The following is a 60,948-nucleotide window of genomic DNA, read 5'->3' as shown; positions in this document are numbered from 1 at the left end:
ACACTTCTCTCAGACCCCAGGAATAGCCCAGTGACTCAGCAGCCACATGACTTGCTGGGAGTTGGCAATGGCTTCAGCAGAAGGTGGCATTACGCTCTCCACTTCACCTAAGTATCCCAGGCCTACTGCTTACAGGGTGCCTCCTAATCAGTGTTCTCTATTTTCCTTTCCACCCTAACCAAGCCTCCTCTTTTCTGGCCAGCTTCCCATACCTCTCTGTCAGTGCAAAAGAGCCCAGTACTGCTCCACTGATGCACATCCCACCTAACATATCATCAGGAACAGATGCAGGGGAGACAAAGCCGAGACAGAGAGATTCTAGAAGGGAAAAAAACAAGGATTTAATGGAATGAATGGAGAAGCTCCCAAAGTCCACATAGGAGCAACACCTCTGAGACTCTCTGACACTTTCCACTCCGAGATCAGTCCTTCCTTTCTGCCCATCGAAAGGCCGGGGATGCTCAGGAACACCAGTGCTTGATCTGCTTCTTTAGGCGGCTCTCCAAGGAGAGGATTAAGGTGCATTGCTAACTCCACAGCCTGGGAAGGACATCTCCATGGCAGCCTCTTCCTCAGCTTTTCAGATCTTCCAAGGAAGGGAGCTCAGCTCAGAAATCCCTCTCTCCTTGGTGAGTGAAGAATCCATGTGTTATCCAACAGGTGGTAAAGGCTGTATGAAAACCATCCTGGGGCAGGGGAGAGAGACACCCTCTCCTCTGGTCCTAGCAGTGAGATTCAAGCTCTGTCAGCATCAGGAGGCCATCTCTGGTGGAGGGAAGAGGCTGTCCCGTGCCTGGCCTGGAAGGTAAGTCCTCAAGTGGACAGGTGAGTTGGCGAAGCCTCTGGAAGATAAAGTCAGGCACTGAACATCATCTCACAAGGGCAAAAAGCAATCTGGGCTCTCCCCTTCTAGTCACTGGTATCACTCAGCCAGATAGGCAGGGCTGTAAGTCCTGTCCTTTAAATACCAGGGCATCCTGAAATACAGGCAGCCGTCTCTTCAATGTCTGAGAACAAACAGATACTTGAACCAATTACTACAATCCCAAGATGCTCACTGAGCAYGTGGGAGATCTGAGACGCAGTGGGAAAGCCTGTTCACCCTGGCCACATCTAGAAGGCAGTCCAAGTGMAGGTCTGTGCCAAAGTACCTCTAGGTCATCCCCTCCTTCCTTATGCACTGCAAAGGGAAACCCTATGCACACAGGTTCGGCTTAAACTGGGCCAACAAGTGCACGAGCGGGGCTTGCCCTGTGGCATGCAACATGGCCCTTGCATGCTCTTGTAGCCAGACCCATCTCTCTCTGGCCACACAAATCAGGGTCCCATTGCTGTCACAACCCATGCCCAAGTACTTGCAGGAGGCAGAGAATGGGCGAGACCCAGAGGATCACGGCCTTCTGCAAAACCTCCTCTTCCTCTCCAGTAAGCCATGGCAGAGACAGGTTGCTTGTCTAGAGGAAGGTCCACTTTGCTGGGTGACTGTTCTCTCAGAGCAAATCCACAGCAACCTCTGGGTGCAGGGCAGACACCAGGCCACTGATGCTGCAACACAAATTCCAGGCTCCTATTTATTCCTTCTACCCCAGCCCTTTGGGCTCAGCAGGGATGGGGGTGCTCCATGCCAGGACCCTGCCTAGAGCACTCATGGGATCTGGAGCTTCCTTGGAGCAAGTCCCCAAGTCCCAGTCAAGGGCAGCCTCCAAACTGAGTTGGAGCACTGGAGATCATCTTTATCCTCACCATWTAAGGAGCTGATTCCTGATGGTGCATGCAAAGAGGCAGGAGCAATAACTAAGTAGCACCAAGAGGCAACAGCTGGCTCTGAGTAGTCCTCCAGTCAGAACTTAATAAAACCAACAACTTGTTATAGCAATGGATTCTTGATTAATTGAGYCAATTAATTCTAGTCTCCCTATTAATTAACATGCAACACACAAACAATTGCCATTCAGGACTGGACTTCAACACAGCAGCACGCTCATGGCTGCATCCCAGAGCACCAACCTCACCTCTTTGAGGGAGCCTTTGATGGTGGAGAGTTTGTAGATGATCCAAAGTGGGATGCACACCATTGAGGAGAGGGCCAGCAGCCACCCCAGGGTATCTCCCCACCATGGGTACACATACTTCTTGTTGTAGGTCAATGGGGTATATTTGATCAGAGAAAACAGGAAGGTTGCCTGGCATGGTGGAAGAAGCCAAGGGAAAAAGAGCAAGAGAATAAGCACCGTTAGTCAAAACAAGTCCTTCCTGGCAACTCCGCGCCTCCACATAGAATTTCAATGTATTGAAGAGCTCCCCAGGACAACAACACAGGCGATACTAGTCAAGCCAGTTTTGCTGGTTGCATGCTGTGCTCAGCAGTGGGCATGGCACCAAGGAGCTCACCCAAGCAGCAGACACCACTGTCATTGCTGAGCCAGGCCCTGCTCCCCATTGCTTTGCCCCATGCCAGGGCCCAAAGGTTAAGGACAAATGCAGAGCAGCAGGTTCCCAAAGTGCAGGTCATAAAAGCCTCTCTACATACAAACACATCTCTCTGTATGTGTGTATACATCTACACCTCAGAGGCACCCGGGTCTACCCATCTCCCTACCCCCACAGAAGCCCAGCCCCACACCCCCTCTTCCTGCAGGCTCTCACCATGCAAACTGCAGGTGTGATGAAAAGCCAGCAGTATTTGATGACTGCCCATGGCCGGTACCCAATCATGTCTTCAATATTATCATAGAAACGCTCAGCACCTGCAGAAGAGGGGAAATATGCCTCATTACTACCAAGCCCCAAAAGGGCAGCAGGATCTGTGTGTTACGGGGAGGCTAGTGAGCAGGGTTCACCCCTATCTGACCRCTGGTCAGGAGCTCCCTGAAAGACCTGGCAGTAATCTCAGGACAGCTGGCAGCCCTGTTGGAAATGCAACAAGCTTCAGTCTGCATCCTAAAGTAACATCCGCTCACCCTCAGACAGCACAGTAAGTAACCACAGCCAGCCTCTCAGCTGTTGTCACCCAGGCTAGGGCCTGAATTCAAGTTTTACCCATTCCTTGTGAATGACAATGCTGGGAGAGGACTCTCAAAAATGTCTGAGGGTCTCAGGGCCCTCTGTGTGCCYAGCTCTAAACCCCAAGTAAGGAGAGGGCTCAAAAGCAGGGACATGTAGGAATATGCTAAGGATAAGGATATCTACCAAGTAGATCCCCCAGGGTGTTGCTGTGAGGAAGCCCCCACCAGCTGAGTCCATGGGCACCAAAACAAGGGTTCAGCAGGTTGCTTTGCACTGCAAAGTGACTGCCAAGAGGAGTTATGGACTAGCACTCTGAGGCTGAACCGAGCAAGAGTATGAGAGACCAGAGCTGGGGACACCCCCMCACACACTGGTTCACACTCACCATAGATCCAGGCGATGCAGAGGGTCTCGAAGATGGCCACAAAGAGCAGGCACATGCCACTGGCAGCATAGTAATCAAAGAGCTGGAAGACGTACATCCCCCCCTGGGAAGGGCCAAGCAGGGAGCAAGGCGGTGTGTGGAGGGAGAGAAGGAAAAGGAATCAGGGACAGGCAAAGAGCAGGAATCGCTCAAATTTTTCCCCTGAGCTAGAGGCACCTTCCCCCTCTCTGGTAARCAGCAATAGTAAAGGCTGCATCCCTTGTGCTCACAGATGGAGACATGCAACAGCTCTAGAAACCTCCCTGCTCTCAGCAGTCTCYGCAGCTCTTCATTCCAGGGCAGAACAAAAGAAGTGAAGTCACCAYCAGAGGTCTTGGGGCTACTTCATGATAGGACAGAAAAAAAGCATGTCTTGTATTTGGAAGTGAGTGTGGAGACTCCCTTAAGAGATATAATGTACTTGATTAAGTTCAGCCTTCTAATTTTCACAGKGGAAATCAATGTGCATGCAATTTTGCAAGCACCTATTGCTATGCCCTCACAGGCTAGCAGTTGGATGTTTCACCTGCCAGCTACACAAGCTGGTCTACGAAACAGGTCCACAGCTAAGTCTAGACACAAAGCTGCAGATGCAACATCAAAGGCCACTTTTTCAATATCAAGCCCAAATGAATACATAAGATGGAAACAGGAAAAAGCATCATGGCAGCATCAATCACTCCCCCTTCTAAGATGAGTCAAAGATTTTAAAGCAGAACAGTTTTAACTCCAGGCAATTAATCGCTTTCACCAAGAGGGAACTAGATAGGAAGTCAGTGTAAAGGACACTCAGGCCCATTGAGTTTCCCTATATCTAGCTTCCATGCAGCTCCACCGAGCAGGAAAGAAAAGGACAAATGTGCTCCTCCCACCATGCAACAGGCTACAGCTGTAAAGCTTTGGCTAGCTGTAAAGTTAAATCTGAATCACAACATCACCTGCCTGGAGCTCTAGTTACTATTTTAGGCAGGAGAGGTGTCAGGGATGTGTTGGTACATATAAATAGCACAGGCAGTCAGGACTGGAAGGCAAAAATTCAAATGCCATCTGGAAAGGAAAGGATTTGTGCTGGCATAGCTCACAACTACACARTATCCACTTTTCCAAAATATTCCTTGGACTCTTCCATGTCACGTAGTGGCCAAACACTTGTGCCCAAACCATAACAGCAGCAAAGAGCCACCAACATCATGCAACAACACTGGGGCAATGCTGAATGGGGAAGAGAGGACCGACTCCCAGGGCTGCCCACCGCTCACAGCCTCCCTGGCCCTCTCCCACCAGGCACTGTGTAGTTGGACAAGCCAGATGGCTCCAGCCCACAGCCCCAGCACCCCCAAGTCCCCCCACACACACTGGAGGGGTGACCCAGTGAGTGCCCCATAGGTGCTTGGAGGAGGGCACGGCACCAGGCTCCTCACTCTCCCCTCAACCCAAAATACCTCTGTGAGCATCACCAATCCAACTAGGTAGGAGAGGACGGACACCAGCAAGATGAGGGTTTCCCGGCGGTTCTTCTTGCGGAAGATGGTAGGGTACATGTCAACAAGAGCTGTGACAAGGCTCTCCACACAGACAAACTGCAAAGAACAGAGTTCCAACCTCCATCAGCTGGTCCCACTGGGCTAATGCCACAGGTTTCAGTCCAGCCTTTCACTCTCTGGACAGGGTCTCCTCAGCCAGGAAGAACCATTAAACTGATCTCAGCCATAGCTACTGGTGATGTCCTGTACCTCAGGATATGTGCAGGCCACATCCACAGAGAGTGGCCAGACCCACACACTGCCATGTGGAGACTATCTTAAGCCCTAGAAGCATCATCGCTKCCTGACTGAGCACAGTGCCCCACACGGGGTTAACCGCCTGTGTGGAGATTAGTCCACATAACTGCCTCAGCGGAGGGCCACATTGAGGTAGTTACCCTGCTTCCAGGACCTCAGTTATTGCCTCTGCACTTCACTGTCCCGTGTAGAAAGACCTGTGTCTGGCCTAGAAGTGCCCTCACCCCTTAACATGTGGCTGAAACATTCCAAGCTTCACGCCTCCCCCTCCAACCTCTGGCCATTGACCCTCCACAGGTGCTTGGGCACAGTGCTGTACTCTCAGCAAGAAAAGCTGTCACCAAGGACCTGGCTCCCCACATTCCCTCCTGCCTTCTCCATCAGCCAAGCAGAATCCATTTGCATCCAGTTTGAAGAGATGATATTTTTTGTCCTTCTGGGGAGCTCCCTATTCCTTTACCTGGCTGTCCAGTCCCAGCAAAACAACCATCAGGAAGAAGAAGCAGGCCCAGAGTGGGGAGAAGGGCAACATGACGACAGCCCGAGGGTAGGCGATGAATGCCAGGCCAGGCCCTGAGAGGAGAAGGGCATTTAAAGCAGGCAGCAGACAGCAGATCTGGAAGCTCCTGGATGCCTTGCATCCCACCCCAGCGATGGGGAAGCAGCATCACTGCCAGCAGCGGCACAGCAAGGCTGGCATGCAGCATAAGAGCCGTGTGCCCAGAGCTGCATGGTGCAGCCTCCTGGTGCAAGGCACAGCCCACGCAGCCTTTTGCTTCAGTTACATCCAACCACTGTCCAGGAGGCCCAGGCTCCTTGGCCACAGTCAAGGGGCTAGAAGAAGCACAGAGGGGTCAGCTGGGAGGAAGGGAAAGGAAGCACAGCAAGTGACGGCTGCACCGCTGCTGCGAGGGCTGGGAGCAGGAGCAAGCCTCTGAGTCCCAGGGAACACAGAGCAAGCCAGGACACATGTTTTGCAGGCCCATCACCCCACCAGCCAAGAGAGAAGCAAGTGCTATACTTGTATACATCTCATAGCTGGCACTCTTTTCTCTCTGCTTCTCAGAGGCAAGCAGCAGAGCTGCCCATGGAAAGGAGCCTGCTGCTGCAGCGTCCGTAGACCCAGGGCAGATTACCCCAGAGGGCACATCATGAGTAACCTGTGGGCATGCCCGTCCCCATTGTGGCCCTCACTCACCCGACTCAGCCACTTCAGCAATGGGCACGCCCTGCTCCCCTGCCATGAAGCCCAGGATGGAGAAGATGGCGAAGCCAGCCACAAAGCTGGTGCCGCTGTTGAGGAAGCAGAGAGCCACGCAGTCCCTGGGGGCAGAGAAGGGGAAGCATCACCTGGGGGAGCCAGGAGGCAAGGTGCAACCTCAAGCTGCAGACAGCCGTGCCAGCTGCAGCCCACTCTGCCACTCAGCACCATGTCTTCAGTGAACCTCACTCCTGACCACCCCGCAGGGGTGGCAAAGCCCCCCCTGCCCTGGGCATCTGCTTGGCACTGAGTGCTGCAGAAGAACAAGCCCAAAGTGAGGAAGCAGGAGCTCCCCAAGGAAAGTCTCTGCTAATGACAGTGTAAGGTGCATTTTTTTTATTGAAGCTGCTTGTTTATGAGATAGACTCTCCACCCATCAAAATGCTTGATTTTTTTTCCTTCTCTCTCTTTCTCCTGATTTCTCTGAAATCCTGTGGCAGAGAGTATCAGCAATTAGTTTTGGCTGAGAGGTGTTTTTTTCTTTAAAAGAGTTTTCAAACACTACAAATTTTTGGCTCCCAACACTACTAGACMTCTCCTGGTTCTCATATTATGAGCAAAAGATAAACAGGGATATCCAATTTATTTTCTCTGATCTATCCATTTTTGTCTCTATTTCACCTCCTTCTTATCCAGCTACTCTTATCTATCTGTTTCCTTTTCACACTTCAGTCTCCCTAGGCCTCTCTTGACTACAATCCTAGGGACAACAACATTTGCAGCATCTTTCCAAGAGATTCTGAACCAAATTGAACATGCAATTCTGGTGTTTAAAGGCCTACTCTGATTTCATTAAATGCTACTCTGTAAATCCAGTGTGATTTTCTGCATCACTCTTTAGGTAGCTAGCATTTTTTTGGCTTCATKCTCCTCTCCGCACATTAACTAGATCTATTCACTGTCTGTAACAACCATTTCTGGAGAGAGACTACAGCTCATGCAGAGCCCCTAAACTATACAAATAGTTAAAGCYATTCCTTTCAAAACTCAGCACTTTGCTTTGCCAGGACTGTACAGCACCTAACATCATTGCTACACCTTTTCATTTGGTTACTAAGGCACGAGAGGCTGAAAGAGATCTCCAGAGTGAATTGTCCTGCCGATGCAGAGGATCATGCTCTGCCAGACTCAGCTAATCCAATTGGAAGTCCACACCGGAAACTCATTTCTCCAACTGCTAGAAACCACCTACTCTTCACCAGTTTATACAAGTTCCAATTTACCTCAGATAGTTCCTCTTCCTTCCTGGTGTTTTTCCCTCTTTTCCCGCACATGAATTTATGAAAGGTTAAAACATTCTGGGAGAGGCATGAGCTGAGAGGTGCTCTCAAGTCACATAGAGCGTGGGAAGGGGATGTCCTGGTGGAGGGTAACATGGGGAATGGCCAAAGTGTAGTCCCCAGATTTTCACCAGAAAGGGAAAGCTCTGAGTCCAAGTGATTCTCCTTACCATTCCAGAGAAGGGGAAATAGTCCAAGCCATTTGGTGCCATCTCAGACTACTGCCACATGAGCAACGGTCCCTCCTCCCCACATACCTTTCTTTCCCCAGGTCACTGGTGGCTACATCTAGCCTGTTGCAATTCAGTGTAGCACCACACTGTTACTCTTCTGTCCTGTTAAAAACTAGCCTTGTCTTCCTGTACAGACCGAAGCTGCAGACTATAGGATAGAACTGGGTCTGTACCTAGGAAACTGGATGGTTGGAGATGAAAACTCCGCTGGAACAAGAAACAAATTCCCTAGCATAGCCGAATAGCAGAAAGGGTTTGTGTGCAAACGGACATCTCTTTCCTTTCCATAGTATTTCCCAGTTGAAATTACAGAAGCATTTTACAACATTGGTGCTAGGCAGCCCTTGTCATCGTCTCCATGTTACACATCCAGACTGGAGATGCAGAGGGTTACGGCCCAAGGCAGGAGGCAGGTCAAAGCCAGATCTGTTATCACATCTATTCCCACAGTTCTTTCTCTCAAAAAAGGGTTTGGGGGAAAGGCTATGAAAAGAAAGAGTAGTCTCAGTCCAGCTTCTGCTGGAGAAGCATCTTATAGCAAGAGTGAATTTCTAAGGTAAAGAGAGATAGATAAAGATACAAGGACTTTGTAACCTGATGGTCTGCCTGGATCTTCCACAGCAATGACAACAAGTTAGAATTTAAAAGGCAGCAGAACACAGGGCCAAGAGCAGTAAGGCCAGTAAATGAATGGTGGGAAGAGAGGCAGGTTATTGGGCTTTTTGCTTCTGGAGATACAGCTCCAGATGCTGGCCACACCTACAGTGAAACAAGTTTGCTTTCACCTAACCAGTTCAATTCAACAGCCAGTTCCAATTTGGCAGCATGGTTACTCTTTGTTCAAAGGGCAGTGCCTCATGGGAAGGGTGCACAAGAGGCAGGGGTCATATTTGTAGGTTTATATATGCCAGAGACAGCACATAGGAATAAACAATATCAATGACTGTGCAAGACACTAGGTCCAAACTAACAGGAGAATGATAAATTACGAGGTGAAAGATTCCAGGTCAGAGGTATTAGCTCTTACAGCTCTGCTTCCGCTACAGCTACTCATGCACCTCTTTAATAAGGGGAAGATTGTGGTGTGGCCTGGGATCACAGGTGAAGACTGGTGAAGAGGGATCTGAGTTTGCTGGCTGTCAGCTGGAGTGGAAGAGGGAATTTATCACTCGTGACATGGCCAGAAAGTTGCTTGCACTCCGCTTGGGTATATAGCTTGAAGAGTTGGATTTGGGCAACATGGCAACAGAAAAAAAGTTTCAGAGAAAATTTCTGGGGAGAGTTTTCTTATGCCTTAAGTAGAAAGGGAAAACAATGCACCTCACATGGCCAGTTACCTCCAGCAGTTGCCCAGGCAGTTTACACTGATGTTCAGGGAAGGGAAGGCTCTAGACACCAGAGCTGCGTTCCAGTTACCTGTAACAGTTGTTATGGTATTTGTTGTAGCTACCCAAAGCTGTAAGGCATCCCAGACATATTGCATATGAGAAGAAGATCTGAGTGCCTGCATCCATCCAGACCTGCAAGGGAGATGCAAATACAGGTAAGAAGAAGATAAGGCCAACACAGAGTGYGGACAGTACACCGATGTGAAGAGAAAGAGAGACCTGGGGGCTTATGTAACTAGCAGAAAGGTCCGTCAGTGCTCAGGAGGTCAGCAAAACTCAATATTTAGATGAGCCTTTGATAGCACTAGATTATACAGTGCCAGGAATTACAGTCCACAGCAAAGCAAAGCACACAGGGTGGTAAGAGCACCAAAAAAAGAGATGCACCAAGAGCCTTGCAAATCCACAATATGTATAACTTTTCATCATTATCTTTTTCTTCCTTGATCAAATCTACAGAACTCTGTGACTCTCCAGAGCCTTCCAGCAGTAACAGGCCAGACGAACTCTTTCCATGGGAGCTGAAAGAGTTGTCTGCTAGCAGGTGAGAGGCAGGACTTTATTTGGGCAGGCCTGGTGCTCCACCAGGTGGCACAGTTCCTGATGGTGGCCTTTGGCTCCAAGACCCAATTTAAGAGGTTCCAAAACTTGAAAGCCAATTAACTGGGGAGGAGTGAAATCTTAGAAATAAACTGAGCCGGTTGCAAAAGACAGCTCCTAAAAGAAATTGCAATAATGATGTAGTCCCACGAGGCCCCTTTGAACTCCAYTCTTGTTGTCAAGATCATGTGCCAGTGCTCCAAGGCCAACATTTGTCAATGCCAAATTTGATCTGAAAGCCTAGCGGTGTGTAGTCACCGACGCAACCACAGCCACCGTCTTCTGCAGAGAACAGCAAAAGGAGGAATTAACAGTGAGGAAAGAAACAATGACAAAGATTATTAATTAAATCCTCTATTGTATAACATCTTTTTCCCTAAGGCTTCCTAGTGGATTTAAAACTGTTGATAAGACAATCATTCAACCAACGCTGACATGCAGCCACTTTCTAGAGATAAAAGGGAAGCTAGTTAGGAAAGAAAAGCATAAGAAAAGTATTACTGGGAAGTTCTCAATGAGAAGAGTTTGCATCTGGCTAAGAATTCTCAGGTCATACCCTTCTTCCCTTAGGTAGTAGTGTTGGTGAGTTTTCCCTAGTGCCAAGATCTCACCTGAGACAACTGAAAATCAATGGAAAGCATCCCAGCAGTGTCTATGGACCACGGCGTCTCTCAGCAATTATGTGATTCAATCATCATCACTGGTTTTGTTTTTTTCTTTTTTTTTTTTGTTCTTGCTCCTAGGTTGATGGGCTTTCTGGAGTCCATGCATGTGGAGCATGTACAGGCTGAGTGGACAACCCAATGCAAAGTGACGTTATGGGAATGCAGGACTTGTGTTAGCACACATTCCCATCTGAAGCAAGGTAGCCTGTGACAGAACCAGTGCAAATAAAGCTACACCTGGGTTACAGATCTTATGGTCCCACTCAGTCAGCATGACTGCGAGCATCAGCTCAGGGTGAACGCGTTTTTGTTTCCYATTTTAAAAGGCTACTGCAGCTCTTGGGTCAAAGACCACGCCACCTTTCTGTCTTTCCCGGTCCCCTGGCAGTTGTTGGACTCCGGCAAGACTGACACCAGGCCACTCCTGACCTCCTGTCATTTGTGGCAGAGCTAAGAGCAAGTAGCAAGTCACAGGACAGTAGGTTCARGCAGGCTGGAAGGGACCTCAACCGCTCTCTTGTCCAGGCTCCATCTCAAGTCGCTCACAAGGACGGCTGCTTCCCACATGGCTCTGCAGCGTTTCACAGAGGGCYACACTGACCACTACCATTCACCTCAGAAAAATCAAACCAAATCTTCCCTCTTCAAAATTCCTACGCTCATTTCTCTCTATTACAGTGACTCAGGAGAAATGTTTTTTTTTTTTTTTTCAGTCCAAAGCCCCCCTTTTCCTCCTGCAATATTGATCATCAGCCTCTCATAATTTAAATATTTCCACTCTGTTTAAAGGTGCCTGATAGCGGTAATGGAGGGCTTGGTTTCCCCTGAAGAGTGCTGCTGTTCTCTGACCGCTGTTCCCAAAGAGGCTGGTAAAGTTCATCCTGTTGTTCAGATTTCACCAGCATGTTGGCAGCCTGGGTATTTCGATTGGATTGTTGTCTGCAGTTTTCTAGGCCATCCAGTTTATTTAATTCATAATTCAATTTCCTTGAACGTGTTGTTTGCTCCAGYTTGTAATAACCTCCTACTCTCTCTTTTTAACCAAAGCTTTCATACCTAAGCTGCAGTTATCTAAGATTGTTATGGCCTATAGGAGGACATTTTCCCTCCCTCCTTAATTTTCTTGGCACTATTTGCTTTATTATGTGTACTGGAATTTAATAACTCCCTCTACCAAAGCAGATCCTTCCTTCGGAAGCTCTCAAAGCACTTACGAATAATAGGAAAGGCCATTTTAGAGCAAAACGTTATCGAACCCCGAGGTACGTAACTCATCACGTGAAGGCGTCGCGCCGGGAAGCGCTGGACCGGCCCCGTCGGCGAGCGGCGGTGATCCAGCACCGCGCGGGCGAACGCGCCGTGCGCGGGAGGTCGTCACGCGCCGCGGCGCATCGCCCACCACGGAGCAGCGACCGCCCGAGCCGAGCCTTCGCCGCCGGAGCGCCTTCGGACGCCGCCGCGAGAAAACAAACGCTGGCGAGGAGGAGGAGGACGACGACGACGAGGAGGAAGGCCACCAAGGTAAACACAGCTGCGCTCGCCCTCCGCATGTTCGGAGGAGCCGCCCCGGCAGGAGCCAGCGGGACCTTCCACGCCGGCTGCCCCCCGGCACCCCGCACGCCTCCCGGCCTCACCAGTCAAACTGGGAAAAAACAAATAAATAAGGGGAACAAAATAATATTTAGCAGGCCCGCAGCCAGCCTCGCCGCTYGCTGGGCAGCCTCAGCGCCTGCTGGCAGCGGAGCCGCAGCGGGAGAGGCCCCAGCCCAAGTGGGGACCGGCGGCTCTGACCCCTTCCCCAGCGTGGGCCCGGGGCCCTTGTTTAACCAAGCGGGTCACGGCCGTGGAAGACGCAAACACCTCGCCGTCCTCCCAGCGGCGGGCCGGGGTCTCGCCGCGGGGCGGCCGCCGCAGCCGAGGCTCGCCGCAGCGCATACCGCGAGCCGGTCCCCGAAAGCATCCCCTGCCGACTGCAGACGCGGCAGGCGGCTCCCCGAGGAGCCCGGGGGGCAGCGCCATCCCYTGCCCTCCCTTCCCGCCACGCCCGTGGCAAAGGAGGAGCCTGCGGGGTCCGCCGGGGGCAAATAAACGCTGCCCAGAAAAGCAAAGGCCGAGTTACTTTAAAGCGACGCAGATTTATAAAAGACTGAGCAAGAAGCAGAGGTTGGCTGGTCGGACGAAGGTGACGCCCAGCTGCACTAGTCACGCACGGCAAGCGTCGGTGCCGCGGCACGGTGTCGCGCAGCGTTAGGCGTCCTGCATGACGGGAGCGACTGCCCGTGGYGTGGGCCGCCGGCAAAGCTGGGCTGCAGACCACGCGACAGACCTCTCCGGGTCGGGCGCCCTGGTTTCTCCCCTGGACCCAGCCTCCTTTCAACATGGCTGGACTCTAAAGAAAGCAGGGTTTTACAGAAAGTGGTTTCTTCACATAAAAACTACCTAAAGGTATCTGGGATTTCYGGAAATTTCTGGAGCAAAACAAGAATGGGAGGTTTTGAGCACGTTCTGAAAAAACATTTCTTGTTTTTCCAGAAAGGGATAGACTCATAGGGCGCTGAATTTTACTTCTCTTTCATTTTCACCCACTAAATCTACTAAAATGTAGCTAGAGTCCCTGGACTGACACCAGTGTGAAAAGAGACTATTATATTTCTTCTCTTTAGAGCAAGCCCAAAGCCCCAGCCAGCACTTTCTGCACCGAGCTCATCAGTTCTCTCTCAGAATCTGTCCATTAAAAAAGCATCTGGTCTTGGTAACAAAGCGTCAAGTGATGGAGAGGCTACCAGGGCCTGAGAAACGTTTTTCTAATGACATATTTCCCACCCTTAAGTYTTATCTCTAATCTGAATTCTTCTCATTTCTGCTTCCCGCTACTGGATCACACTGCACATCTCTCCTTAATCGCATCAGTAAATCCCCAGCATTATCTACTGAAACAAGCAGTTGATAAAATTGCCATAAAGTTATTACGAAGGGTGGAATGATCAGAAGAAGAAGTGGTGAACATCTCTAAGACCCGCATGCTGTTAAAACATGAGCCACACTATGAAAAATGTAGTAACCTTGTGGTATACAGAAAATGCGATTTCGGAGGGGGAGAAATATAGTTCAAAATAAATTATCTGTTAAGTACTTTTTACCTTTACCTRTTTGAACAAAAAATAGACCTTTTTATTCAAAATTCTTTGCTCAGTAGCTTCCATGTACAGTCTGATCTACTGATATATCAAATGCATCGTATTTAACATTTTAATTCTAAGCATTTTATAGAATGGGAAAACAAARGTGCAGGAATATTTAGGGAATCTGTAGACTTTATGGCCAGAAGAGACTATCATTAATCAGCTAGTCTGAGCTCTTTTATAAGGCAAACCACAGAATTTCAAGGTTCTGCCCAAGGTCACTCAGCAGGTGAAAARCAATGATTTCCACATGCTAGTCTGATACTCTGATACTTAATCATATCTCAGCTGCATCTCCCTTGGTAGCATCTGCTAAATAATTCATCTCCTCCTTTCATGTAGGTTTTCATATACTTTTAACCATTTTTTTTTGTCACYTGCTATATTGTTTTGCTTCATTTAAACCTCCCCTTGAGACTCATTCTCATAAGGCTCAGATTGGAGAGCCTTTTTAATTTCCAGAATCTTTTCCCAGGCACTAACAAGTCTTGCATTTTTCCAAGTAGCACTGGATTGCAGGTAAACAATTACTGCTCACCGTACTTTGAACGCAAACCAATTATAAGCGACTTGGCCCCTGATCGACTAGCAGGAGTCATGCTGTCCTTGCACAGAGAGAGAGAGGCGACCACGGTCGGGCACACTCAGACTTGTGACGCTAACCCTTCCCTTCCCTTCACTCTTGTGGGACAACCTTAAAGAATTCAAGAAAAAAAAAAAAAAAGCAATCACTTCTACTTTTTCTTCTATTTCTGCTTTTCTCCTGCTGAAGAGAAGCATTCATCAAAGAATGACAAATTCCTTGGTCTGCCAGGAAGGAGGTAACAGATTTTCCTCCCCAACACAGTGATAAGGGAGCCTCTTGCTCTGAAGGGTTATCCTGCACTTCTACCAATGCATCAGCATTTTCCAGCCTGGGAGGAAGCCWTGCTTCCAAAGCCCAGCCTTTATCGAGACAGTTTGCCAGTACAGATCCACTGAGGAACTAGTACCAGCAAAACCATGCCTGAAGTAGTTTAATTCAGTCCCCTGAGGAACATAGCAGCAGTAACAACAGGACTTTTTTTAATAACCAAGTCAACACCATTCCAAAAGAGCATTTCATTTCGGAAGTCACACCTAATCAAAATGGATGGAGCAACAAACATTGCAAACACAGACCTGTCCTCACTCTCCTAGACAGTTTTGAAAAAACATCGCAAGCCTTGGGGCACCTTCACAAAGACACAGCAGTAAATCTCTCCATCTCCATTTACAGTCAAAGAGGGCAAGAAAGAAGCTGATATCGTAAAATTAGGCTTTTCAGTCACTACTCAGGCACATAGTTGACCAAAGACTGATTTCCGAAAAGCTGAGCAGGAACTTTGAGCACTTTACATGACAAAAACCAGACTGGCTTTACTTGGAAACCAGAAACTCATGTTTAGGTCTTCAAATYGGAAGCCATAAGTCAAACCAATTTGCACAAAACCATACTGAATCAGTGGTACAAGCAAAAACTGGGAATCCTACATGGCCCTTGAGATGCTTGTACCTCACATCTGCAAGGATCCAACACTCATTGTATCAGAGAGCAGCTTCAGCTGTAGCCATTCCTCCCTCAGCATTCATGGCCCCATTTGCAAAATTAACAACAAAGGCAAGTCTGGGGCTGGAGCAGAAAGGGTTAATGGGGTTATGAAGGGTTTTGCTGGCCTATTTTCCAGGCAGGCACCCTTTAATCTCCTTTGGAAACACCTTTATACAAAGGCTGGTACAGCAGCTCAGCTGGAACTAGGATTTAACATGGAATAACTTGTCCTGAAGAGATTAAAAGTGGCAGTCAGGCACTGAACCTCCAGTCAAACGGGCAGGGATTTCTAATGACGGAAAGGGAGGTGAGGAGGGCAGCAGGGTATTGGAGAATGGAGCCAGCAGCAGAGTCACCTTCCTCCTCCTGGAAAAGCAGTAGGAGGGACCATGGTGCTCTCTCAGACTCCCATGGCAGCAGCTCTGCTGAAAAATTTGAAGTAGAGACTGTATGAAAATTGAAACTAGAGACTGTAGKTCTCTCAGAGCTCTGCACACTCTGGCTCAGAGAGGGCTGAGATCTTACTGTGGTGTGCCCACAATGAAGAAAGGATGTTCCCAGCTGAACTGCACTCATCCCTTGTGAGCCAAGCAGAGAAACCATCTGATGCATGCCTCTGCTCCATCCCTGTCCACAAACCCAGGTGCACTCACAAGGAAGCCAGAGCGTGCAGAGAGGAGAGGGCTCTTCCCGGCGTGCTGCCACAACACCACAAAGTTGTGCCTCATGGACACATGCCTGGCAAAGCACCTTGCTCTGCAGCACCACTGCAAAGGCAGAATCTCCCAAGAAACAGAGGTGATGKCTGGTGTCACTCTGTAGCTGCGAGGTTTAAAGCCCTACTGACAGCTTTTGTCACATCAGCCAATATCCCCAGACAATTCAGACCAACTCGAACCAGAAAATACAGTAATGACACTGATGAAATCTGGGGGCAAGTCAGCACTGGGACCACCAGAATACACACAAATATCAAAGCCCTGTCTTGTGTCCACAGAAGGGTGAGGAGCAGAGAAAGCAGAAGAAAAAGAATGAGAAAATAAAAAGTAGAAAAAAAGAAAAGCCACCTRCATCCATCCAAGCACAGCTCAGGCAGCTCAACCATTCAGTCCCTCCTCCACCTTACCTGGGGGTCCCTGAGGCGACTGAGGTCTGGGTAAAGGTAAAACAAGATTCCTTGGGATGCCCCCGGCAGGGAGACTCCCCTGATCAGCAGAACTACCAGCATGAGATATGGGAACGTGGCCGTGAAATACACTACCTAGGAGAAGCACAAAGGAAGCATATGTGAGCAAACAGCAAGGGCAAGAGCCTGGAGTGCCAGGTGGGAGCAGGGCACCATCCCCCAGGAGGAAGTAAGAAGAGCGCCTAAAGGAGAAAGGCACCTGGGCAGTGACAAGGAATTGATCTAGCTGCCTTGCTCAGCATCTTGCTTTAGTCTGCAATAGAAAGAAACTCCCTTTAGCATGCACCCAGGAAACTCAACATGCCTTGGTGTATCTAGAGCAAAGGAAAAACTTTCTAGTCCTAGCAGCAATCCAGACTGCAAGCCTAGTTCAAGTCAGAGTCATTCCACTGAATTCAGTAGATTAACATCTATTTTCATCAGATAACAATCTGCCCCCTGTGACCATCTGCACATCCTTACCCTAAATAGAGGCCTGAGTCACACACCAAGAGTCTTTTCTCCCTAGGATTTACTGGAAAGAGTGAAGGAGCATACAGATAAGTGATAGAGCCTGAAACATTACTGCTATCAAAGGATCGCTAGAGACAATACTGGTRCCCCCCTATTCAGGACTGGCAACTGGCTTGTGCCTTCCACTTAAATGACTCACAGCCACTGTCTGACTGATCTATGTTCACGGAAATACCCAGCAAGGGCACTTCATGAAGAGCAGGGCAGCACATCTCAGACTCGTTACCAAAGACTCAGGCTCAAACACAGCTTTTTTAACCTGGACCCATGGATAACAYAGACTTACTCAGATACGTTTGAAATCCCTTGCTCTAGCAAAGTAGTTGCATTCCTTTGATGAATGCTGTGGGCCAGCATCAGCTAATCCTTCCAGGGATTCCATGTCTGGTAAACATAACCTTCAATTTGGGGATTACTAGGGTTCTTTCAGAACTGTTCTGGCTAATTGCTATAGTAGTTCACAACAACAGCACACTGTTGTTGATGTTTCCTGCATAAAGAAACTAATGCCCAAGGGCTGATGTAGTGTCCTCAGCAATTCACTAGTGTCATTAATCCTTTTGTGTTGCTTCAAGACTTACTGACCACCTTGAAAAAAGTTGTTCAGTTTGTTGTATCACACTAGGACAAAGAAAAAAAAATAAGCCACTGTACCTTCAGGTTTTTCCTGTGTCAATGTGTTTAGTGAGGATTTACATCAGTACTCTTCATCTTCATGCTACCTTACAGCTCTTTTCTCAGTGTTAGAAGTTACACAGCAAAGAGCTAAAGCTCATCTCTAGAGTAACTACAATGCATAATGATGTGAAATGATCTATTTCTAATCTCTGTCCATTCATCCAGAATGACTCTTTTCAAAATTCACTTAATGCCCATCATCCCTTAGTGGTGGTCACAGGTTCTGTCACATCTACAGCAATTTCCCCATTAGAAGAAGTACTACCAAGAAGGAGTGCATGATTTCCCTGGACAATATGGTCACATTCTCTCTGCCTCTAGAGAATGCTTCTGATCTGAATAGTGATTCAAAAAGATATTTCTTATGGATTGATCTTGTTATGCTCCACCTGAACAAAGCAACATCCAATGTACCTCACATTGGAATGCAATGCTCTAAGTCCAGATAAATGCTTTTCTGTTATTTAATCTCATCATAAAGAAGAATAGAGGGATTTGCAAGATGTTCCATCTTTGAAAATACTAAGTCATCATCAATGTCTGCAGCTCCAAGTTCTTTATGCGCTTTATGTGTCCTGACATATATCACAGCTCTCTCAGATAATGCTACAGAAGTAGGTGAAGAATGACTACTTGCTGACACTCATGATCACCCGAGATGTCTATGCTAGCAGTTCCATCCCCATCCCTCTGAGTCATCATCATGTACACTGAAGGAATCTAAGGCTAGTGTCTTTCCACACTGGCAAACATCATCATTCATTTCAGTTCCTAAAGTTTCAAGTAGGCTTCAGGTTAAAGCTTTTCCACACCAGTTAATCAAATCTGCAGCTCCTGCCAGTTTAACAGTCATCTCTGTACTTACTACACAACCAAATTTTTGTTTCAGGAAATTACAGTCTTATCTTTCTCAGTTCAGGAAAATATTGTAAGTTAAAAAAAAAATCTTTAAAAAAAATATATATAGCCTTTGAACCTAAGTGCATATTCTTCTAGCATGTCAGATTGCAAATTCTCAACTGGATTCCTAAATAATATCAGTTTTAGAAATTCACAAAACAAACTAGTAGTTCTCTGGCATATAATTTGGATTCAACCAAATGAGCTTGGTAACCTCATACGTGTTTTACAGCCTGCAAGAACTAGTGTGTTAAGCTTTTTCAGTCAACAGTTGCCCACATCTGTGCTGAGACCAGAGGTCTGAATATGGAGAATGTTTTCTTGGGTTAAGAGCGCCAAACATCCATCTAACAATATGAACATCTGGATCCAATGAGATATTACTCAATGATTGGCTTAGACCCAATCTTTTTATTTTTTGGGCATTGTTAGCACTAACTACATCACTAGGAACCTTGCCGGGATCAGTATGATCATTCTGTCACATGCTGGTCAACAACATTTAGGGTTTTATTTGAAGCTGATCCACATGCCTCAGCAAAGTGATTCCATCTGTGACAACCTTCCGCATCTGTGTGCTCCTCAGGGATGGGCAGTCCCTGTGTCAGAGGATGCAAAATGCTGCTGCTGCTATTAGTAAGGCAGTTTTAGCTTGTTCTTTTTGCCCTTCCATAGGTAAATCCCCAGGACTGAGTTACCCCTTCACCAATGGGTTGTAACTCCAGAACCATCATTTTAGTTGGTATCCCTGAAGCCATCGTTTTAGCTGGACTGTCAAATACAAAGGGCTGATAAACTTACAGACTTCCCTCAAACACAGTTTCTTTACTGAAACAAGTTTTCTCTTTTCAAGGAGACAAGATCTCAGCTTCACAAGTCATTTTTGTTAAAAATGCTTGCATCTGACACAGAATTAATATCTAAAATACATTGAATTTGTTCTCCACACTTCCCACACTTTACTGTATCTAAGCCTCATACTTGCTGTTATTATACTGCCTTTGCTTTCTTTTACCAGACTACCACAGCAAGTAGTTGATCTTTTCTTCTAGTTTTACTCCATGGAAACCAGCAAACATCAGTTTTGCAAGCTGCTTGATTTCCCCTTTGTGTTTCATAATCCCAGATCATTCTGGGAGCAGGAAAAACTGCTAACATCTATGCCATCACCTGATAGAAATAGATGCAGCTAAACTTTACACCCCATTACACACAGTGTCTTGTTCAAAGCATGCTGAGAAGACATCATTTAGATGACATACTAAACCTTTTCATTTCCATCTGTTCTTGCTGACTCCAGACACAGCTGGTTGGGAATGGGTCAGGAGGTGGTAGAAGAAACTAAGTAATGTGTTCAGTGCAAATGATAGTGGCACACTCTGTAACAAAGGGAGGAGACAGGGATGGGAAAGGATGGGATGGAAATAGACAGTCCCAAAGACCCCTCCTAGAAGCATTTACAGAAATACCTCTGTGGTGACCAGCACTGGGGGGCGAGGGGGGAGGAGAAGGAAAAATTAAAAAAAAATAGAGACTTTTGAGACTTTTACTATTGGGGAACATGAGCAACYGTAGGAGGAGACTTGACAGCCTCATTGGGACCAGCTGCAAGAAATAGGAAGATCCCCATCTTCATCTTGGAAGACTGTGTTCTGAGAAGCCTCCCACCTCTATCCCAGTACTCCCAACATTTCCTACCTACAACACAGGGCCTGGTTCAAACCCTCTCTGAAAGCTGAGCCCTACAGGGTCCTGTCAGCTCAGAAAGGCATTCCCAGAGGACATCTAGAGTCTCTCTGAATATAAAAGGTGGGTGGGTTGAGTGCTCCAGCTGTGATTGAGAGAAGACAGCTGAACTGAGCCAAGCACTCACCTTCCCTGTGGACTTGACTCCTTTCCAGATGCAGAAGTAGCAGATGATCCATGCGAGCAGTAGACACAGAGCCAGCTCCCAGCGCAGGCTGCCCAGGTGCTGGATGCCATCAGAAATTTTTAGTACTCTCCTCCTGTGTTGGGGGGAGACAAAACAGCACCTGAATGTCGCTGATGTTGGCCACTAGCGTTCCAAATCCCACACTGGCTCTCACTACACCTCCACAATGCCTRCAGCTTTGGGGAGAGGTGATATCCTATAAACAACACCCAGCTCTGGGCTGCAAGCCTCAGGGGAGTCAAGCAGTGGTCCTCAGTTGCTCTTCTCTTAGAAAAAAGTACTACCAGCCAAGACATTTCTTCTCCCACTTGTCCTGTTTGGGGTAAGACCTCAGTCTGCAAAAATGTGTGGAACCTTGTGCAAACAAGCAAGCCCAGGCTCAAGTGAGCCTTCTTTCACACAGATTACAAAGATCACCTATACCTTTCTTACATGCTTCAAACAAAGTAGATGATACATTTCATTAAGACACAGAATCAATCAGGCAGACACAAGAAGCAAGGCTCTCCAGCCCCCTTCTCCACAGTGCCCTTCTATTGTCTTTGGGAGTGGATATATATATATCCCTTCAGGACCCAGAGCAGCAGAGAATCCCATGCCATGACAAAGGCCAGGACAGGCCCACAGCAATCAGCATAGCACAGACAGAAGAGACATCCTCTTTCAGACACTGTGGAGATAAGATCCCAAGCTTGATGGAACTTGATTCAATCCAATTCTCACAGTCTCACCCTGAACATTCAGTAGCTTTCCATGCTGTGGTTGTGTCAAATCTTCCTCATGACTTACAGAAGTCAGGACTCACCCCTCTCCTCCTGTGACTCCTACATCACACTGATAGACATGAGTATGAAACACCGTGATGCAATCCCAAAACCTCAAGCCTGAGACAGATGAAGAGGGACATGCACTAATTTGCAGCTCCAACAGCAATGCACAGAGCATGCCCACAAGCCCATCCTGCTGTAAAATACAGCAATTATTCTAAAATAAAGGTAGCACTGCTGGAGAACCACAGTTTGAGATGCACAGCCTCCTTTCCTGCTTCACAGTCTAATGACGGATTGCAAGGATGAGAGTTCAGAGGAAATCACTCTGCCCTTTCAGACATTTTTCGTTATCTTGCAGTTTCCTTTCTTCTACAGACATGGACCCTGAAACAAGCGGGAAGCAGATACTAACAGAGCATAACTAACTGAACACTGTACCACAGCCAGAAGAAACCTCGGAAGAACACCATCACGCTGCTGGCAGGTCAGCACCTCCCCGGGAAGCTGTTGCCTCCCTACGCCACAGCCCAAAGAAGCCAGGAACAGATGTTGYATAGAAAGCTGTGGAGAGTGGAAATTTTCAGTCCTGTGTGCTGATTCCCCAGTAATATTACCAGACTGTTCAAAGTGCTGAAATAAACATCTACTTTTCTAGCGGCCAGTCTCAGGGAGCGCAGCCTAAGRAAGCCCAGCATCTCCTCCTATGTGAGCAGCCATCTGAGGGAGAACACAGGCTCAGAGACCGCAAGGGAGACAAAAAAAAGAAGTAGAAGTGGGAAGTGGAAAAGACCAACTATGGGAGGAAATAATGCTATACGCTTATTAGCAAATAGCAACGTATTTATCCAGCACCTTCTACTCTAGTGATCCCTCTCTGTTCCTACATAGACATTAGAAAAACACTTTTCTCTGTGCTGAAGCAGGGATACCCCAAAAGACTATGTGATCTGACAGCATACAGCAGTGTTGTTGAGGACAGCAAAGGCAGAGCACTCCATCAGCCTAAATGCACAAGGGAAATTTGTGGTGGCAGCAGGGAGTTTACTTGCACAGTCTATTACTCGGGATTTGGTGCTTAAAAAAAAAAAAAAAAAACAGTGAAAATGGGGGAACAAATTTCACTGTGAAGTAAGCTGACCTCAGCATGTTATTTTGATTTTGGTTGATTACTGATGAGCTTTCCTCATCAGTATAGCTTGCATATTAATCACTGAAGTAAAAAATCACCTCTTTTTCTATTTTTAAGGTAAAGACCATTCCACATACAAAGGTCACCATCCACCAGGAGAGAACCTCCTGACAACATGCTGGTATCACACAGTAGCACTGATTGAATGGAAAGAGATCACTTACTGCATCATCAGCATGGCCTCCTGCAGAACACAACAGGTTTTTAAAGGTCCCCTCTTCAACAACTGAAGATGTTAAAGCTTGAYAAAACTTGAGAACAAAAACCCACCACAGAGCTGCTTCTTTGTGGATCACCACACATCTCGCTCCACTCCCAGCTATAGCACTGGCTGTGTCCTGAGCATAGGATACAGCCACCAGGCRGATCAAGGCCTGCATGTGGCGGAATACCCCAAATGAAACAAAAGTAATCTATAATCCAGCAGATATGCAATCTGCAATCCAATCTAATCCAATCCATGAACCTGACCCAAGGTTTCAGGAGGATTTAGACGCAGAACATACATACAGCCAATTCACCTATGTTGCAAGAGGGAACAACTGTATAAGGAAGATTATGGRTGGCAATGAAGAACATGGGAGGAAGCAGAGAGAGAAGCAAATGGAAAAAGGATGAGTACAATAGCAGGGAAGGAAAATAGAAGTAACAGAGGGAAGTACAGCGAACAGAATATCAAGGACTAGAAGAGCCAAAGCAAGAATGAGGTGCAGTCCATGCACAGAGGATCACCTGGTCATCACTGAGGTCAGTGAGACTGAGGAGCCAGAAAGGTCCAGAGGGCCAGGAATACGGTATGAGAGAAAGACAAAGTCAAACTCCTCTCTCAGGCAGGCCAGCCTGACAAATCGCTCCAGACAAACACCACCTGGCCCTGCAATGTTGTCCTCAACTGAGAATGCTGCACCTGAGATCAAGGCTCTTCACATTTGCTTTCACCCTGACTTGCCCAGTTTGCAACGTTATGGCCTGTTCTGACAAGGACAAACTATTAGGAAGCTCTGCTGTGGAGTTCACTCATTGCACAGGGAATGCATTTCTCAGAGGATGAGGGGATGACAGGCCTTTCTTGTACTTACTCCCAGAATTCAATGACAGGGGAGGTGACATTTTCGTTCGTCATGTTTAGCGTGGAGTTCGCCTTCTGGAATTCCATGCAGCTCCCTGCAGAGGAGGTCCAAGAAGACAGGGAATACTGGAATACCAGAGTATCTGAAAAATAGCTCCCTTTCCATCTTTAATGTTAATACTCAGCAAAAGACAAATTTTCTACAGTCCCATGGATGCATGAAAGAACTCCCCTCCAGGGTAAGGCTAGCAAGACACTTAGGACAACTAAGGAGACTGCATTTCATCTTTTCTTCCAGAGGGCATGGTGAGACATCCTGACCAGCACTGGGCCTACCAGTAATGCATGGCATGGGAAGATTGGATTTTTCATCCTTGCCACCTGTGTCAAAAAACAAGATGTCTTTTATGACTGGAGTCCAGAGGTGGAGCAGCCTGGAAAGGTATCTAGCACATTATGTTGGCCAGACACAGCAAATGAGCACTCACACTGGGCGCTTTCTGGTAAAGACCTATGTTATCAAACAGAACTGCGACTCTTCTCTAAAAGCATCAGCAGAACTACTGCTACTGCACTTTGTCTAGCAATAACCAGGGTTTGCTCCTCCCAGAAACCACAGTCTTACGAATGTAGCACTAAGTTGCTTTCATGAGTTAGTCGGTTATCTGCAAGCAGCAAGTTTTCTTGTGCAGGAGCTGAGGGATGAGGAATGAGAGGGGACTCCGCACCTACCTGTGTTCCACTCATGGTCACAGCTGCCCCAGGGAAGGTCTATGGTGAATGAACTGAAGAGATAAAACAAGGCCCAGGCCAGGACAATAATGTAGTAGAAGTTCAGAAGTACGACAATGACCTGTGAGGCATAGCCAATTCCTGCAGAAAGAAGGCCTTGAATGTGGATAAATATATCAAGGGGGAGGCACAGGCCTCATCTTAAGGTTGGCTCCTGCCCTCAGACTGGCCCACAACCCAAGTCTCCCATTATGCTCATATAACGCTTAATTCTTTACTTCTCATTTTGATCATGTTGCTGTCTAAATGGGAGCAGGACAAACACTGAAGCTGTCATTCCCCCTCCAGTGGTACCCAAACTCCACCATACTGCATCAGCACAGGTTTGGCRTGGCTTCTTTGAGAAGCTGGCCTCCATGTAAGAAGGACAGAGGTGCTCTGATAGGCTGGCAGGCTCTTCCCTTCCCTTGTKTTTGGGTGACAAGGGAAACCCAGGTAAACCCCGAAAGATTGGAGACAGATGAGGAACAGACCACAGCTACCAGCCTGAACTCTAAGTGAGACTGATGAGCAGCAGAGTCAGAGTAATCACTTCAATCAAAAATGTATCAACCCATTACTTTGGAGAAAAGATGAGATTGGATCAATATGCGAAAGTACCGGCTGGCAGTCAATTCTAGGAGCACAGCCCTTGAGGCTCTGGGGCCTGGTACCTACTAGAAACTCAGCCCCGCAGGGCAGCRTAGGCTTCTGGGCATCAAGTTTCTTTTGAGTGGCTCTGCATTTGGCCCACCTGTTAGGGACCAGTGCAGGAGGTTGTGGTTGGGGGCCTACATGCTGCTCCATATAGCATCCTCCACAGCTGCCCCTGGGTGAGGAGTTCACCATGTGGGGTATTAAATCTGCCCACCAGGTCCAGGCTTCAGACAGTCTGTAGGAAACACTTGTCCATAGGAGCCAGCCCTAACAAGCAGTTAAGTGCATTCCCCAGGTGGCTTGACCTGAACAGAGAGGGTCTTGGATGAGGGAGAGGCTCTTGGTGAGGGAGCTGCCCAGAAAGCTGAGCAGTCCTGCGAGATGAGTCCCAAGGCCAGTCATTGCCCAGTAAACCCACCCTCCCATTATCTTTATTGCAGCATTTTCTAGCTAAAGAATASGAAGAGGAAAGTGTCTGGACAGAGGATATGCAGATTATGGTTGGAAAGCAGGTCAGAGAGACACTCAAAGAGARAGAAATATATGACAGTGCTCCATCTGCTGAGTAGCATCTCTTTTACCAATTTTCACTTTTTTTTATTTTGCTCACTCTTTTCTTTCCACTTTTCATTGTTTTGGAAGTTTCTAATATTCTAATATTCTCTGGAAGGTGAMAGAGGAGTATCTAAAAGTTTTGGCAAGTGAGGAGGAGGCAACTGAGACTTATCAGACCTGAGAAATCATAGAAGACTGGGGACTGGATGACTGTGCTCAGGTAGTGCAAGGAGTAGATGTGACAGTTCATGATTTAGTAAGACAGCTGACACTTTTCACCACTAAATTTTTAAACCCCCTGCAAACTCAGAAAAATGACATAGGACTGATTTTAAAAGTAGTAGTATATTTTAGGTTCCTCATAACTCTCAGAAGCATTTGCATCATTTAGATCTTGGAGGGCGATTTTATCAGGCAAAGCTMATGGCCAGAGTGCTGGGAATGATGTGGAAGGAAGCTGGGATGCAGTGTAATGAGAGGTACTGTTTAGTGAGAAAGGTAAACAATTTTCTAAGTTTTCTTTGGAATGAGGATGGTCAGTGACACTAGCTGGGCCGTCGTCTGCAAGGGTCATCAGAGCACATGGTGAGGTACATAACGAAGACACAAAGCACCTCCTTTTCCCCATGCCTCACAGAGCTGGTGTCAAGGGAGCCTCCCTCCAGCCAGGCTGAAGCTCACGGTCCCAGCACTTTTTCCCGCCTCACCTTGCCCTTCTGGGCTTACTCACCTTCAAAGAGAGGGCAAATYCTCCTCCAGGCCGTCACCCCTCCCTGGCTTGTGTACTGCCCTAGTGCCGTTTCCAGGAAGAACACTGGAATCCCRCAGGTGAAGAGGAAGATGAGGTAGGGGATGAAGAAGGCACCTGGCGGATTCAAGCAGCGTACAGGAGAAATAAGTGACTGCATTTGGGCCATCCTAAACCTAGAACCATGCAACTCCCTCCAGGAGAGCCCTGAGGAGGACGGTGTGGGAGCAATGTGGGCTGCTGAGGGTGGGAAGGGCAGGGATGTGAGGTGCCAGGAGAAAGGGCTTTTCTTCAAGGTCTGACTTCCGGAACAATGTGACTGCATGAGAAACTCAACATTTGGAAAAGGAGGAGAGAAAGGAAAGTTTCTAGGCCTGACTTTTGTGCAGAAAAGAGTAAAACAAGTTCTAATTAACTGTATAGAAATAAATGAGATCATTCTACTGCAAAACCATTGTGATTTTTAAGAAAGATGATGATTCCTTTTAATATGATTTTTCTGAATGCCTGTCATCGACACTACCATAGATGACAACACCAAGACATTGAAGAACACATTCAGAATAATATATTCATCCAGTTTTGAGGCTTGCTCAAGCATTCACTCGCTCAAAAAAGCAGGCACACAACTGAAAAGAAAATAGTGCACAAAAGTATTTCCCTCATACAAGCAACCAGGGCTCCTTCCTGGTCAAATCCTATCATGGAACCAGACGGGGATGAAATGGATCATGTTCATGATTATTCTGCACTAACATTAAATGCACTAATGGCTTTTCTCTGACAGAGCATAAGAGAGAGACCCACAAATGCTCCCTGCTTTGCAAATGCACTATTGAAGCTGTTGAAGCACCACCACACAGGACAGGGAGGGCAGATGTTGGAGTCGAGCTTGGCTGCCCGCAAGCACACCCTGGAGGGCCTTTCTATCCCTCTGACTGCACTGGGGATGCAAAGTAGGACATGGACTTCAGTCGGAAAGGGGCAACCCCAAGGGAACCAAGCACCAGCAAGGCAGTGGCAGGCTCTGAAGGGCACATAGAGCCCAAGGGGACATCTCAGCTAGCCAAAAGCCTTCTTTTCCCTGAGTAGTCCTTTTTCATGCTAGTAAGATGCTACCTGGCTCTCAGTCAGGTTCGTGGGGGTGTATGAGGAACAATCCTGGTGCACAGTTAAATGAAATCTCTTGTTTTTCAAGTTAAGAGGCTTAGCTAGCATGCACAGTCTGGGGAGAGGGAAGGGGCACGTTGGGCCAGCAGTACCATCCCCACACTTGCTTCAGCAGGGCACACAGCCCCAACCCTCTCCTCCCTGCAAGAAAAACTCCAAGGAAATATGCAGAGAGAGCATCTCCACAGCTCCCTCCGGGAAGCACCAGACAAAGGGCAGGATGCTGTTACCCGGCAACCAGAGGGAAGGATGAATGTCTGGCCCATATGCTTTCTGTGCGCTAGTAAATATAAATTACTTTGGGCAAAGGGTGAGGAGGAATATTTATATCAATACAATCCCCCCAAGTCCCATTTTGTGTGCAGTTATATTACCATAAAAGTGGTGCATTTTTCCAAGAGMGATTATTGTTGTGCAAAAGTTTGTACTGAACTAAACCACTGCTGCAAGGTCTGAGGAAACATCTCCGAGCTGGCAGGTGGGGTTGTCCAACATGGGCTTTGTTTATTTGCAGTCTGCATTCTGGACCTTCCTCTTCCTCAGCAGCTCTGGTTACCTCCAGTCTGTCCATCTGCAGTGGTTTCTGAAAGACTTTACCCTTTAGGAGTCTACCTCGAGGGTCCAAATGTGGATTAGGAAATGAATTGAAATGATAGTGCGGGCACAGGAGAGATTCACAGGGATACATTTGGGTCCTGGCCAACTATCTCCTCTGCTCTCCACCTCTTCCCTCTCCTGCCATCTTGGACCTCATCTCCTACTACCATGGTGCTGAACACCTTATGGAGGGYGACCCCGACACCAGCACAGCTGCTCCCCGGAGGAGTGCAGGCTCCCAAGCCCAGCTGTGGAGCTGTCACTGCCAGGATCTTGGGGAGCAACACCAGGCTGCGGGGCAGATGTCCCCGCACCACAAGGACTGCCCAGGCATCCTGCCTCAAGGGCACCTCACAGGCAACAAAGCCATCGCAGGGCAGAGGACTGGCACTTGCCAGCAGAGGTGGGAAAATGTGGCAAGGGAGACTGCCTTCAGCCAGGGGCTGCAATGATGGAGGGGGAARAAGAGAAAAGGTGCTATAGCACAGCTACCTTTCACAACCACATAGGCCTGGGGGCCCATGTGCACTGCAGCAGGGAAGGCAGCCCCTTACAGCAGGTTACGACATGGCTCCTTCCCGTAATGCAAGCTGGGCCATTAGACCGCGCATCCAAGCAGCCCCGAAGCGTGACCTGACTTTTCTCCACTCAGACTCCTCCCRTCCAGCCTCAGAGTGAAACCCCAGCAGAGATTTTTCTCGCTGAAGCCCGCAGCGCATCTGCACTGCACACATCATTCGTCTCAGCACTGACTTCCCCGGCCACTTCTCCTTTGCCCTCGCTGGGGAGGCCGCGGACACAGGACAAGTCGATGCCGATGCCGGGTGAGTGCGTGGGGCCAGGGTGCGGCCACCGCCAGACAGGCTTCCCCGGTATTTCCCAATCGGCAGGGCCAGCCTGCCCAGGGAGGGCCTGACCCCACCACAGGAGGTAAAAGCAAGAGTGAAAAAGAGCGAAAGAAGAACATCTTTTGCTCTTTGCTTCTCCTCCCATCACCACTTTTTTGGTTTTTTTAGTGTTTTGGTTTGGGTTTTTTTTGCTACATAGGCCCTTGTTATCAAACACAGAGAGCACAAAATATGCGTGAGACTATTCTAGCTTTGTTATGTAGAAAGATCTCTAAAGAAAGGAAAAGTGACAAGCTGCCTCTATTTGCATAACTAAGATTTTGCAGAACCTTTTCTTTCTGTGAAGAGTCGAGGCTTATTTAGCCAAGCAAAGCAAAAGCTGAGAAGAGTTACCATCACGGCAGAAAGGCAATTGCGGAGGGGGCCACAGAGCTATTTAAGACTGAAGGTAACATTGGCGTAAGAGCAAATGGTTACAGACTGGCCAGGATTAATCTTAAGCTAGAAATTAAATAAAGGTCCCTAACCACCAGAGAAGTAAAAGTGCCAGCACCAGCCTTCCCAAAGGAGTATAGACCTCTGACAGCTTTTAAAATTAATCTCAATACATTACAGATGGGTGATTTGATATAGCACCAGCCAGGGCAGGGCTGGACTCCATCATGCAGGAGAAAGCCTGTGTAGCCTTATATCATTCCTTACCCCAAGAAAAGTTATCTGGGAAATGCCTTTCTCAAGCATCATTTTTTCTTTAGCCTCATGGGAAGGTGGCCAGAGAGGGCAGGAGGTGACAAATTTTGCCTGAGATTTCGAATTCCTCCTAGCCTCTCCCACTTCACAGCTTCGGTTCCCATTTCTTTGGAAATTTCTTGGGGAGAAAAGGGTCATCCTGAATCTCTCCTCTCTTCCCTAGCCAGCAGCACTCGGAAACAGYGGGGCACAGCCCCGCGTGATCGACCCTCGCAGGGCACAGCAGGGAGAGGGCTGCGAAGACGCAGCTCCCAGGACCAGCTCCTCTCCCAGCTGGCAGTGCTTGTCCCGAGCTGGTTCCCCGTGCACAGAGCGCACAGGGATGGTGCAGCGACTGCAGCAGGTGCCATGCAGCAAGCAGCCAAGAAACCTTCCAGATTAAAAAAGGAAAACAAGAAAAAAAATCCCCCCTTTCTGAAATAAAATTCCCAATCACCTGGTAGAAAGAAGCAAATGTCTGAGCAAAATCCAGTGTGAAAATAGCTAAATGGCAGCTAATCCTCTTTTATGCCACTGGGATGAAAGCAGTTTAGCGAGGCCCATGAGACTACCCCAAGCTAAAGCCAGGGGATTTCAACCCAGAGTCCCCAGCACTCGCTCCATGCCAGCTCCGTGCCAAGTGCCATTTCTCCTCTCCCCATCCCTTCCGGGGAGCCCAATTAGCAATTAATCACCGAATAGGGACCATAATTCCTTCTCCATGTGCCACGGAGAAAACAGACATGCGGCCAAACTTAGCAGAGCTTTGGGTTTTCATYTCTTAAATAATTTCTTTTCCCTTGAAAGAAAGTCACAAGCTAAACAAACCAGAAGCAAAAACTTGCAAAATCCTCCAGCAACCCCCTGCCCGCAAAAGCGAGCCCAGCTCCGCCGCGAAGTCGCGGTCCAGCCCAGCCCACGCACCCGCCTGGACCTGCTCGAAGTCGCTACTGCCCGCAGAGCCCCGCAGCGTCCACGCACTGTACCCTGCACAGGTGATGGCAATGCCCTGCTCYGTCTCGCTCCCTCTTGCACGAAGATCCTGGCACCTCATCACCCTGCTCAGAGGCACGTTTCACACCCCCTCCATGCGTGCACGGCTTCGTTTGATGCCAGGAGGCACCGCGGGAAGCAGAAGCGATGCTGCACATCTTCGCGGAGGTGAGGAAGAACCCCTTAGCTCTGCCTACCTCGGTGGCAGGACCCGGCACCCAGGGGCGCACCTCATTGCAGGCGCCCGGCCAGCCAAGGCCRTCATGAGGGACCAGGGATCAGTCTACTGACCCAGTTGTGGTGGGCAAGCAGGATTCTCCCTCAGTGTTTTGTTTAATGAGTTTCCATCCCCGTGGCTGGCAGGGTCTTCCTTCACAGAGATTTAAAGAAATGCRAAATGGGAGCCAGATGGAAACCGCATCTCTGGCCCCTCGGCAAACACCTGGGCACCCTCACCTCTGCAATGGGCAAACTCCCAGTAAGTCAAGGCCACACAGAAACATGCAGACTAGACAAATTTTGGGGCACACACTATCTCATCAACAGCAGATGTAGGGCCGCTTGGGCACAACAGGCAGGACCTGCCGCAAACTGGAGCCTTGAAGCACRCACAGGCTCCAAAAGCCCCTAGAAAACACTCCAGCTTCTCATTGCAGCAGCAGCAGCAAGGACATCCGTGTCTCTGGGGCTTCCCGTACAGCTCCCGTACACACACCCCGCTGTGGCTCTGGGACACGCGGTCCTGTTTGCRCAGGGGGCCTGGTGCTCCTCCAGGAAAAGGTATCTGGGGTGAGTCACCCAGCTGGGAGAGCTGGAGCCCCCACCCTGCTCCTCCCTCCTCATGCACACAGCTGCTGGCCTCACCGCAGGACGGGGGCACCKCACGCCTCCAGGAAACGGGGCCCCGGCGGCCAGAAACCCTAGCAGCATGCCGCTTAGTTACCTACATCCTACCAGGTCAAAACAGATGCTGCTTCCTCTCAGCAAATTTATCACTCAGGCGTTACTGAGAAGCTGCCGTCAGCCAGACGTAAGCAGGGGGAGATGCAGATGTGCACRGAGGGACAGCAGAGGGACATAGCATCTGGGGTTGGCCGGGGCAGGGCTGCACTTACCTCCACCGTTCTTGTAGCAGAGGTAGGGGAACCGCCACACATTTCCCARACCGATGATCTCCCCAGCCACCGACAGCACGTACTCCAGCTTGTTATTCCACTGGCCTCGTTCCAGAGTTTGATCCTCTTCCTTCTCCTTTTCCGTGCTTGGATGTGCAGGTATCGTTTCGCCATTGCTAACAGCACCAGGGACTCTGTAATCCATCCCGCCTTCAGAAGGAGTTTCCTTCATTACGGTTAGAACATGTCACGCAACAAGGCAGAAATTTAGGCTATGGGAGGCAGGGGAGGCAAGGACACACATACAAACACATACACACATACCAAAACGTTACTGTCTCATTCCTTCCAATGATTCCTGCTGGAGGAAAGGTGCTAAGAGCGTGTGTGCGCTTCAAGCGCTTCGTCCAAAATCAGTCATTAAAACCCACTATCGGTTTYGTTATTTATAATTGACTCATTTGAAAACACATCAGTTTCTGGAAGCCCATCCTTCATATGCATCATTACTGAGAAGTTTTACTGCACGCAGCAGGCCCAAAAGCTCAGCCAGAACCAAATTCCTGTAGCAGCAGGCACTGTGGAAGAGACTTAGGGGTTGGTGGGAGAGGGAGTTTAAATCTTTAGTAATATATTTTATCAAAGTTTCTCTTCTCCTTATTGCTATTTACAAAGGTCTGGTTTTTACAGACCATGTAATGAAAGCCACTCAACACAGAGAACTGTTAGTTGTGGAAAGAGGACAAACTAAAACAGAAGGGAAAAGTTTTGGCTTTCAGTGGTGGCAACTGTTACTAGCAATCTACACGCACTTCTAGTTATCTAAAGATGTGAGAACACCTTCATATAAAAAGAGGTTTTTTCCAGTACGATGCTGTCCTCCTAACCGAAAGAAAGAACACATCCCGATGAAATGACCACGGGGGATCTCTCTACTCCAAGGGTCTGCCCCTCAAAACTTATTCCTCTTTTTGCAGATATTCCCTATAATACCATATCTTGGGAAGCTCTGGCACAGCAAGAGCTGGGAACTCCTGCAGTGGGGGTGCCTTGTTTTGCTCTTCTAGGCAATAAACTCTCTGCTAACATAAGTGAAAGACAGGTACAGAGCAGCTGAGTGCTCCCCTTGCTTTCTCKCCAGCCCCAAAAGCCTCCAAGAGGATGCATTTCTTCCCACAAAAGCCAGGGCTTAGGTTAAGCGACTATTTCTGCACGGTCAGTGCTTTGGAGCATGGCAAGGAGATGGGTGCACGGACTGCATCAGTTCTGCCGCWGGGATTTTGGAGGCTCGGGGATGTCCAAGGCTGTTCCTCAAGAGCAGGATACCCTCCTGGCAGCAGAGTCCCGCGGTGCTGCGGGGCGCAGGGTGAGGACCGCGGCTCCCGCCAAAGCCCTGCGCCGAGGCTGGGATTGCTGGGGACAGCCTGCGCCAAGGAAGGTGCCGTCCTTCGCGCGACGCCCGCTGCCGGCCATCGCGCCAGCCGAAGCGGCTCGTCGTTCCCCAGGCTGGTGCCTGCCCGTCATTCACACCGGCAACTCCTTCGCCCCACGAGCGGGAAAACCCGTTGGCAGCTCTCTCCCCTCCACGAGGCAGAAAGAAAACAAGCACGGCGGAAAGGCAGCAGCGCTTTGGCCCGCTCCCCTCGCCCTCCCTGCGCTCCCCCCGCGCCCACGTACCCCGCCACGAAACGCTCCGGGAGGCGAAGAGGGACACGGAGGCACAAGAAACGCTTGCAGGAGTTTGACAGGGGCCGCTCGGAGTTGGGAGGAACCTTCCAGCCTAGGAAATGATTAAACGAGCGGAGAGCGCACCGTGACCTCTCATCCATAGCGCGCGCGCGAGGGAGGCACCGGGGTGGGCGCCGAGGGGGAAGGGGGCGCRGAGAGCAGAAGCGGGGCGCGAGCAGAGCCGTTACCTTACGGAGCGAGCTGTCAGGGGCGCTCGCCCGCCGAGGGGAAGACGCGGAGGCAGGACTGAAAGGTGCTGCCTATTTAAAGCGCGCAAAGAAAACTTCTGCCGCCGCCGTGTAATCCTAGACTTCGCCCAACCCACATTCCTTCCCCCCACCCCCCCCAGGGCTGGACAAAAACCTACACATGACCGACTTCACGGCCACGGCGAAGGGGCTCTTTCCCCCTCCCCGCCTGCGAGGAGGTCTTGTCCTCCGCCAGCACGCGCGGGGCCGGCTGATGCCACGCGTCCCCATCCTGCCGGGAGTCCCTTCCGTGCCTCCCGCTGCCCATCCCGCTCCCCTTCCCACGGACCTGCCCTCCTTCCTCCGCCTCCCCCACCCCCACGTGCCACCCATCACTCGTGCGATGGGCCTTGGGCTCTCTCCATTAACATTTTTCCCGAGGGAGCAATCAAGCAGCCAAAATTCACAAGCGCCCGCCTGCGAAGCCCGTGCAAGCAGGCGCGCGCGTCCTGAGCCCTGCCGGGGAGAGGTGAGGCCCGGGCTGCGATTTAGCAGCCAGTTCTCACTGCAGACGTGGCGGTGCCTCYGCGGAGCATCGCTGGGAGCCCCAGTCTGCCGGGGCTGGCGGAGGAGCCCGGGAGCCCCGCACGGCGCCGGCTGCATCACGGTTCGCTGTGGCAGGGAGCGCAGCACCGGGAGCAGGCCTCTGCTGCAGAAATAAACCCTATTAAATTCTGTTCCATTCCTCACCAGGGGTCCGAGGTGCAGTAACAACATCACCATCTTTATTCCCTCGCACGCCTCTCCTCATCGCAGGAAAATTTTGCTGCTAGTCTTTCCCGAGAGGGAGGAAGAAGTGCAGCGCTTCTGCCGTCCTGGGAAATTGCCACAGAGTTCGCAATACCGAGTGACTGGACAATAAAGTGGCAGATGAAAAACAACATCAATATGAGCAAAGCAACGCGCAAAGGAAAAAACAGCCCAAGTTCTGCATGGTCAATGCAGGGCTGTAAAATTAGCTATCGCTGCTTGAGAAGATCCTGGACTTATTGCAGCTGGTTATCTGAAGGCATTAGCTCAGAGGCCATAAAAGAGGCAAACAGAGCTGGGTATTGTTCATAGTAGACATGTGCTAGAGCTGTGATGGTCCAAGGATATAAGTGAGGCAAAGTCTTAAAAATATTTTTATTACACCAMCTGAGGAGTATCTGGGGCAAGAGAGAACAAAATCAAGCTTTTGGCCTCAGAGTCCTTTTTATCAAGCCTGCAAAGCAGCAGCAGCAGCAAAACCCTGGCTGCATACAGGTAATTCTCAGAGTTATTGGGAAAAGAACAGGAACAAAACAGMAAACATTGCAGTGTCACCAAGCTAACCTCTGGTGTTCCCACATCCACACAACRCTGGGCTCTCTAGAAAGTAAAATTACAAAAGAAACAGAAAAGACAAGGACAGGCAGAGGTAAGGAGCAGATTCCAACCTGTGTTGGAGTGACGACTAGAATAAAAAGAGAGAGATAGCAGAGATCTAGAAAACAAGGAAACAACAGAGAAGATGAGTACACCATTCACTACATCTCGCAATGCAGCAGCTAATGGCATCCAATGAAACATTCAGATTTAAAATGAAAGRAAATATTTTTTTCCCTCCCACTGTGCATAATTAATCAAGCACAGTATCCATTGCCATTGCCACAGAATATTCTTCAGAAATTCCAGGAAACCAGACACGTTTCCAAAGGACTGCTCCACAGCAGCTATTAAACAGGRTGGTCCAAACAAAACATCCAGGCTCAGTCCTTAAATTGATGGTCGTCGGAAACGAGGAAGCTGTTCCAGAGGCAGAGTTACGCTGGAGGATGAGCATCAGAGAATATCCCTGCAGGGTCACAAAGTGACAGTGACTAGCACAGCTGTTAAATAGTTAGGGCATRGATACAGGGATTAAAAATGCAAGAGAGAAGCCAAATAATAGTTCGCCTTGTGCAACAGACGTAAGAAGAAAGGAAATCAAGCACGGAACCATTTCTGGAAATTCTCAAAACTATTGTATACATCAATGTTGCTACACGAATATCCCTGGATAACAACAATAACTACTCTGCGCCAATGGCAATATTCTTATCAGCCATTTAAGTAGAAGACGACAAGCTAATTGGCAGGCACTAACAGAGTATGATAGGAAAGTGTGTAATCAATAGCAAAGTATTTATCTTCCGCCAGTCAGATAAGACCGCACTGAAAGCAACTATAAGTTAAAAATGAAAACAAAAATTCAGTGTAAACATAACAAGCAGCAAGGAGAAATAGTGCATCTACCAGTGGGAAAGAAAGCTGGAAAATCCTGAGCAAAGCATATTTAAAGTAAAATAACACTTTTCATGTCTTCTGGGAAGAAACAGGAAAAGGCCCATATGGTTCTGGGAGATGTTACTTCAGAGATCTGAGAGCCTAAAAAACACATCTTTTTCTGAAGATGGGAAGAGAAGAGAAACAACAAATATCACAAAGGATCAGTTAAGACTACAGGAAAAAGACGAGTTCAATACACATTTTTAAAATTGCAGAAGGCAAGAAAGGGGCATTAATCAGCTCCTTAGAGACAATGAAAATCTGTAGGGAAAAATGAAAAGGATGAAATTAAATGTCTGAGATTTTGAGTTTACAATCATATTTAAGACAATGGAAGAGCTGGAACAATCAGAAACAAAATCCTAGGAATTAGATTAGCAGGAAATAAGTAAATAGATACAGAAGAAAGTGAATCTAAAAAAATGAGCAAGCCTAAACAGCGTGCATCCTGTAGTAAGACAAGAATAATTTCACCCTCAGACCTACCAAGATGACACTATTTAAATATATATCTATGTAGACCTACCAAGATGACACTATTTAAATCTATATCTATGTATACACACACTCACACATGTGCATACACACATTTTATAAATGGATAAGGAGAACACCAGTGAAGGGCTTTTGCAGTAGCACTGTGCCACCCATGGTCACACAGCTGTAACCCTGCCAGGTGGCTGCAGAACATTTTCTCTCAGTGCCGCAGGAGCTGGAGAAAGACAGCCGTCATGCTGCGCCTGTCCCAAATGCATCACTCCGGTGCCATCCCCGTGATGGCACCAGTGACCTGTCAAACGTGGGAAATGGAAGCCTGCCCACTTAATAATCCCCCAAAAGCTTCTGCCACAAGACTCAAGACAACGCCAGCTCATGCAGTTACACTCCTCCAAGTGCTGACCCGTGCTCTTAAGCACTTCCCTGCTGTTACCTCTTTCTGCCCCGCACTGCAGTGGCAACTGAAGTGGTGTCTCCCCAAGGAGGTTTTGTGGCTTCCAAGTCTTCGCAAGCTGCTCACCTGCCCCATCTGGTGCCAGGGCAGAGCACTGCCAGGGTATCGGACACACATGGGGCAGATCTGGCTTTGCTTGTGCTCCTGTTCTCTCTCCTCGTTTTGGAAAAAATGCTACCGATTCTTCTCCTCAAATCTAGGTTACACTTCGCTCATTTTTCTGTCTGCAACACTTACCAAGATTTCTCTCTTCAGTTTTATCCCGTTCTTCCACCAGTAATTGAGGTCATGCTGCAGGGGAAGCACTCACTGCCAGTATACACAAGCCTAGAACAAGCCTTGCCTGGAGATAAGAAGGTACTTTGACATTTTATGGGTCAGATGTGCTTGCACAGGAGCTGGCCCCAGCCACATCCTGCACGGCCGACACATGTGAGCGCTGGTGCTGGACTTGCTCATTCTGGTAGGAAGCCACAGAAAGTACTCCCAGGTCTGCTCTTGCATCACATCTATATCAAGCTGAGCAGGGAAATAGCTTGCTTAGCTTTCTTTCCTCCAAAGCACTCATCCATCTCCAGCCACCCAGAGAAGTGGTTCAAACCCAGAAGAAGGAAAGATTCAAAGCCAGATGCTTAAAGGAGCAGTTAGGGGAAAAGAGGAAAAGACAGGCAGTTACTGGGAGAGGTGTACAGTCTTTACCACCATGCAAGTAGCAGTGACTTTCAAATGAATTTATGCTCCTAACCCACTGAAGTGCTTCTAGGGGAGTGGCTGGGGCACAACTGTGGCTGCTGCTTAGGAGTTCACAAGGTGAGGAAGCTGCCAGCTGCATTTGACATTTGCTCCATGTATGAATTGAACACTGAAAAGTAGTTACACCCCGAATTCCACCTCCCCCTTCGCAGCACGTGATAAACTGCTTCCAYGCACTCAGGAGCTGCATAATCTTACAAGGCACCTCCCAGCTTCCAAGAACCCAATTTGCCGTTATATTATCTGTGAACCAAAGGCCAGAGCAAATACAATGCATTTCCTCTCTCTGATAACCACTGTGCTACTGGCCTTTTCAGCTTGAAAATGTCATTAAGCTTCAGCGAACATGGCTGTAGAAAGGAGAATTGTTGCAAACATGCACAGAAAGTGAATAAACAGAGGCTGATCTTAGCTGGCACAGTACAGGAACCTGGAGACCACTGAGCRGAGAAAGAAGCCATAACAAGCACAGAGGAGTGATTTCTGCTTGAACCAGTAAGTTCACAAAGAGATACCTATATTTTGAAACTACTATGGCAGAAACCTAAAGTCATCGCAAGAACCTGCAAAGTACATAGGAATAGTTCCCTCTGACAGAAAATACTTTTACAAGCATTTTAACAGCTTTGTTCAACCAGACAATACAGCTTCCCAAGTGAATATTTGCTTTCAAATAACATGAGTGACCAAAATCCCAAGCCAAGAAAAGTCATTTCCACACTGGACAGCTGCAGACCCACGGCGGCCTCACTTCTGCACCCRGGATGTTTCATGCAAGATACGTAGGCCTGCAGATACCACGCTCTGCATGCGGAAGATAAACTGGAGCAGTTGAGGCTCCTGCAGTAGCCAGAGTTCACTTCCCAGCTTGTACGCAGGATCGTGTGCTCACAGTGAGTACCAGAGGTAGGGAACCCCCTCCTGAAGGTACCACTGCTGCACCCAGCAGCTCCTCTGCACGCGGAGGTGAGTGGTGATGCTTGCATGTTATTTGGTGCACAGGCTGACAGTGTGCTGGTGAGTCCCTCTCTATACACCTCTGATCACAGGTCAGAAGTAGTAAAATGCGGCTGTTAGGAAGGGTAGATTAGCTGAGGCCAAAAGGACTTTGGACCCAGGCTCCCTTCGGCTGCAGTATGAATTTCTAGTTGTGTTATAGAGGTGCAGCAATAGAGCTGCAGATTCCCATAATCACTATCTCAGCTATGTCCAGTCCCAGTGGTTTCCTCTACGGGAAAAGGATGGAGACAACAGCGGGTTTGGTGAGTGCGTTTGCATGTCTAGAACCAACAGACCCAAGATTAAGTCAGGAATGTGCAGGCATTTGTGTTGCACCTATGAGCACAAGCACAGGAGAAATACATAGGTAGGCATATTTGCAATACATCTTACCTGTTTGGACTACTGCTTAGTAGCTTGCCTCCATTATAAACGCTCTCGTCCTTAGCATATGTGAACAGGGAATAGGTTTTTTCTGTTCGGATTTCAAAAACATCTCCATTTTAATTATAGACAAAAATGAAACCACTTTAAAATTTCTGCAAGATTACATAGTTATAAGCATATATATAAATAAGTGCTTGTGATATATCATGTATCACACTAACATAATTTAAACAATGATTGAGTAGCAAGCAGTGGCGGTTTTACTGAAAACTCTCGTGTCTGGATTCTTCAAGCTTTTCAGCATCTCCTACTCTCCTTCCACCTCCAGCAGCTCCCTGTTCCTCAGGGATCTTTTCTAGTTCCACTTTGCCACAGTCTGGGAAGCCTGAACAAACACTTGCTGAACAAGTGCAAAGAGAGAGTTCTCAGCACATTTTTGGAAGAGGAAAGGGTTCACAGCCCTTCTGAAGACTGGTTATCTATCTCATGATGCGAAAATAGATAGTTTGCATCAAGAAAATAAAACTTGCCAATCAGTTAGCTGTGGCAGCCAAGGAGTGAATTAGAGGGCATTTTTTTGCATTAAGAACTATATGCCATAGGAAATCTTCATTTCAGACTGGTAATGATAGCACTATTGCTCAAGTGGCCCAGAAAGGAGACATAAGACCAGAATATTGATCATGTASAGTGTAGATGAAGGGGTAGAAAAGGAACTGTATAGCAGTCTGGAGATGCTGGTCTTTCCTTACGTTCTGCGTGTCTTGCTCCTCTCAGGCAAAGATTATAAAGCTAAAATAGACTCTGCACAGTAAAAATGAAACCAAAGCTGGGTTGAGGCTGGGATTTTAGATGTCAGTGCATCCTGTCTCTCTAGAAAAGGGATGTTCCGGGAGGAGAAAGGAAAAGCTTTTCTCAGAGATGAAACAGGCTTGCACATGCTCAACTGGCACTTCCACCACCACCACCACCCCTCCCCCCCAAAAAAAAAAAGAAAAAAGTAATCTCGTTTTAAACAGACAGCTTGTCAGGCAACATCTCAGAGCATCTGTTCATATTTATTTACATGCTCGAGAAGAAAAAAAGATGCTTTTTAATTTAACAGATTTACTGGGCTAGTAACTATTCAGTATATAAAGCTTCTAATCTGGGAGGGAATCCAATAGCTAGATATCTATTTATTGACAAAATGTGACATAGTTTAAAAAAAAAAAGTTTCTCTGAAACAAATGATGCTCTAATTAGAGATGACAAAGAGAAAGACTTYGGCATTTCATAAAGGTCAGCAAGAAGTGAAACATGGGTTCAAGTTTCCCAGTCTCCAAAAATCAGAAATTCATTAAATTGTTAAAAAGCTCTTCTTGCCAGGAGGCGTATCTCTTCGAAACATTCCAAGCAGCCCTAATCTCGGCATCAGGAATGCTGCGGCTGAGCTCTTAGGTCAGCGCCGCGCGCAGGCGGGAGCAGGCAAGCTGTGCTTGGAGACAGCCCCGCCGAGATCACAGAGCTGAGGTCCTAAACGACGCCCGGTCCGCTGGGCTCCGCGGGGAGCTCTGCTGTGGAGAGCATCAGCTGCCAGCTGCTGCTTGCCAGAAATGTTTCGTCTCTCTTGTTCTGATTCTGCAGCTGGCACCAGTTTGAGGCCCAGCAGAAGGAAAGGAAGGAAATGGTTCCCTTTCCTTCTTACCTATGTTCTTACCCTTAGCCTTTCTGGATTGCCTACACCTTTGCCGCATACTATTATAGAGACACACAGAGCACCAGTACAAGCAGAGAAAAAAGATCTCCTCACATATACTGAACTAAGTCAGTGGTCAACGAGACTTTGAAACATAATGCAAGCAAATGATCCAGAGCCTTTAGACATCTCCAAAGATAGATGGGATTCTGCCCGAAGCAAGCTTCATACTCAGTGCGATCTCCTGACTACAAGTCATTCCTGTTCTGGTGGCCAGTTGCAACACATCATAGTAGTGAGTCTCTTTCTTTTGGGGTTAAACATTTTTTTTTCCTCAAAAATTTAGGTGAAGAGTCATTTACAAGTTTTGATAATTGAAGGTAATCATTTATATATATATATATATATTGGTGACTGTCAGACATGAAAATAACTGAGCTTCAAACGAGGCCCAGCTGATGCCTAGCAAAAAGCCTAGCCCTTCTAGTCGAGAGGAAGAACAGCCATGAAAGAGYGGGTCAGGTCCCAGGCAGTTCACAGGTATTAGCAAAGCCATGTGCRGCAGAGTAGGCAGCTCTCTGGCACAGCTTGAGAGTAGCCTTTTCCRGGAGAGGCAAGGGGGTGCCACTGATCATGCAGCTCAGACTGGCACTTCTAAATACCGAATTTTACCACGGCGAATTCATATATTGATGCCCATCCGAAAAAAACATACAGCGGCTGCACCAAGAGGTCAGTCAGAAAAAATACACACATACCAGGATATTTCCATGACAGGTTAACTAATTTCCGTCAGCCACACAGGCTCGCAACATCACTGCACTTTTTAATGACTGGGACTTAATACCTGGCCACTGCAAGTTCAGGTACTGTTTGTCAATCATCTGGTGAGTACTAGAAATGTTTCATAAAGTCAGTCACCGACCACRGCCCAGATGTGCAGTTTTCATGGTGATCAGAGAAAAAGACACAGGTACCCCTGGTGATGTGTCCAGACAGGGGGAACAGTCAAAAATAAGGAGTCAGCCAACCTTTCAGTCTTGGCATTCACTGTAATTGGGATCTAAGGGGAAAGAATTGGTCTTTTGATATTCTTACTTGCCTTACAGCTTTCTTACTGCAAAGCTCAAACTGCACACCAGTATCAGCATACTCCCTACTGCTAGAACAGAAGCTGCAGATTTATGCCAGAGCAAATTAGGAAATAGACTGTTTTTGCTGTCCAAATCTGAACCTAGTAATGCTAACGGCAGAGACACAGCACACAGAGGTGGAACTACAAAAGCTAAAGGGACTTCAGAAGGAAAGAATAAGAGAAAGAGAATGAAAAAGTTTTGTCCATGCAACTGCAATGAAGAACCTAAGTGATGTGCCACATGGCTTGCTGACCAAGACATCACAGTTAACAGCTCATAGCTACTCTCAAAGGTATTCAGAAGATGCACACGTCCTTAATTCTGTTTCCAACCTCAGCCCACTGCTGCTTGGAAGACTTCTCTGCAGAGCTTCTCTCTTCCCAGCAATCAGCTTACTGGGAGAAGCTGGAGACCAGCCAGGGCTGACACTATAGCAAAAATACGCTAATTTGAATGGAGGATGCTTCCTGTGTGTAGGTAAGGAATGACAGCTTTCCCCACAGTGGGGGAAGRAAATACTGAGCTGGAAGGTAGCAAAAGCTTTACAGAGGCACTGTGTCTTTTTACACCTTCTCTGGAAGTAGGCAAACAGCCCTAGCAGTGTCTGAAGTTAGACTTCCCTTATTGGGAAGGGAAAATAATTGAGGAGTTGCAAAAAACAGAACTCTGTCATACTCTTTTTGATCTCATTTACCTTGGAGAAGGGATTTCCCAAGCCCAAGGCCTGAAAGAATTAAAATTAAAGAGCACATGAAGCAACTCTATCTCTTTGAGATCAAGGAAGTTGGGAGAGAAACAGGCACCTACAACAGTTGCTTCTTAGGACAAAGCAGAGTAAGGGGACTTTCAGATCTTTTAGCAGAAATTGCAGGTGCTCTGCATGCAGTTTGCCACCACCAGTCTCTGCATGCTTTTTGAACAGGAATTACACGAAGAAGTGCCCACTCGCTGCTTCAAATAGGAATCTGACAGCTTCCTACAATAGCCATCTACATAGCAATGGAAAGAGCCATACCACTTTCCAAATTGTGAACAACCTTACTGTTGTTGTGAAGTCTTCGTTACTTGTTCAATTTCATATATTCTATAATTTTCTAATACACTTGAATCCTGGGGTTCAAGGTCTAAACAGATCCKCTCAAGTACATTTCTACTAGGGAAATTAGTGCTTGACTCTTCAATACCCTGCACATACATACACGTTCAGGAACAGCAAAGAATGCTTTTAGGGCATTGTACTACGTGTTTACTATCTAATTCATAAGCTGCCACCCATTCCTTTCTAACATGCAGCTTTCAAAAATACCAGATACACACTCAATCCACTGGCACATCACCTATTCACTAAAAGTAGCTGTTTTTGTCTAATGAGATTGTGATCATCTCAGGACCTGTGCATTTGGAGACGGCGGCTCCCCTCAGATTATTAACAGCCACAGCAGTTAGCTCTGGCACTTGGCCTTAAAGTTTTGTTTGGTTTTGGTTTTTTTTTCTTTTTTTGAGGGGGGGGGGACATTCAGAGGCCATTTTCTTGGCATTCTGTAAAACTTTCAATTTAGACACAATGACCCATCTAGGATTAAAATTATTCATTGCAGCAGGGCTTCTGTTTCAAAGGCATTCAGAGCATGTCTCCTTAGAAACATTTCTGTTTTCTAACATATCCTTACTACTTTCATTGCCATTAGCATGCAACTTAACATTCATTTGTACCACAACATCTCATTACAGAAGGCTCAATGCTCTAAATCTCATGCTGCGCAGTTTTCAGCTGTCCTACACATTTATCACCCTTTCTAAAACAGCATGGCTAGAATTTCGATAAGGGCTGAATTTATTGCTTCTCCTTGATAACTATTGGTGCTCCAAGCAGTTCCTCTTCAGCTCAGGCAGGCTGACCAAACACATTCTTTGTGATTGCAGCTGGATAGGATTTGATAGAGCTTCCTGCTTTTCATTTTCAACTAGAGGAAGCCTCAAATCTTGCTTTTAGCAGATCAAAACTCTCAACTTCTTACAGAGGCACTAACGGTGACTTGGGCAAAAATGACTTTGGGAAATCTTTCCCATCCTTTTTAGTCTCATTTTCGATGTACATAATGATTGTCAATAAACAGAAGTTCTTTTAATCAGTTAGAATCACTATTGTTAGAGACATGCAACATGTACCTAGAATGATAGCAAGGCATCTTCTGTAAGCAGTTGACGAATCTTCAAATAGTTTTTGTTTTACTTTGTTACAAGTCTGTTATGCTCACTCTAATAATAATTAACACTTATTAGAACATCATTATCAATTGCCTATAAAGAAGATAGCCATCCTTGGACCCAAGTGCCTAGTAAACAGCCTGTTGAATAAACAAGGTTACAGAATTTTTTGGTTCTTTCAGAACAAAGATCAGATGACTCTGCTCATACACATTTGTATTACGAATTTCTTTCAGTGGAAACAACCATGTACAAAAGGTCTATCCATCATTAACATAGACTTCAACTAGACCAACTTGGGACTGTAGCTAGATATATGGGCCTGACTTACTAGCTCACATTAAGTTTAGTACGAGCAGCACTTGAAGAAGCTTGGCTCTGCCATTTACCACTCTATATGCATCTTGCAGCAATTCTAGCTTGTTTGGGTTTTTTAAACTCTTACATGTTACAGTGAGGAAAATCTCTGTACAGAAAATCATTTTTCTGATGGATTGTACTGAACTCTGCGTATCATATCCATCTTCAAAATGAGAGGGAGGGAACAGGGGGAAGATTCAGGGAACTATGAAGCAGATGGTCTCACCTTGAACCCTGAGAAAATTATGGACCAAACTCTTCTCACAGCAACATCCCAGCTCATGAAGAAAGTGACCAGTAACATCCAGCCACTGTGTTAGAACAAACTCGTTCCCTTCTGTGATGAGATGGTGAGCCTTACAGACAAAGGGAAAACAGTAGATACTTACCTTGACTTTTGCAAGGTGTTCAATGCAGTCTCCTATAGTATCTTTATAGTCAAAATGAGCAGTTACGGAGTGCATGGACAGTCTAAAAGGTGAGTGAAAATACTAGGCGGACTGTTCTGCTTGAACTTTAGTAGTCAATAGTTTGAAGTACAGCAGGTATCCAGCCACAGGTAGAGTACCTTGGGATGATTCTGAGGTCAATATTGCTTTGTTTTACTCAGCTAGCTGATGGGATACGCAACCCAGCAACTTTGCAGGTAATGCCAAACTGAATGGAAGGGGACAGAGGGAAAGAGAAAGACAAGCCAAAACACAGGACAGCAGGCTTTCCATTTAGAGTGCCGTTGATTGGCTACAGTGATAAGATGACAGACAATTCATAAAGTTCATCAGTCTTGCCCTTGGKAAATAACCCCATGCAACAATACACACTGGGATCACATTGGCTAAAAAGCACTTTTGCAGAAAAGGACTTCGGTGGGGCAGACACACCGACCATCAGTCAGCAGCACACCCTTAAGGCTGACCACTTATCTGCCTGCATAGTAAGAGCATAGCCAGCAGCCTAAAGGAGTCATCATTCCTCTCTATTCAATACTCGTAAGACTGCATCTGGAGTACCATGTCAGATTTTCAGCTCCTCAGTACAATAACAGGTGTTAGCAAACCTGAAGCAAATCCAGTAGAGAGCCACCAAGATTGTTAGAAAGCCACAGCACACGACATGTGACTTTATTCAGCCTGAAAGTTAAGGCTGCAGGACATCTGAACATCAGCTACGCAATGGATACTTACAGAGAAGAGGGATCTAGAGTCTTATTGAACACAAAAGAGACAACAGAAAAGTTGCTACAAGGGAAACTGACTACACACCAGACAAAATATTTGCAGTGAACATAGTGCAGAACTGGAACAGGTGCCCAGGAAGGCTGTGAAATCTCCACTGCCAGAGATGCTCAAACCTGGATTGGACACAGCCCCAAAAAACTTGATCTACTTTCAAAGTAAGCCCTATTTGGATCAAGAGGTTGACCTAGATGACCTCCACAGGTCCCCTTTCACATACACATCTGTTTTATTCTATGATTATAAATACTGAAAACATTTATGCAAGCTTCACAGTGTGGCTGATGAAGTGCACACCTGCTTTTGTTAGCTTATCCTGTGTGACCTTATCCTCAAGCTTTCATGATGAGGTTGCATATGCATTCAGGTACACCTACTCTGCAAAAATCATAAATCCTAAAGGTAGCAGTACTAAAGTTCAGGAGTAAAGTTTATCTTTATGCAAATAACGCTACTTAATTTCAGGTACTGCTTAAGAAACACTAGAAATCACATGGTTTGGATAAAATATATAACTTAAGTCTTTGCCATTTTTTGCTCCTCAAAACAGCTCAGGTCATTTCTCTGATCTTGTGTCAGACATATGAAGACAAACAACATGGACAGTGGTTAGTATCCTTTGTAGCATATAGCATTAAGACATATCTTTCTAGACACATAAAGGAAAATACACACACACACACACACACGTGTGTGTGTGTGTATATAAGATGAAATGTTGCATCCAAAGCACATGAGAATTTTTCCCACAGCTCTGGTAGACATTTAAGAAAATTATTCCTTAGCTTAACTTTGGTTTGCTTGTTTTCATTTGTTTTCATGAAATTTCAAAAACTTAAGATCTGGAGACAATATTGCACCTGTAACTTTGGGGTTTTAAACCACTAACTTCATTTCTACAGATTTTTCCAAAAGTTAACGTTTATTCATGTGTTTATACTACCATCTTTTGAAAGGAAATATGCTTTTAAAAAGAAATGTTTAAACAATAAGATGTAAAGCTAATAATGGTTTTCAGTTTACGAACACCTTACCTGAAAGCAGATGGGACATCCATAACTAGAGAACGTGGGATAATGTACTTCTGAAAGTGTAACAAAGAGCCTTTCAACATGGACGCATGAAACAAGCTACTAAAACTGTGTCAAAWTCCATTATTCGCACAATTCTTCATTTACCATCTTCTAAGCCTGCTACAAGCAAAATGATTGAATATTGCATCCTAGAGCTGTTTGTTTCCTTTTCATCGTGACTAGTGCTACTGGTAACGTTCTCCACATCTACTCAGAAACAGGAACATTCATGCAGATTTACTAAAAGATCTCTTTCCAGTTGATGGTGCAATTACATATAACAATGACTTTATCAAGACAAAGTATGCAAGAATGGTTAAGAGGATATGCTCAATGGTTAACAGGATATGCTAACCATATTTTTTCTAATATGTCATGGATTCTAGGAGTCATGAAAGAATACAGAACATTGGGATTCTTTAAGAAATCTTTAACTAGTCTACTTCTGGAACTATTAAACATCTGTGACAGTCTATCCACTCCATACAGGGAAAACATTTCTGTAGTACCATCAATTTGAAGGAAAATAACACCTGTTTAAATCAGTTTACCAAAACTAAAAGTACATTGAGAAGAAAAAAATATATAAACTAGAGGCAAAAAGAAGGTATGTCTAACTATAGGATAGACTCCTTCATAAATAAGTAAACAATAATACTCTTAAGTTTGCTAGGGCGCCCATTCAGCCACATGCCTAACCACAGTTTGCTTTTGCTTTTAATACCATATTAGTCTTTAAGGAGCAGGAATTAAGGGTCTGTGCCCAATTTRCACTCAAAAATTCCCAGGACCCTGTATCTTCTGCCCTCCATCTTAGCTCTTTTCCATATCTTCTTCCCAGGTAGCAGGCACAAATGAAAGAGACTGGTAAAGTTCATCTACCTGAGCTTCTTTTTTCTTTTTTTGGATGGATAATTCTGCCAGATAAATAAAATTCCAAAAACTAGAGAACAAGAGAAGGGACACAGAACAGTCAAGACAGAACACTTTTGTTTTTTGTCAATTTTTTTTTAAATCCCAATCCAGCTCCTAGTAAGTCTGGACACTACTTACAACACTCCTAGAACTGCAGAAGAATGGAAACACAATGGGGAGCGAGTGGAGAGGGGGACAAGACAGCCTGGTGGCTGGCTTCAGACATTCACATACAGAAAGCCAGCACAGACTGGAGTCATTAAGGCCCAGATGCCCCACTAACAGGAACAAACCCAAACACAAAGGTAGCACATGAAATGTATTTACCTATTTAAACACAGGCAGCTGGTCAGGCTAGAATGGGGAAGGTAACTGCTAATTCCTTGTACTACAAGGAAGGAATGGAGTAAAAAACCCAAGCCCACGGGCAGGTTTTTGTTTTGTGAACCTCTGTCTGTGCTGCTGGTTAACAGTGGTAAGTATAAAAAAATCAAAGAAAAATAATCTATTTATAGAACAAGTCAGTAGTCTGAGACATTTAGAAAAAAGTAAAAACAAGTCCTTCTTTAAAAATGGATTTACTAAAACAACTGTCATCCAGGATGACCCCAAGCCCTCTGGTCCTCTGGCAAAGCCAGGGGCAACTTCAAACCAGAACTGTTGCTGATTGTATACTGGTACACATCCAGCAAAGCCAGCAGGGAGGGAATCTGCGCTGCGAACAGTATCTGCAGACTGCTTGCTGGTATCGCTTGAGGCCATGCCTGTAGCCTGGTGATACTGGAACTAGTTGTGAGTGAAACTTTTCACAGAAGCACATGTCAGTGTAACCTCTGAGGTAAGTGGGCTGTCTTCTTTCCTTCCCATCCCTGGGTACAGATCACAGAAGCTGGTGCCCCAGGTGCTGTACCTCCTTGCCAGCTCCATCCTGCGTGAGACAACTTTAATGTGCAGGAGCGCAGAACTCTAAGCAAAGCCCAGAACAGGAGAGCGCATCCCTTGAGGGAGGGAAGCACTCTGCTTTTCCCAAGCTCTCGTCTAGACAGACATCTTCATCAATATTTTCTTGCCTTCCTCAGGACAGGAAGATCAGTTGTGCCCCACTAAAATAGAATTTTTGCCTAGCGGAGTAGGTTTGGGTTTCTTTTTCTTTTTTCTTTTTTTTTCCTTTTTTTTTTTTTTTTTTTTTTTTTTGGTAAACAGAACCTCTGCTGATTTCTGAGATCATGAGCTCCTCTGCCCTTTAGCTACAAAAGAGAAATTAAAAGAAATTCATCCACTTGCTCCCATCCTTACCATGTAGTGTTAGCTGCCTGGATGTGGAGGCAACTTAATTCTCCCAAGACACTGCCCTGCTTGCTGGGTTGGCATGGGGAGGCAAAAGAAAACWTCCAAAGTCACCTTCTTAGGGTAACCTGGAGGGCTAAAAGCTCCAATCTGCACCCACCAATTCCAGGCCAACTCCACTGCCAACATGTACTTCTAACACCTTGAAGTGTCTAATCTAACAGCCTCAGGTTTGCTCAGTCTCTGAGAGCAACAGCCATGCTCACAGATAGAAATACTCAAGTCAGAACATCGGCCGTAGCTCTCTACGAGGTGGTGTCTGCATAGATGAGTCGGTACCGCTGTGCCTTGACTTTCCCATTGTATGAAGGAAGCCAGCTGTACGGAAGGGACCAACTCTGCTGCAGGTCTGTACATCCTTGGAAGTGAAGCTTAGTGGCTACATTAGCTTCAAACCCTCTCTTTCTGTAGGGTTTCAGTGGTCCATTTCCCAACGAGTTCCAGACATCAAGTAGCTGCTAACTTGTCTCCTTCAGGTCTTCCATTGGTAGTTTGTAGCTTAGTAAGAAAGGGGGAGGTGGTGCATGAGCAGGGCTACTTGATCCCTGCATAGGTTTCTTTGCACAGTTTATACAGATGTAATCTTCATTCTCAGCCATTTCTGGAGAGACACCAACACAAACTTGATGAAACCACTCATCGCAGCCACCGTCACACTGTACCCAATCTACCTGCAGGAGATAAGATTAGCAACACATAACACATTAAAGGGAAGAGACAGACACAGTTTCTATACAGAAAATATCTTCTATTAAACCCACCTGACATACCTAGAACACAAAAGCTTTTAGGCACAAATTATATACCCCTGAGYCTACTTTAACCAGCCACTTAGGTTTAATTGAAATGTTACTCTTTCAATAAACCTTGCCCCATTCACATCTTTAGATTATCACAGCTGTAACAAACACTGCTGCTAATAAGGAAGATGATGTTCTACTTTCCTCAAAAGACAGGTATGCTACCTCACATTTAAAAACAGAGTAACAGCATGCTCAAGGGTAACTACCTCAGTATAGCTGAAGTTCTACAAATTCACAACCTGACTTGGATATCCCCTTAGTTTGCACACTCAAGTGGTGGCTATTCTAATATCAAAATTACAGATAACGTATGAGTCTGATTACTGTTTCTGACTACAAAACAACCACATGACCTCAGTGACCAGCTAGATATTGATAGATATCACTATATCTATCACTAGATAGCTAGCCACTGAATGCCAAAAATCCACACAAACTATAACTTCAAAATCAAACTATTTAAGCTAGAATAGTTCAGAGTTAAATTTGCTGTAGAAGTAGAGCAAGACACAAGTAAATTAAAATTTGAAAAAGAAAAAAGATGAACCAGATTTATATAATCATCTGAGGTAAAGTACATGTTAATTTGATTGAGCAGGCAGAAATTGAAATCTACAGGATAATGAACAGATTTTTAATTTAAGTGGCAYGGACTGGTAGAGCTATCAAATTTGTTACTGCTGTAGTTCAGATTTTGCCTTACAGGGCAACAAGAAAATGAAAATGTATTAGAAAAATAACTTCAGTGGCAATATAAAGCAAAGCAACACAATCAGCTCAAGACTAACTTGTACAAACTATTCCTGAAAAATTTAAAGTATGTGACTTGTAACGAACACCAGTGACTGCAGCTTCAGTCATTATGTTCCCATGTCTTATTTTCTACTTGTATGGCAATTGTTAAATATACACACTATGCCCAATATTACAGAAAGATAGTCACTCMAAGAAAAACTTTCATTATATGACTAAAAATTTCACTCAGATTCCATTATGAAAGCTTGACAAATTTAGTATGACCTTTCCAAAGTACAAACTTAAAGGCACTCTTCTCCATCTTTTATTTCAATTCCTGTAGAAATATTATCTAATCATCCTTTGTAGAAAGAACAGTYGTACAGACAGTATCATCTTATGAGGGCTTTATCTTACAGTGAGTTTTCTAACCTGARTTTTAGGAGTTCTAAACTCATCTTTTAACACTTATCTAAACATTGAACTCCATGTYCCAATTTTTGCAGAAAGATCTTTGATGTTTATGGTTATTTCTACTCTTGCACAAGCAAGTGCAGTATAGCACCAGTCCCACAGTTGTTATTGGGATTTAAAAAAAAATAGGGAAAAAAATCTAAAAATGTGAAAATTCTAAAAATTGTGAAGTTTATCCTGATCATCAGTTAATCTATGTTAAAAGGTGACAATCACAAAAGACAGTGCCACAGAGAAGCAAATGAAGTTTCTTTTACAGGAGTCCAATCAGCTCTAAAAACACYGATTATTTATCTCCCACAAGAAAAGTAAGGAACTGCAGTTCACAGATCCCTCAGTATGCAAAATCATAGTTCACAGATTTTATCCAAGAAATATGGAAGATCCATTTCATTTAAGAGCACTGATCATCCCACTGCTGCTTAGAAATAAACTGGAGTCAGGACCAAYTCTTACTGAAGCACAGAACTAATCCTTTGAATCAGACAACTTATCTTCTACATAGCCAGAAAAAAAAATTATGAGGAAAATCACAGCTTGAAGAGGCTAAACTTCCCAATCAAAATACAATAACTTCTCCCAGATTCTAATCTTCTATCATCTTCTCATAGCCTAAACTAGCCAAGAGAATATGCACATTTTATAGTCCACTATTTACTTTATCTGCATACCTACTTAACTACTAACATTCTTCTCTCAAATCACATGCTTGCTTTGTTCCCCATATTGTTCAACCTAATTATTAAACTGCATTGGAGTTTTTGATTTCTCATGACATTGCTTATGACAGAACTAAGCCAAAACTCACTTTGTCCTTGCAGGGCCTTTGGCAGTTCTGYGCAGCACACACAGCGTTCTCATCATCAGACTCCTCAGCTCCTGACCAGTCATACTTAGAAGGAATATCTAGGACCTTCTTCTCTCTTTTTTTCTCTGTACTTTCCTTCATTAGTTCCACCTTTGCCACAACCGTCTTTTCTCGCTTCTTCTTCCGCTCTTCTTCTTTGGCCAATTTCTTTGCCAACTTGTTCAGTTCTTTTGTCTTATCCATACTCAGTTTTAGCTTCTTCTTCTTGGGTTTTTCCAGTTTCTTCAGCTCTTTAGATTTTTGCTTCATATCACCAAAGAACTGCTCTGCTCTCTCCAGCTTTCGTTTCCGTTTCCTCTCAGAAGAGTCTCTCCCTCTCATTTTCAGTGGTTTTTCATCCATGCTGTCATCCTTCATAGACAGAGTGAAAAAAAATGGTGKTTTTTTCCCCAAATACAAATTTCCATATACCATAAACCTGCAGTTTTGAGAGAYGTACTTACCTCTATCATTCCCCTGGCATGGTATGAAGAAACTTATCCAACAACACATTTATGAATTCTAAATTAAAAAGAGCTTGACTTTATTATCACCATGTTAGAAAAAATATCATAAGTGATATTAACTATGTGAAAGTTTGCTGAATCAAAAATGGTTAATGGAAAAAATAAAGAACAGCAAACAGAAGRAGGCTTAATAAGCTCATATTCCAACTCCCTTCTCACATCCCTTTTTATTAGAAGTTAAGAAGATAATYATTTGTTAGATGTCCTTGCTTCCTTCTCATTCTAGGTCACTCTTGCTTGTAATTATTTTTCAGAAAAAGCAATTGCTATTTTGGAGATTAAGAGAGAGCAACCAGTGAATTCTTAAAAATGAAGTCAAGCAAGAGAAGAAAGTAATAGATCCATTACATGAGTGGCTCCAAAGCTGACAAACGTTCCAAATATCCTAGTATCATTAGATTCAAATCAGAAGTAGAATTTAAAATTGGCAAAYTGTCACTGCAGGTAGCATTCACAAGGACAAATCATATTTATATCTGAAGGGTTCATACGTACAGCTCCTTGGTTCGAAACAGGACTGTTTCGATTTCAGTCAGTCCAGCTATATACATTAACCTTACTATTAATAGGTTAAGGACATACTGCAATCTAGTAAGGAAAATTTCTTTTTATTTACTGCGTATTACCTTAAAAGGCTGCTCAGCCTAAAAACAAATCCACTGAAGGTTATTTTACAAAAGCCTACTTATTTTGCAAGTAAACAGAAATGTATTCAATCCAAAATGAGTATTTTTGGCCTAAGGGTTAACCAAAAATGTGTGTTCCCCCCGCTCCAAAAACTTATCTATTAATATAACAATGTGGCATGCTATTTTTTGAAGTGCTGTTTTTCAATGAATTCCAAGCCAAAACCATTGTATTAAGAGYGTTAAGCTTATGAAGTGTAATGTGATGTACTTGATCCAAAACATGGTAATGTAGTCATTTTCTGGGGGCATGGTCCACCTTATACTACCATCCTATCCGATAGCACTTCAGTGATACCTCTTACAAATCCATCATATATAGCTGGCACCCTGAGAATGAGACTACTGATCAAAATGCTTGTCTAACTACACTGTTCAGCATGTAATCTCTATCTTATGTTAAAATACACTACAAAAAAGTCAAGAAGGAATCATCTTYGATATATTTCCAGTGCACTTCATTAGCGCTTTTAAAAATCATACACTCTATAATATGCATGGGCAAAAGTAATCCCTATCTTCAGCTGACAGATGATGAAGGATGAGTTCCAATGCTGCTCTTCATCATAACAGTTTACTTAMTTTTTCAGCACACATCTCATTTGCACACATTACTTAGCCACTGCATCACTGAGGCATAAGTGATTCAGACTGGACCTCAGAATCAGCATATAAGYCTGCTTCATTCTTTAGCAAGTCTCAGCTCAATGAAAAAAAATCAGCACGTATTCACAGTATATGAAAAAAAAGAAATTGTACTGTCTGTGCCGCACTGAGGAAGAAYAGAAATCTTGCTACCTGTATTCCCAAAACATTTTTCATTAGAAGGCAAAACACATTGYTTCCCCAGCAATAGCAAAAGTCTGGCAAAATGCAAATAGCAAATTATATATTATATAGGCTATAAACTTTCCATCCTCCTAAATTTTTTTTAACTCTTTTTCAGATCAGTCCCAATTCCAAGCTCAGTCAAGACCAACATCTCATTCCATAATATTAGCTTTTTAAAATAAAGCTTACATATGGATTTCCCCACCTGAAAAAAAACCTGCTCTAAATACTGCTATTTGTAGAGGACAGTGCTATACTGAATGAATGATCAAGAGTTCTCTATAAAGCATCCAGYGTGGCAGCGTGCAATAAACTACAAGGCACCAATGTTCCACAGGATTTCCAAACTTAAAAAATAGTGAAACTTGTCATAGCAGCAAACTATACATCTTTTTATGTCAAGCTAAACTCAGGCATAGGAACAGAATTGAATTTTTGGATCTGTTATTCTCTGTAATCTCTTAAGCCTTGGCTAAAACACCAATATGTCAATGAACTAAGCACACATCTATCCAAAAACCTCAACAAAATAATGTGTTAAAATTTAGTATTTTTTCCTGTATCAGAATATTTCTTCAAGTCCATACCTCCATGACATGAAGGAATCTGTCCTCAGAGGGAGGGTGAGTAGCCTGTAAAATGCGCCAGATGTGCTGAGTCTCATCCAGTGACACTTCTAGTAGATCTCCTACCATCATTAGATCTTCCAGCTGAGCCTTTGCTCCAGGTGACAGCTCCAATACAGGGGGCTCTAAACTGCGAGGTACCAGTGGGCTCTTCCGAGGCTGCTTCCTTGGGGTGCTAGAACCTTTCAGATAGGAGACAAGTCACATAAGCATATAAGAGAACAACAAGAAGAAGAAATGGCATACTTTTTTACAACAACAATCTAAGAAGGGAGATAATCACAAACAGAAAACATTGATGCTGATTCTATATATTAGCCACCAGAAAATGAAACTGCTATGTGACTCTACCGTACCTTCTCAAGCAAACTGACCATTGCCATCCCAACTTACAGAGAACACACCCTCTACAACTAACAGAAGTAACAAAGCAGTACCCTTTACTGACTGCTCATACCAGCTGTCTATTCAATCCTATTTCAAGGTAGAGAAAAGAAAGTACCTTGAGAGCAGCTTTTAGAAGCAGAAGAATATGCATGTTCAGCACAAAATGAAGGAGCAGTCCACATGTGTGTCACCACTTCCTCTGATTTAATGGGAATCTCCTCATCACAAAACAAGTTGGGCTCCAAGCTGCTAGAAGACTTCACACTAGCATTGTCCTGAAAGACGCAAAAAAATATTTAACATCTGGATCCAGAAAACATCAGCTTCAAATTAAATTCTACAAAAATCAACAAACTGTTTCTAAAACCCTACTTGGAACCATCACCTCATAGGTATCAAAACTACCTGCAGAAGGCGCAAGTTGCATCTGTACATAAACAATGGAAGAATGTAACAACTATGGAGAGAGGTTAACAGAATTATAGCCAGTGTGAGAGAAACACTTGACAGGTTTCCTCACTTAAGTTCCTTGAATATGGTCTTCATAAATCCACAAAATGACAGAGGTTCTGCTTAAAAATTTTGCCTATAAGACCCTGAAAGTTGGTATCATTATTAGAGCAGAGGTATGCAGAGCATGGATACCACAGAGAGAAATGATTGAAGATCTTAAAGGGGAAGRAAAAATAGTTTTTGTTCAAGCTGAGCAACACAGTACCAGACAGATGACTAAATAATGGCAAAACAATCAAATGTTGCCCTGAGATCAGGATTTTCACATCAGTCTTTTGAACAGTTTTAACGTAGGATCAAAGACCAAAAGGAAAACGGCTGCAGTCCTTAAGACAGTTGTGAGTATTTTTGTGAGTAAAATAACGAAGGCATTGTCTTGTGTTCATTGCATATGACAGCTGCTTGACTTTTAAAATACCTTATAGAAAGACKGAAATATGAGGCATGTCTTAGATGCAAGTGGATCCATGAGAAGAGAGATTAGGAATCCCTTTACAGTGGAAGTAGTTTTGTTTTGACCTTGCACTATACTACACAGAGAATCCAGAGAAGGTACAAGTTGATTCCCTGATGCCTACTAACATTCATTTTCMCTCCTTCTTCCTTACCACAGCACGGGTAATCAATAAGGATAATTTCCTCAAAAAGCCATCTGTTTTCACAGTACTTTTTGAAACTTATTTACCCTGACAAATTTTTGATGAAACTGGCCAACAGGTTAAACATACTTAGCATGCAATGTAAGATTTGATTTTTCAGAAAACAGTATTAAAAAGAAAGCTGGGCTACAAAAACAGAAAGGTAGTAGAGCAGTGACTGATAATATTTAGCAGAAGCTAAATACTAGCTTTATGGGTCCAAAATGGCCAAGTTGTGAAAAAGCAACACCTCAACAATGCTATTCAGTGACATAAAAATAAGACTTTTAAGAATGGTAATCTCCTTCAGGGTTCCAGTTACATGTTAAAATAGAACTGAAGTACAAGCCAATGATTTTAGCGCAAAATGAGAAGTGGGATTTAAATTGGTCAGAAAATAAGTCAAATAAATATATTCAGGAAAAGGTCTTTTTCCCTGCATAGTAAAGGTAGTATCCTCTACAGYAGCTTGTTCTGGATATCATACTACCAGATTAAAGAAAGTTTGGGGGCAAATAGGAGAATTTTTTAAAAAAGATACCACTAKTTGGTGGCTATAAGCAACAAGAGTGCAAAAGAACAAGTAAAAACTACATGAGACAAAAAAGCAGCAAATTAAAGGCCAGGAAAAGTTACAGTAARTTTGACCTGCTTATCAGTCCAAATTTTCAGAGCAAGTCTTAAAACAAGTCTAGCTATTGTGCTCATAAAAAAGTATTTTGTTGGAAATACCATGTTGATTGAAAGAAGCACAACATAATCAAATAGGTCTCTTCACATCTGTTTTTTCTACTAGTGATGTGTTTGAGATGTCCAAGACAATGGTTTTAATCCATAGTCTTTGGATTCTTAGGAATCCAAGGATTACTTCTACATGCCCCACAAAAAGGTAAGAGCAAGCTCATAGATGACACATAGCAATTGATATACTTGTTCATTTRAACACATCACTCCAGTGGAAAATGTTTACAAATCATATACTGGAAAAAAAACTGAAAGCCAGTAGTATAAAAATAATTAAACTCTGAGTAACTTTGCTATTTTCATTGAAGTTTGCTGCTTCTATTTTAGGCCTGAAGGAATTGGTCACCTGAAAAGTTATTTTTTCTCCAACTGTGTTAGTTGAGCTAACAAAAGATGTTTATGGTTCCTATAAGCTTTGCTTGACTGGATTTTTACTTGTAAGTTTTTACAACTACATACRGTGATGGACATCCAAGTCAAAAGATTAAATAACAGATCCTGAAATCACAACAGAATACATTGAACAGAACACAATTTACACTACTGCAAAACCCTCAGTTGCTGACAAGCATATGCCACCTATCTTGAAATAYGGTTTCTTTCATCTCAGCCTCAGAAAATGTCACTTCTATCAGAAATGCCTCATTAGGACTCCTGATGCAGRGAACAGTTTGGAAATACTTGATTTTTTTAATAACATTGATTTAATWAACCAACATCCAACTACAATGTACTCCTGTTGACATTTCACATAGGTCTGTAAAACAATTGCATACAATTACATAAAGCTACTTAAAAACAAAATACTAAATATAGGAGATTGAGACAGACCGCACCTGAAATATTTGCAGTCCCTTTAGAAAACAGAAAATCTGTMTTAAGAGAATTTTCATGATCACATTGCCTTTTAAGTTAACATCTGTAATATCTTCATTCATCCAGCTCTAATTTATGAGACAGATGACACTCACAAAAAARCAAAAAACAAAGAACAAAAAACAAAAAAAACCCACTACATCGAAAAACATGTCTTTTCTTTTCTCTCTATGTATACTGAATGGACATTTTAAAAGTTCTAAAATTAAATATATTACACCAAAATACATACTTGGCTATCTCTACAATTACCTCCTCTCATGACAACTCTTCTCTAGCTAAAATATCTTAAACTTAACAGCAGTTAAGAGTTTCTGAACTTAACCTAGATACCAATTTTACTATACGATTCAAAGAATTAGTCCTGAGTATTTCTACACATCTGAAAAACAGTTGTACTTCCYGTATATGAAAGCTGAAAGAAAAGAAAGGGAGGAAAATGCAAAAGCTCAAGAATCTCCTTACAGGCCATGAAGTTTTCACAGACTAATTGTTTGTGTAGTAAAAAACTGATGAAGAGCTCCCCATACACTTATTTATATTTATGATTTGTAATATATTTAACAATTGCGCAAAGATAATGTCCATCCTCCACAGTATTATAAACTACAATCAACTCTGGTTGCAAATCCCTTGAGAGAAGTGTAACTTTTTACATAGCACTAAAAAGCAACTTTTAAAACTCAATCACAGGACATTTGKGAATTCTGAATAAAAACGTTAAAAATCTTTACAGTATATCAGATCTAAGATGTTCAGATAAAACCAAAAAATACCTCTCTCACAACAGGAATCAGGCCAGAATGTATGTAGATAAGCCTTAAGATACAAAAAATATTCTGGAATAAACTGAATTAATAAGGAAACAGGCATTCTGGATTAACTCCATGAAGAAAAGCCATATTGAATTCCTTACCTTTATGTCATAGCCATATGTCTCCCTGATGTCTTCATCAGAATCTGTCTCTTCATCATCATAATCCAAGGTCTGTCGTGGTGATGAGGACACACTCCCTATCACCCTGTTAAAGGCCGATTGCTGGAAACTAGTCAAGTGTCCCTGAAAGAAAAATTGAATACAAGAATGAAAAAATAAAACCTCCAGACAAACATACATAAAAGCTAAAGTAAGAATTAGACAAAGAATACAATGCTACTTATCCTCAGGATAACTGCCTARATAGTCACAGAAAAGTCCAGCCACAGCAAGATGTAAAGAAAAATTGGGAAATACCCAAGAAAAAGGTTATTTTGTATTTTATTTCCATGTTTTTGAGTAGCAGCAGCTAGAAAGACCTAAACACTGTTGTTCAATGCTAYGAAATATACCCTGTGGCTGTATACATTTCTTCAACACAGCATTATCCAATTACTGATCTCAATCTCAGGATGAAGAGATCCCCTGTAAAAGTAACAGTGATTGTCTTTAGTCCTTGGTGAAATTTATTAACAAGGCACCAAATGCCTTGAGAATGACAATCAATGAGGAATTACAGATACAGACACCTCTATTTGTCAGACGGAAATGGAACTTGGACACCAAAGTAACCACTGCTTTGTAACTCTTCAGGACRTTAGCTAGCTCTTATATTTGAACCAATGTTTCTTGATAGCACCTTGAACAGTTGTTTGACAAGTAACAGACCTCTGCCTGGAGAAATATGTAAAAGCAGGAAGCCAATCATGGACTAACGAGACTAAGAAGCACTGAGCTAGATAACTTTGATATGCCTGGTTCTCAAATTCTAACTGCTCTACCCTTTCCTTCAAGATTCTCCAGAAAGGTAAGGCATTTCCACACACACACTGAAGAAGGGTAAAGAGCAAGATATTAACACTCCTACCTGTAAATCTGGATTAGCTGCTGCTTTCTGCAGCTCTGCACTGATTATTTTCTCCGTTTTCTCCCGCGCTGCCTGCTCCACCATTCGCTGGCTGAGCACAGAAAGCTTAGCCAAAGCAGAGGATAATTCATCAGTGGCCAAAGCCTGTCGTGCTCGGTCCTGCCAACTCATGGCACGTTCTGTCAAGCACTGCAATGCCTCCCCCTCTGGCAGCCGTACAGGCAGCTTCTGCAACGACACTAGTAGAGACAGTATTGTCTCGAGTCGTGGCCTTCGAGAACGCATGCAAAGTGGACACAGAAACTTTACTTCTTTGGCCTGCCAACTAGAGCCCTTCTTTTGAGAATTTGTTTTGGGAAGGGGCACACAGCCACTATGAAACCAGTCCTTGCACAGTTCACACTGTAGCATGAATCCACTGGCTGTCTTGCGGCAGATACAGAATTTGACTTCTTCAATACGATCCACCATAGTCATCTTGGCCAGATTAGCTGCCCTGAGAGCATGCATGGCTTCAATCTCCTTGTGTTCTCGTTCCTTGAATATAGCCACCTATCCAGCAAAGACAAAAACAGTTCATAACTTTCAAGAGTTCCTACACTGCTAATAAAATGTGAAAAGAAAAAAAGATATACCAGGACATCTTCCCTGTTAAACTAGCCCAAAATTTAGAAATTGTGTAATCTAGTTAAAACTTCAGTTAAAATACCTTCTTAATGCCCTGCTACCTCCCCCCAAGTCCTTCTGAAATAGATACTACATAAAACATTTGGAAACTTTCAAATGTTATCTAAGTTTGTAACTAAAGCTGTTATAAGCCCACCAGAAGAGATTTCGATTCCAGGAAGAAAAGTCTGAATCACGTTCCACCATCCAGCTATCAAGACTATACAACAGAAATGGTTTCAAAGCATACTTCGCAGCAGGAGTTTCACATATCGTTCTTGAAGCAACTGAAATTTCCTTAGTGTCTCAATTTTAGTAACTATAATGAAGCATACTAATGTAAAATGGACTGTGTATAAACCAGATTGAGCCTGCATCCATTTTTTGTTGCCAAAGGGCACCAAGACAACACTAAACTCATCCAAAAAGCTACGTCAACATCCCTCTAACAGAGAAGACTCATAACTTCCCTCCCTCTCTAAGTTTCTGTAACCAAACACTTCGAGACTACCCTCACCCATTTTTTAATGCAGAAAGATGAAATGACAATGTCTGACTGTCTGTAGTCAGAGAATTTGGAATACAATTTTAAGTTTGTTAACTTATGTCAATAAATGAGCAACTTTAACTCT

General features: G+C 45.0%; 2 protein-coding genes across 2 annotated transcripts in view; both read right to left on the bottom strand.

Annotated features, from left to right (window-relative positions):
• Positions 1-332: 332 nt before the first annotated feature.
• LOC146584824 (sodium- and chloride-dependent GABA transporter 2) lies at positions 333-33,502 on the bottom strand. Its single transcript, XM_085323989.1, has 15 exons — positions 33,489-33,502; positions 31,812-32,083; positions 26,342-26,476; positions 24,361-24,501; positions 23,639-23,723; positions 20,541-20,673; positions 16,517-16,651; positions 9,402-9,505; positions 6,410-6,534; positions 5,672-5,784; positions 4,873-5,010; positions 3,392-3,494; positions 2,647-2,747; positions 2,013-2,183; positions 333-842 (listed from the first exon to the last, which is right to left on the bottom strand). The coding sequence occupies exons 2-15, from the start codon at positions 32,041-32,043 to the stop codon at positions 723-725; spliced, it is 1,836 nt and encodes a 611-aa protein (XP_085180115.1). The 5' UTR covers positions 32,044-32,083; positions 33,489-33,502; the 3' UTR covers positions 333-722.
• Positions 33,503-46,687: 13,185 nt separating this feature from the next.
• Positions 46,688-60,948, bottom strand: part of KDM5A (lysine demethylase 5A) — a gene marked incomplete at its 5' end in the record, with an annotated part of 52,016 nt that continues 37,755 nt past the window's right edge. The window contains 6 exons of the mRNA XM_085324126.1: positions 46,688-49,790; positions 51,940-52,350; positions 54,610-54,830; positions 55,151-55,310; positions 58,723-58,866; positions 59,651-60,202. Coding sequence (XP_085180252.1) covers positions 49,578-49,790; positions 51,940-52,350; positions 54,610-54,830; positions 55,151-55,310; positions 58,723-58,866; positions 59,651-60,202 — 1,701 coding nt within the window. The remainder of the gene's footprint in view (positions 49,791-51,939; positions 52,351-54,609; positions 54,831-55,150; positions 55,311-58,722; positions 58,867-59,650; positions 60,203-60,948) is intronic.

This window comes from Rhea americana, unplaced genomic scaffold, assembly GCF_003343005.1.
Source record: "Rhea americana isolate MKP2758 unplaced genomic scaffold, rheAme1 scaffold_9, whole genome shotgun sequence".
Classification (NCBI taxonomy): Eukaryota; Metazoa; Chordata; class Aves; order Rheiformes; family Rheidae; genus Rhea; species Rhea americana.
Note: the sequence above shows the minus strand (reverse complement) of the source record. Positions and strands in the feature narration are given on the sequence as shown.